Here is a 72,089-nt window from a genome sequence, read left to right as displayed (position 1 = left end):
ATTGTGAACTGTAATTTGTCCCTCTTTTATAGACTCACTCGTCCCTAGCCCCTTTTGCACCAATCTTCCAACCTACTCTTTGTCACCACTACCCTTCTGTCATCCACACGTCCGTCCTCCCCTGCAAATCCCAGGGCACCCTCTATATCTATCGCCGCGTCTTCGGCAATGTCCGGACGAAGTGTTCTGCACCGCAAAACGATATGCTCCATGGTCTCCGCTTCCACGTGGTCTTCTTTCAGTCCATACTGGCCTTCGGTGGTCAAAAGGTTGGTGCAATATTAATATGCACTGCAACACACGTTGATGTCGATGGGGATGCGGACTCTGCACGGCAGGCCGCGCGTTGCCGTGAAGCCGACCCGCCGAGCCCCCCTTCTCCAGAATATTCGCGTATTACCCGCACCCCCACTTTTTAAACACATTTTTTCAATTTTTGGTGCGGGTTATATGCGAGTAAATACGGTACTTCTCGATGAGCACGTCTGACCTAGCGTGTGGTATTTAACAAGCAAGTTGGTAATGCTATCCTACTGCTGAAATGAGGGCAATGGGCCATGTGGTCCTTCTCGTAAGTTTCAATCGCTAATTTAAATCCATCAAATAGTAGCCAAGGGCGCCGTTCTCACTCACAAACTACTCACGAAGGACTGCCAGTCCACAACAGTACAGCTAAGTTAATGCAGGTTGGGTTTCGGCGATATTACTGCAGACTTCGGAGCAGTCAGCATGCGCACCGTCGGGCTTCCGCCTGCATCATTTCGACTTACGGTTGTGTTGTTTGCTGAGCTAGTTAGGCTTCTTGGCGGAGTTTTGCAATGCATGCAACAATACGGTCTCTTGCTCTCTATCGTCCGAACGTAGCTTTGTTCAAAGCTTTGGTCAGGCACTAACCAGTTGATAGCTAGGTCTATATGGTTTAGCTGTTCTCCGAGGGAAGAGAGCATTACCAAAAAGTGATTCAAAGAACGTGCCTCTGCGTGGCACTCCAGGATAAGCCAGCTTGAGAAACCTCCGTTTCAAGCCGTCCGCGGTGCCGTGGGTGTTTACACTTCACGTTGCCGCGATGTGTAACTTGATTACCTGTTGCGCAATTTTGGTTGGGTGTCGCGTTGTATGATATACGTATGCATTCTGCGGGTGAAGGTACCACGCCAGGACTGTGCTTACACGAGGATCGCGTGCTTGTTTTTATTATTTGTTTTCTCAGGGTGTTTGTGCTGTCGTAGGCCGTGGACGTCGTTTCGCAGAGTGGTCTTCCAGATTTCCACACCATACAATGTAAATCTTCAGAGGTAAAAATAATGTGACTGCTTTGCCTAAGGGTTAAGGACGAATTACCATTAATTTCGATAACGACCCCGGTTGACGAGCAAGTTTTTTGGCCTCCAGAGTTGCCAGTGTGCATAAAAAGTGGACCGGGAGTGTCTTCACCACACGCGCAAATGCGCAAAAGGCCCGCGGTGCCTCTATCTTCTGCAAACTGGCCCCAGGAGCAAGCATTCACGATGTGCTGCGACCACGTCTGCGCTTCCAAGCGGTCTAAGTAACCCGCGTTTCGAACATAAAGGGGGGCGTAGGCGTTTAAAAGACAAACTCCCAAATTCGGCCAAATTAAGAAAGTTCTTCGCAGTAGGTGCTATCGTGACCCCGACGCACGTATTCTACAGCTGTGGTTTTAGTCATATCGGCGAAGGCACTTCTAATGTGGGCACATGCGGCAGGCCTACTTTCGCTCTTGCATCATTCTGGAGGATAGGCACTCATGACTGCTTGCGAGCACATAACGCCAGATGTAAGCGACGCATTTCGAGAAGCACGTCGCCCGAGTAACTATTCGTGACAAGCGTTTCCAAGCCAAACTGCTTGTTGTCATGAAATTCTCCACACACATGGTGTCTTCATGGGTACCATTTTCTGCTGTGTTGACTGTCTGATTGGCTGTTGAGAGGTCATATCTTTTCAGGTTCGTACCGGGAAGCGCGAGGTTTGCAAGATCTGTCTCTGCGCCGTTATGAAGATGACGAAACGTGACGTGGAGCAGTAAGCTTCCTTAAAATAAACCTTTTTTTCCTGCTTCTTGAGAGCTATACTACGATCTTAGCACTTAGAAAGGTGATTGAACCGTAGCGCGCACGAGGCCTTGGCGATATATTTGCAATTTCGCAACTGCATTGTGACGTTCTGAGATAGTGACCGATGCAGGTTCATGATTGGATGAAAAATAAAATCACATGAGTAACGCCGCAGGAACGACCGCTTTGTCAACGTCAATAGGACATTGCGTGGCGTTGCGCTCATCGTCTCACTTCAGCAATTTTCCACCGTCATTTCTGGTATTACCAGCCGCGCGAGATATGCTAATGAGCGGTCATATCCAATGTCTCCGACAGGCACGTGCAATGCAAATTTTTGCCGTTGTTTCGGGGCCATGAACATTTTCTCAGCTGTGCCTCGAACATATTTTCGTGTCAAACGTTTAGCCCTTTCGTGCCTTCATTTTTTTCTGTACCTTTCTATACTCTTATCCATTGATTTTGTTTCACATATAGTAAGTACTTATGTTCATTAATTATTTGTTCAAAAGAAAAACATGTGTGGGTTAACACACCATTCATTGTCCGCGAACGGGTAGCTTACCGTAGATGGCCAAGTTTAATTAATATCTACCTAGTGTTCTTTCTTTCTTTCTTTCTTTCTTTCTTTCTTTCTTTCTTTCTTTCTTTCTTTCTTTCTTTCTTTCTTTCTTTCTTTCTTTCTTTCTTTCTTCTTCTTTCTTTCTTTCTTTCTTTCTTTCTTTTGTTTTGTTTTTGCACTTTGCATTGAGGTGATTCAGCAATTTAAGTGGCAATTTTGGCACTTTTACGCCTACTGCGTAATGAAATGACGTTCGTGTAATATTTACCAGTATCTCCTTGTCCGTAGCGTTTCCTGTATTTAGTTTGGTCTTGCGTACTATTGGGTGGGCATAATGAGAATGACGCTATAGTTAAGTAATGCTTTTCTTTGTCTTGTTGAACAACGGTTGTCTTACGTTGATGAAACGCAGCGTATTCCTCCCTTATCCAATGCCTTGTTAAATGTATTCGCTGTATTCATATGTACAGGATGTCCAAGCTAACTTTAGCCGGAGTTTTAAAATATGCGAATGCCACGTGCCTGAATAGGACCAGAGTAATAATGTTTGCCGCCGCTTGGAGATACTCAAATTTTTTTTCTTTACGCCTAATTAGATAATTACTCTTAATCAATGAATCACTTTCGTAAATATTATCGTTATATTAAAACTGTCAATAAGAAAATTGTAGAGGGACATCAAAAACTCCCGATACAGCTTCCTGCTGCTCAATACATGCTACATAAAAGTGCTTTTCCGAGCCTGAAATGAGCCTGCGAATACATGCAAAGTGCCTCGAGCGGCCAATCGCGCGGCAATTTGGCGCGTACGTCTTGCTTCACAGTCTATCACGCCGGTGAAATCCACAAACAAAAGCAAGTGCTGACACCAGCAAGTGACTCCTTAATATTCCTGAAAAATAAAGCTTCATAAAAAAAGAAAGATACATATAACCCGCAAATTATAAAGTAACGTGCATTTCAGGCACGCGACCAACTCTTGCAGATATATCCCCCTTTTACAAACCATCCGTAGAAGCATATAAACGCATTTGAAAATAAATAAGTGCCAATATACACTTTGCCTCCCATAAACGCACTTGCCCGTCGCTTCAAAATCTGTAAGGTGTCACATAGCCCCTCAAAACTACATTTCTTTTAGTACTGACTGTTCGACGCGTTCGTATTCTATACTCAAGAATGGCGCAAACAAAACCCTCCTTGTTTGCGTCATTCCTCCTAGAGTATTTCTTTTTTGCATCATCCAAGCCGTGGCAACAGTACCGGAGCGTTTGATAGCCTCCGCGACGCATGAAAAGCCCTTGATTGCGAGTACCGTGGAAGGGCGGAGGAGCCATCTATACCTTCACCACTCAACTTGCGCTCTCCGTGCGAATACGGCGGCCGCATCAAAACATGCCAGTGCAGGCAATCTTGGACGCCACGCTCAGCGGCATGCGCTTACCATCCGCGATAATCGGACTTCCCCTTCCAGCCACCACGCCAATATACTGCCACTCATTCCGTTCATCAGAGGTACGAATCCTGGCTAAAATAGAGGACGATGGCTTGTACGCAGGAGACGATGGAAACGAAAGGTGTTTACGACGGAATATTCGCTCACTTTAAGCTAGGTGCTCTATTTTTACTCAGGATGAAACGCGCTTTGTTTTACCAAGAACATTAGGTTTATTGTGTGCATTGCAGTTTCTTAGGCAAAATGTCAAGATTGCGTAACGTTACGAAAGCAAAACGGGAGCTTGCGTTTGGTACCGAAGCCATTTTGTACGTGTGGTGCCGTACGCTATATGTCGGGAAAAAAAAACGACGGAGGAGAGGGTCAAGGAGGAGGAGGAAAATAAGGAAGGAAATGTAGGGAGGTCAACCAGACGCAGGCCTGGAACGTCCAAACGAGCACCTTGGCTGAAACCTAAAACCAGGTCACGGCGCTATCCGCGGCCGAGCTGATACTTCTTTTTAGCGCGAAGGCATATGCAGTCTTCTGCAGCATTTTGTTAGGTCAGCCTAAAGCTATTTGATCAACGCAGAGTGGCTGACGTTAGACGGCCTTGTGTTATGTCTGAACCATTTATTTATTTATTTATTTACTTATTTATTTAACTATTTTAACACATCCAGGGCCTGAAGGCATTAGAGGAAGGAAGGGAAATCCATATATATATATATATATATATATATATATATATATATATATATATATATATATATATATATATTTCCGCAATATGCATTACTGAACAGGAAGTCCGCTTAACAAAATGCGCGGTGAACAGCAGTTCAGATATTGTTCGTGTCAGTGATAGTTCTGACAGAAGCAGAAACGTGATTGTAATCACTGCAGGTCGTTGGTCGGAAAAAATCACTGTATAAGTTAGTTCGACAGGCGGTACAAAAACTTTCAAGTTATTATCCAGGTGAGACGGGACATGCGTAGGGTGAGATAAAAGATAATATTTGAAGACTACGTTAAAATCATAAATCCTAAAAAAACAAGCACAAACGGGAGCACTTACTGCGTGAGGAAAAATCGGGCAAAGCAAGTGCATTCTTCATTAAAGAAACGGCCATGACGGGAATAATTCGATAAAATAAAGCGAGCAGTACAATCGATTTTCGATAGATTCTATGGCACTGATAAGTGTTCATCTACTCGGATCCCAGATGGAAGATGTATGTTAGAGCTGAACAAGCGCATTGTATGACTTTAATATTAATGACGACTGTGTCTGAGAAAAATATCGGGTAAATAACCAAGCTTATGATTGGCATTACTGAAGATGTAATGACATGCGTCTGCCATAACAGATCGTTGGAGATATGAAAGCCGAAATATTTATAACAAGCTACAGATTGTAAGATCATGGCACTGAGATGATACATACAGTTGTCATTGCTGGTACGGCTTGTTACTCTCACATTTTAAAATTTTGAGCGTTCAACCGCATGGGCAATGTTTCTAACCACGATGAATAAGCTATCAGGGTCTGCTTAATTATCTAAGTATAGAAACTTTTAGGACACGGATGGCATACATCGTGTGCTGAGTCGCACCGCACTGGAGCGCGTCAAACATATGTGCACCTAAAGTAGGGGGAGTTGTGATCATGCGAAGAGCGTGTTTTCTGAACACGGGTCAAAGATGCTTAGCTACAAGCGCCGGTAGAGGTTTACAAGTGCAGAATTTGAGACGAGCATGGATTGGTAGGAAACATTTCAACTGCTAGTTTCGTGCGTGCTATACGTGGCCAATACTAATCCAGCGCTCCACAATACTCTGTTTGTTAGTTACAGCCTGAACTTCGGGCACTCTCCGTCAACCGTAATTAGAAACATGCAAGGCATGAAGGAGACGAAGCCGACAAGGATTTCTCTGAGGCGGTGGCCCTGTTCCTTTCTGCTCGATTTTACTTCCGTTTAACTAGTTTGTTTACATTGCGCCTGAATTTCATTGCTCTGGAATTCAGGGAGAAGAAGTGTAGCGACCTACGAGCCTACTGAAGCCAGGTACAAAGCCTTCTTTGCCGTTTCCCTCGCAGTGTGTACAACCACTACGGCGGTCGGCAGCCCGGAGCAGCGGCACTAAGCCTATGACCGCCAGCGTGTTTTGGGAACATGAGTGCATCAAAGGAACACGTCCACGATACTGCCAACACACACCATGTGCATGACATCATCAAGCCAGAACGGCTAGTCCTTGAACATCAAAGCGGTGACGGCCCGCCTCCAGTGACCATGGTGGCACCCAGTCAAGGTGAGAGCAAGAGACCTCCTCTTGATCAGGCACCAAATCAGGAGAATGACCGCACATCAAACTATGACCTAAATGATTATGAAGCCTTTGAGTGTGACGCAGAACCTTTAAAATTCATGACCTACAAAAAGAAAAGAAGTGATGGAACCCCGGTGGTGTTCCGACTATCAGAAGAAACGCCCAATTTTCGGCAAGTAATTCCAAATCATACTGCATAAGAAATTTTCTCGGCGGCAAGGGAAAAGTTCAAACATTGCGAGTAAACAAAGGCGGCAGTTTTTCAGTGAGTGTTGCCTCAGTGGCATCTGCGAAAAACCTGTTTTTAGTGCACGAAGTCGCAGGACCAAGAGTTAAGCCCCCGGCAATCCCGCTTCGTACACTCCAAATGTCGGAAAGATTCGTCACGCGCCACTTCAGTACACTGAAGGGCAACTGCTCGAATTTTCGAAACATTCTGGAGTAACATCAGTCCGCCGACAAGCAAGATCCTACCGCCTGGAGGATGGCACAGCTGAATTCCACTCCTTGCACACTGTAATCCTTCACTTCAGAGATGATAAGCCAATGCCCCAACGCCTATGAGAATCCACTTGTGCTTCACCAGCCACCCGGTAGAAGAATACCTTGGTCCTGCCTTCAGGTTATAACTTTATGTGGCTTGGACACCTGGCAAAAAACTGTCGTGGGACCCGTCGATGTGAAATCTGCTCTGAGAACCTTCAGTATGCTGAATGCATGACTGTGAGACAGCCTAAATGTGCGAATTGTGCGGGTAATCATACGGCTTCTTCCCAGGATGTGCTCATAACCAGGGCGCATCCATGCTACGCTGACATGATTTAATTCATGGGAAGCAACCACGACAAAAGGAGCCTCTTCTGAATCTTGATGCAGTACGCCCAGCGAATAATCGCCAGATTACTTCTACTGAACAAAGATCAAAAGAACCATCGTATTCGTCGGCATTAAAGCAGAAAGCTGCGCAAGCGCCTCAGGGACAGCGGTGTCATCATTCTGCTGGAGCCACAGAAGGCCACACATCACAACAATATCACCGAACTAACCTAGGACAACCTCAGCGAGCTTCCCAGAACACCTCTCAGCGATCACCTCAGACGGTAACTGGAACGTCGACATTCCACGATAACACCGCACCACTCAATGTTAGACAGATGATTCTACCCATGCTGTTTGCTGCAGTTCGAGCAATAGTCACCGCTCTACCTCAGGCGAGAGAGCTTCCAGAGGTAAAGGCACTGTTGTCTATGGAGCCATTAATGAGCCGCGCTGCCCAGATCAGTGCTATCGGATGGCAATCATGAACAGTCCTTACGAAAATGTCGCAATATTTCAGTGGAACGATAATAGCCTTCGATCCAAATCTGCTGATTTTCGCATGTTAGTTGCAGAATACAGCTTCCCTCTACTGTGCATACAATAGGCTGGAGGCCGTGATTTCCGTCTTGCTAATTACATAATATATCAATCCTCTCGTCCATCTGGAAACAGTAGAACAATGCTCTGCGTTCTAAGAGATTTGTCCTCTCACATTCAATCAAGCAGTTCAGATTTTTCTGAATATGTAGCCTGCAAAGCATATCTCGCAAAACTATGTGTAACAGTCGTAACCTGCAAGCATCGAGAGGTAATACGATTGATAATTTGGTAAATATATTTAGCATCACAGGAGCAAACATGATCATATGTGGGGACTTCAACGCACACAACGTAACTTAGGGAAGTAATGACTGTGATGCCCATGGGAATATCGTTCAATGCTCCGCTTAAAGAAGCCATCTTTCATTATTGAATGATGCATCTGTCGCATTTACGCGGGGATATCGCTACGCCAGTTGCATAGACGTGACACTGTGCTCTAGTCATCTTGCTACTGACGCTGGGTGGACAAGAGATGCAGAAACACGTGGAAGCGATCACTTCCCAATTCTTATATCACATCCGCGTTTAACAAGTGCTGCAAAACTAAGATGCGTGGATATAACAAACTGCAAGCTCTTTCGTCAACAAATGTCCAGTCGAGTGGAATGTGAAGCTGACGTAGAAAAACTCACATCAGCGATATAAGAAACAATGAATATGTGTACAAAACAAGTGCCCATTCCTGACGAGTACACATTAGTTTATGGATGATGATGATAATGATTGATGTTTAATGGCGCAAGGGCATCTAAGGGGTTGATGGAGAATATGAATATATGAGGGCTGGAAGAAGAAGAGCAGAAAGAGCTTATCGCCGGAGTGGAAAACAAATGCATATAGATATTCGCAGCAAATCCACTCAGTCATGCGGAGACGACTGTAAAAATTAGGAAAGAAAAAGTATGGCGTGAATTTTGCAATACATTGTCTCCCCTGACACCAACCCCAGGAGTATGGATGACTATTTGCGCATTAACCGGCCATGTAGTTCAAACACAACCATTTCGTGCTCTCGCAATGGCCAAGGATACTTAAGAATTAGTGATTGCTGAGAAATTCTGCAAGGTTATATCTAGAACAACCCGTCTATTACTAGTACTGAGTTTCAATGTTCGGCCTAAATGGGAAAACACAAAGTTTTCCCATTTCGCAACATGTGTTTTCTGTCGCAACATGTACAATGAGAATACGAACTCTCTATGAGGCTGCAATGGTTGTGTGAGAAAACCGAAGCCCTTCCGGATCACATGACAGGATCTTGAAGGCAGCGATGCACCACGGATGCAATTTTGGATATCATTACGTATGTTGAACATGAACGAGCTAGAGAAAATGCCGCAATAGCGGTTTTTTAGACATTAAACGAGCCTTCAACACAGTCAGCCATGCTCATATACTATGTAGCCTGCTAGAACTGGGAGTTTCTGGAAGGGCGCTATGGTGGATATGCAACTTCTTGAATGGCAGGTCAATATTTATTCATACAAGTGAAGCAAAACGTTCGTCTCATAAGATTATTCAATGACTCCCACAAGGCAGTGTCTTGAGTCCCTTTCTCTTTATTTATGTGATGGCAGATTTATCGCGGAGATTTCTACCAGCACTACACTTCTCTATATATGCGAATGATGTTTGCATTTGGGCCTCTCGTTCAAGCACCAGCCTTGTTCAATTAACTTTGCCAGAAGGCCCAAACATTGTGGACAAATTCTTAAAGGGAAAAGGAATGGAACTGCCTTACAGTAAGACGGCTGTATTGCGTTTGGCCAGAGGACATATAAAGGAGTTTCAGCTGTGCCTTGAGGGATGACCTTTAGGCATAGTGAAACAACTCAAATTTCCGGGGGTTATAATAGACAGGCAACATTCTTGGAACTCTCACAATAAAACTCTCGATAAACAAATAAACTCATTAATAAGTGTTCTTCGCCGCATAGGCACCACGTGGGGAGGGTCGGTTTCATCCTTACTAACAGAACGCAATGCACTTATAACGCAAAACATAGCGTATTATTTACCTGTTCTGCATGGAATCTCCCGTTCATCTGGAGAGAGTCTCCAATGAATAATAGCTAGGAGCCTTAGGGTATGCTTAAACGTTGCTCGAACCACCTCAAGTTCCTTAGTAATTGCAGAGGCACGTCATCCTCCATTTCCTGTTATGAGGACGGTTGAAACCTGTCGACAGTACTTTCGCGTTTCAGTAAAGCACAAAAGGCACCCACTAGCCTGTGAACTAATTGAGAGAAACAGGGCGAACATCAATTCGGTGATTCAGGTGCACAAAGATCTACTACCAGATTACTAATTTTGGTTCTCTGATATCTCTTAACCCCCATGGCGACTCGTAGCTCCAAAAATTGAACTTTCGCTTGAGGGAATTATTCGCAGACGAGATATGTTTATGCTAGGAGCACAACAACTGGCATTATACCAAATATACGTTCGATACCCTGGCTATATCCGAGCGTATACAATGGTACTTGCCAAACAAATTCTTTCACAGGTGCTTTTGTCATTCCAGAATGGAACGAAATACACACATTTAAACTATCTCACGTGACGTCATTAGAACCAGAAGAGCTTTTTGCAATATTGTCTTTGCTACGCTGCATAAATTCAAGGAAAAAGGGGGACAATGGGTCATTCTTTGTGACTCGCAGGCACCTTTGTCTTCACTTCACAGTAACATCAGCAATTAACAAAACATGGCATTAGTTAACAAGATACTTAAGCAACTCACAAGATCAAGTGAAGAAAATCGCACAGTAACGTTCCAATACATACCTGGCCACTGCAATATTCCTGGGACTGGTGCAGTAGATAAGGCAGCTAGACAAGCGCATGTTAATGCCACACATTATCTCCATCGAATGCGCCGCATACTAAGACAGATATCAGCACGTCGTTGCAAAGTGACATAGTCTGATCAAAACAAGAAATCTTCGGATTTATTTCACATTTACACATCGCTCCAATTTCAAATCCCGTCCACACTAAATACAACCAGCGGCTTTGAAACACTGATTCACTGTCTGCGTCTCGGTGCCGCGTACGCAAAACACTTTCCACATAAAATTTCAAGAGCTTATAGTGCGGAATGCACTTGTGGCCACGCCGATGAAGATGTACAGCATCTTCTGCTAGAATGTCCGCGACACTACATACACAGACAACGCTTAGCACCTAATTTAGTGACCATAGATCGCGGGCCCTTCAGCCTGAGTGAGATCTTAGGTCCTTGGCCAACATACTCGTTGCAAAGACGAGCCTTACTGCCCCTTCAAAAATTTCTAGAAGCGAGTGATATTCTCGGAAAATATTAAATAGACTGTTTAAATGCGATAGCGCATTCTATGTTTCTCTCTTACCCGACTTTGGCCAATCCAATGACTAGTTTATTGTAACTTCATAAGACTTTATTGCGTGATTTCTTATGTGCCCATATTTTAGTCTAGCTGAGTGACCGGACTTTCTGTTTAGTTAAGTGCAGTTATGTGACTGGACTCTGTGTTGCTGCATTACTAGTTGACTTTTGTTTAAGTGTTGTATTAGTGTACTTACGTCACTGGACTTTGTGTTTTTATGAGTTGGAGTTGTCTTTCAGTCATGGTGTGACATTAGTGTACTTATGGTACCGGAATTTATGTTGTCATGATTTCACTATTTTTGTCAAGATTTATCCGTTTTTTAATTCCCTATGTGAAAAGGAGTAGCCGGCACCAATTAACGGTGACAACATACCCTAAATGCCATATAATAAAAAGGAGACAAATTTTTCACTGCGAATAGCATCCTTAGAACACTCAGACCGGGGTTTTTTCCAGATATCAAGATACCACCTCAAAAATATAGGTATGGTGTTAGGCTGCTGAGCACGAGGTCGCGGGATCGAATCCCGGCCACGGCGGCCGCATTTCGATGGGGGCGAAATGCGAAAACACCCGTGTACTTAGATTTAGGTGCACGTGAAAGAACCCCAGGTGGTCAAAATTTCCGGAGTCCTCCACTACGGCGTGCCTCATAATCAGAAAGTGGTTTTGGCACGTAAAACCCCATAATTTAATTTTTTTTCCAAGCTTCTAAATTATTGGTAACATTGTTTGTAGGCAGATACCATGCGAATCAATGTCGCATTTTCGTTCTGCTTCTTGCAGTTGCTGTGATATCGATTTCTGAATAACACTATTCTATTCATTTGATAGCACGTGTTCATTACTGTACATAATAAGAAACTTTAGCACACTTTGTGTTCTTGCTGTTCGTCATGTATGCGTGCTTACGAATTTCGTTTACGCATCTTGTCTTTATTGCTGATCAATGTCTAGTTCGTTAAGAATTGTTTCTTGTAGTTCTAGTCATTCTTGATGTGCTTTTAATTGAATTTACCTTGCATTTCTCATATATTTTGCTCAAACCTTGAATAAGTACTATCGTTACAATAAAGTGTTGCTTTGTGATAGGTTCATGTCATGCGCTCTTGGCGCAAAAGTCCTGACCTGACAGATTGCCAAGACGCGCCCATTTCTTTGCGGGATGTCATTCCCATTCTCGTTCTAAACATCGTTGCCGCATACCAAAGGTGGCATTGCGGATTCATTTTCGTCGACATCTGCCTTTTTAAGTGACTTGGTCGAGGATGCGTCGGCCTGTAAAGGCAACAGCGCCACGAGCTCAGTAGCACTAGACATCAAAGCTTCGACTCACTTGGAAACAGCGAAAGCGAACTTCAATTTATCGTAAACCTTTCAAGACTACTTCTAGACCAGCTTTTAGATATGTCTTAAAAACGTTTAGAAATTACATATGAAGATCAATTGCAAAGGGTTTATGTGTGTCTTTCCCAACCCTATTCCACGACCAGCTTTTGGAATACGTTTTCAAGAAGTGTTCTAGATCGTCTGAAAAAAGTAATTAATCCGGACATTAGCAGGCATATACGACGTTTCACCAACGAAGTTGTCTTACTTTTCTCTTCTTTAAACCGTTTCTTTCGTCTCGAATAAACGACACAAAAATGTTATGTATTTCTTTTGTGCTACCTGGGGCTGGGTGTAAGCTACACTCTTAAAACAGTTTACACCCATTGGGTTGTATTTTGTTCCTCAACAATAATCGTCATCTGTCTTGCGTGTATTTCCTTTCTGTAACGCAGTGATCCCAGTACTTCTTAGTGACGAACGGCTTGCGCGTTATCACTTTGACACAGCATTCTCGACAAGAAAGCAGCGAGCGCCGAATTTTCAAGAAAGGAAACGCAAGCTAGGAAGAGGACGATTATTGTTGAAGGACAAGATAAGCCGAACAGGGCTTAAACCTTTGTAAGGGTGTATTTGTGAACAGGGAATAATTGCAGAGAGAAGAATCGAGAGTTAGTAAAATGCTGATATTAGGCGTTTCAGGAATGATGCCGACATTATCCTATTAGGTGTCATGAATGCCCACATGCAGGATCTAGATGGCTACACCGACATCAAAGGGAAGTCAATGCTAGATCTTTGTGAGCTACATAATCTCTTTATCGTGCGTACAGAACCTTAGCGTAACGGGCAGACAACGCGGGAAGTGGGAAAGGGGCAATCGATCATTGATTACTCTTTGATAGCAGATGGAATTCTCTACAAGCTGAGAGAAATGGTCTTTGACGACGAAGGGTATAGCCGCATAGGGAGTGACCATAAACGCATCATTTTGAAACTGCGATATGTTATTGCGAAAGACATCAAGCAGCGCAAAATGGTCAGTCCAAATTTGAACAAATATAGTCAAAAGAGTGGAGGAAAAACATGGCAAAGGGCCAAGTAAAGAGGGGTAGTATAGTCAGCTTCTAGATGTAGTAATGACAGAAATACGGAAAGAGAAGAAACATTCCCGTAGGAAAGTAAGAAAAAAATCCAAAAAGCTGGTGCAACAGGGAAATACGAGAGGCGATGGCCGAACGACAGAAAGCAACCCGAGAGCACAAGCAGCAAAGAAACAAAAAAGCACAATTGCCGTAGGATGAAGCAGCCAAAAAATGGGAAATATATCGGGAGAAAAAAATCCATCGTTCAAATACTCGTTCAAGCAAAGATGAAAGGTGAAAGTGAACGTTGGTTGCCAGAGATAAATGAGAGAAAGAAGGCGCACCTAGAATATTTTGGAACCACATAAATTTATTCCGCGGGAAGTCTGGCGCAATACAACAATATATCCTTGGCGAAGATGGAAGCAAACTGGAAAGGGAAGCGGCAATAAATTACATCGGAAAAATAAGCGGCGAATCTTTCCAAGGAAATGACGAGATTTTATTTGAGGAAAAAATAGCATGGAAGCGAACCCGATGGAAAAGCAGCTGGTGCTGACTAATTTGAACTGGAAGAAAGCGGAAGAGAAAATTCCTAAGCGCGAAACCACAAGGCTAGACGAGGTTCCCCTTAGGCTGAATAATGAACTAGGATCAAAAAGTAAGGAAACTCTGTTGAAAGCAGGAGAAAAAACTTCAAAGATAGACAAAGCCCCGGCAGTTGGCGACAAATTAGAATAAAATAAATATATAAAGGTAAAGGGGAGGAATATAGAATTCACTGATAGAGACTATTGACCATCACATACGTAATATACAGGTTAGCAATGCATGCAACTAAATTAAAGCTGCACGCATGGGGAGAAACAAATGAAATTTTGGGAGAACTTCAGAATGGCTTCAGAATACGTAGGTGCCTGGATCATAACTTATACGTCCTTACAAAGTGTATTGAGACCATTAATGTGGCCTCTTTAGCCATTTCAGGAGCGTGTGACAACGTAGAAGGGAGCATTTTGTGGGATATTCTAGAAGAGGAACGCATAGGCGATGATTGTCTACAGCTTTGAGAGAGATTTACCTAGAAAATACCGTTTGCATTGAATGGGAAGGGATGAGGAGCGAGAAGAAAGTTGATGTCAACAAGAGACTGAGGCAGGGGTGTCCTTTATCTCCACTGCTGTTTTGATGTACATGGCGAGGATGGAAAGTCCGCTTGAGGGAAGCAACAGTGAGTTTATTTTCTCATGCACAGGCGGGTACAATAGCAGAGCAGCAGCTTCTATATTTGTTTTATGCGGACCACCTTCTGTTGCTAGCTAACAAGCAAAGTGATATAAAGGGTCTGGCTAATATCTATGGACAGGAAGGCGAGAATGTAGGTCCGAAATTTAGCGTTAAAAAGTCAGGTGTTACATTATTCAATGAAAACAGTGAAAAGACAGTGTCAATACAGGGCCAGGAAAAGCTCGCGTAAAAGAATATAAATACCTCGGTATATGGATAAACGAAGGCAATAGATATATGGAAACACAGGACAAAGCAATAACAGTAATATAACAGTAAAGGGGAAGAGAATGTGGCCATAATGAAAGACAGAGCGCTATGGGAATACAACAGGTACGAGGTCCTCCGCGGTATCTGGAAAGGTGTAATGGTTCCAGGACTTAATTTTGGAAATGCGGTTGTTTGCTTGAAATCAGGGGTACAATCAGGACTCTATGGCAACCGAAGGTCAGTGGGACGCCTAGCATTGGGCGCTCACGGGAAGAATACAAATGAAGCTGTAAAGGTTGATATGGACTGGACAAATTTTGAAGTGATGGAAGCTCACAGTTAAATTGATCATGAAGAGCAACTGTGGAATATGGAAGAAAGCAAATTGGCTGGAAGAGTCTTTATGTATTGTACAGGGAAAACATTTATTCGCAATGGAGCCAAAAACTAGCAAACTTACCAGAAGAGTGCGACCAGTACGGTACGTCAAGCGGAAAGTCAGAGTGGCTTAGATAATCTCATGGGTGGCGGCAATGGAAAAGAAACCTGCTATTGGTAACTACGTAAAAGTAAAAAAAATTTATCCGACGATTACGATACTCCCTAATGCGAAATTTGAGCGCAGCTCTATACGGGTTTCCATTTCGCGATATTTTGAAGCAAAGAATTTGAGAGAGACATGTAGCAGAGTCGGTAATGGTCGAAAATCTGATCTGCGGATCAAGCGAGCCGGCGTTTATACATGACTCGTCAAAGGTTCCAGTGTGATCGCTAGTGCCGCATGGCTTCCAGAGAGTACTATACAATTCGCATAGCGCATACAATCAGATTAAGAAACAATCTCACACAATAACAACCAAAACAAGCGCGAACGAGACCGACCCAACAGAACCAAACAGGCGCGGGCGAGAGCTTTGGCGCGAGCAGACGATAGTACGAAACGAGCGGATCGGCTGAGACCAGACACGAGTGCGCATCGAGCCGTAAGGAGGGTCCGCATGACACCAGCATCGCGCGCGCACGTCACTGAAGGGGCCGCTCTCATTGGTCTCCGCCATTCGCGGCTCGCGTCCTTCGTCTCCCACTCCAGCGAGGGGGGGCGGAGCTGGTTACGAGGCCGACAACGCCGACGACGACGCGAAACCCAGGAACGAACGCCAAAGAGCTGCGCTCTAAAAAGGGAAATCGAGAAAGAAAGAATATGTGATAAGTCAAAGGGAAGCTCATTAGTTTTCGAAGCGAGATCAAGATGTCTTAGAACACGCACTTATAAAGCGAGATATAAGAAGGAAACAGAAGCATGTGCTTGCTGCGGTAAAGCTAGAGAGACGACAGAGCATGTTTTAATAGAATGTGAAGACATCTGCTCAGCGGTCGATTTAGGCACCTTTGCTCTCTTTGAAGCCCTTGGGTTGAGCGAGAGCAGGCGGAAAGTAAACATCTCCGCAATAGAGATTAGAAGATAGAGGTGATTGTAAGATTGGTGGAAGTAGCGAAACGACCAAAAACGGAGGCGTACAAAAACAAAGTTCACAATAGCGGTTAAAAATGTTTGGTTATGGGAATTCTCCGTTGTTCTTTCCTTTTTTTGACCTGGGTTACACAATAGCTCTTGGTGGCGCTACACGCCTCCCTGTTCCAAAGGGGACGCCTATAGCATCCACCCATCCATAGATCAACCACAGAAGCTGCGCGGCCGTGGGGCTCCTCAAACATGGGGCTCCTCCTAATTGGAATCTCCAGTAAATTCCTTTTTACTATTTTAAGCGTCTGATAAGCCTCTGGGAAGCAAAGTTAGATACATCCTCCTAAATATCTAAGCTTAGTAGCGCTATCCAGACCGCCCTTATGGTGATGCACAAGTCGTGAAAGTCCATTGTAGAGACACCGTGTTTACAAGGGCTCAGCTTTTGTACATATGAAAAACCACCCGGCTACTACAAAGTGCGAACTTTTCAAGTTCAGCACGTAGTGCGAGAAACCGATGCTTGACAAATGCGGCGATGGTTGTAGTTAGCATGCATGCCAAGAACGCGCATTAGTACTAGCCGCGCAAGGTACAGGTATTATTCATCATTTTAACCCAGAGTATCTTGCGAGTTACTCTACACGAACCTTTTTATTAACGCCGAGCAGTGCCAACCTAGTCTATGCCGAATGCTCACACGGCCCGTTAGCGCGGTAATTTAAGAAACACAAATGCACGACTGTACAGACATTTCCCAACAGATTATACATGTATATTATTGTGTGGATAATACCCGCGATGGCTATAATAATGCGATAATGATTGATCTTGGCCAAAACAATGTTTAAATGTATGCAGAAACTCCACTGCAGTTGTCTAAGTACGTATAAGCATATTATGAAATTGCAAGTTGGCCCACCCCCAAGTTTAGCTTGGCCCATCCCTAAACTTCACGTTGGTACACTCCCAAAGCTAGGTTAGCCCACCTCCAAATTTCAAGTTGGCCTATCGCCAAATTTAGGTTGGGCCACCCCTACTATCAGCTTTCCAATGCATTTTCGATGGAACCCTAGCACCCCGATGAGTATTATAACTGATAAATTTCGTTTTCGGTTTGAATTATTCCTTATTGCTATAAAACTACCAGTCATCTACAGCTATGATAACGAATAAATGTCGTCGCAAATTACGTATTTTTGTGCCGATACAGGGCATTTCTCTTTTCACGTAACGGGCTGCGGTAGCAGACGACAGAAAATGATGACCGCCCCCTCTCCCCCCCGCAACACTACAACGCTCCTGCCGGCAGAGAGATAGATGAAGTGCAAACAAAGTTGTATTTAGCCCGCTCTGCGGACAGACGGCGCCGTTCAGATGCCTGTCTCTGCTCTTCCACCATGCCCAAGCCCTTGAAGGCGTAACTTGGTCCAGGGGCGTTATCGAGAGTTGGTGTGAGGCAGGCGTAGCATCGGAACGACCTGGTTGGGAAGACGACGGCACGTTACCTGGAGAGAGTGAGAGTGGGCAGCGAGACAATGCGTCTGCATCATGATGGCGTTTTCCAGACTTGTACGTTATAGTGAAGTGATATTCCTGCAAGCGGAATATCTAGCGTCCTAAGCATCCTGACATGTTTTTCATTGACGACAGCCAACACAGAGCATGATGGTCGGTAACGATGGTGAAGTGGCGGTCGTAAAGGTATGGCCGAAATTTCTGAATCGACCAAACGATAGCCAGGTACTCTTGCTCTGTAATGGTGTAGTTCCGCTCAGCTGGAGAAAGTGTTCGGCTGGCATATGCTATGACTTGCTCTTTAGATGCTGTGCTACGTTGTAGAAGTACTGTGCGAATACCTTGCGCGCTTGCGTCAGTATGGAGTATGGTGGGGGCACGATTATCGAAGTGGCGAAGCACTGGTCCGGAAGTAAGATGCCGCTTAAGAGCTTGAAAAGCCGACTCGCAGTCGCTAGTACACGTGAAAGAGGCACCGGTAACCAGTAGCTTGTGTAGAGGAGCTGCTATTGCTGCGAAGCTGCGTATAAATCTGCCGAAAAATGGCGCCAAGCCGAGGAAACTACGTAGATCTTTCTGTTGCTGGGCGCGAGGAAACTGAAGACTGGCACTAATATTTTCGCGGTCAGGCTGGATGCCATCTTTTGAGACGACGTGACCCAATACTTTTATTTATTTGCTTGCAAATTTGCGTTTCTTTGTATTGAACTGGAGACCAGCATTCGCAAGGCACTTGAGAACTTCGTCTAATCGATGAAGATGTTGGCTGAAGTCAGACGAAAAGATGACAATATCGTCCAGATAGCAGAGGCAGGTCTTCCATTTTAGACCACGAAGTACGTTATCTATCATGCGCTCAAATGTGGCAGGAGCATTACAAAGGCCAAAAGGCATCATGTTAATTTCATAAAGGCCATCCGGTGTAGCGAATGCGGTCTTTTCTTTGTCAGTCTCGTTCATCGGAATTTGCCAATATCCTGATCGAAGATCAAGGCTGGAGAAATACTCCGCCCCTTGTAGTGTGCCCAAGCGTCGTCAATTCGAGGTATTGGATATACGTCCTTGCGTGTGATCTTATTGAGCGCTCGATAATCCACGCAAAAGCGAACTGAGCCATCTTTTTTCTTTACCAGGACCACGGGAGACGCCAATGGGCTAGTTGAAGTTCGTATTATCTTCCGCGCAAGCATGTCAGCGACCTGTTGTTCAATGACCTTTCGTTCGGACGGCGATACGCGATAGGGGCGTCGTCGTATTATAGCGGGACCATCGGTTTCGATGCGGTGTGTAGCCGCAGGAGTTTGGCTCAACACAGGGGAACAGCTATCCAAGCAGGCTTTGTGTTTCGCCAAGACCACCATTAAGGCTTCGGACTGCGCGGCTGTTAGGTCAGAACCAAGAACGGCTGGAGGAGGGAAAGAATCATCCAAATCTGAGGTTGGTGCTGGCGATGAAGAAGGGCAAAGCGTGACTAGAGAGATAGGTTGAGTGTCGGCGAGGGTTGCCACAGTCATCCCTTTGCGCAGCAACACAGGATCTGGGGTCGTGTTGCAAGCAGACAGACGGGCGCGACCGCGTGAAAACCGGACGAGACAGGTGGCAATGAGAATTCCGCGAGAAGTACAGCGGGAAGAAGGGGCGACTAGGGCGTCTCCGTCGGCAATCTGACTGGATGTAACGGCTACAACGTCTTCGTGACCAGGACGCAGGACGTAGTATGCAGCGGTGGCCAAGTTTGCGCATGAAAGTGAAGAGTCCGCAACAGGTTCAAGCTCTGTATCCGTGATGTGGACAACTTCCTTGCTACATGAAATGACGGCTGAAGCAGAATGTAGGAAGTCCCAACCAAGTATAAGTTCATGGATACACGTTGGAAAGATGATAAAACCGATGTGGTGGCGTATGAAGTCGATGAGAACACGAGCAGTACACTGTCCGTCAGGGTGAATGAATGCATTATTAGCACCACGCAAAATAGGTCCAAGATAAGGCGTTTTTACTTTACGGAGCCGGGAACACAGATCACTCCGAAGAACAGAAACGGCGGCACTGGTACAGATGAGAGCTGACGCGGGAACACCTTCGACAGTCACAGAAAGCATGTTGGCCGGGCGAACAGGAGGAATTTTTGAAGACCGATAAGAAGCAGTTTCCCCTCCAAAAACTGCAACAGTTAGTTTCCCTAGTGCTGGTCGACAAAATGGGAAGTGGGGCGAAGCGGCGATGTAGAGCGCCGGTAAGGGGATGAAGAACGACGTCTGGCCGAACGGGAACTATGAGGCAGATTGGGAGCAGCTGGTGGAGACGAAGAACGCTGTTGGGGGAATGAATGCGGTCCGGTATAGTAGTCGTCTGATCGGCGAGTGCGGTCTGTTTCGCGCTCAGCATAGCCTTGCCTTTTATCCTGCTGGCGCCGGCGGCAGAAGCGAGATATATGGCCGCGTATACCACAGTAAAAACAAACCGGATGAGGTGGACGTCACTGAAGGTACGATGGCACAGCAAGTGCTCTGGTTCCCACCGAAGCCAAATGGTCATAGGAAACGCCAGTAGGCATGGAATTCACGGTAGGGGTGGGTAGCGAACCAACATCCGCGTAGGTTGGTGTGGAGCGCGCTACCGGAGCAAGATGCGTCGTGGGTGTAGTCATCGCTGTCAACTCCTGCTTTACGACCTCGCGCAAGTCGAAGGTGGGGGTTGGTGCGCAGGCAGCAGGTGGACGCCGTAGGTCTTGTAGTTGAAGCTCCTCGAGGAAAATGGTGCGGATAAGGGCACGTAGATCTGGAGAATGGGGAGCCTGAGGATCGCGGCTGTCATGTGGAAGACGAATAGACTGCAGCTCGTCGAGGCGTTGACACGTTGAAGTGATGTCTTGGGAAGACGCCGGATTTTGCAGGATTAAGGCGTTTAACGCGACAGGCCCAATGCCTTTTAAGATGTGGCGAACGCGTTCGGCTTCCGCCATGCTAGGATTCACATGGCGGCACAGAGCCAAGACATCCTCTATGTATGCGGTGTAAGAGTCTTGCGGAAGTTGGCGGCACGTTCCCAGCTTCTGTTTGGTGACTTCTGCACGGCCAGACGAGGAAGCGAAGATTTGCCGCAGCTTCGAGGTAAACGTGGACCATTCCGCGATGTCGGATTCGTGGTAGAAATACCACGTCTTTGCAACACCGGTTAAGTAGAAGGCGACGTGCCTCAATTTCTGGGTGTCATTCCACTTGTTGCAAGAACTCACGCGGTCGTAGTGGTCGATCCAGTCGTCTACGTCATCACCGCGGAGTCCCGCAAAGACAGGGGGATCGCGCTGAGGGGTCGTCACAGTCCAAGAGGGCGCCGCAGGTGGGTCGTCTGTGTGGTAGGGTTAGAGGCGCCGGAAGGGCCGGGGTTGGAAGTGTCCATTGTTGTAGGGGTAGCTGGGTGCAGGCGGAGACCGGAACGGAGCTCCAGGGAGGACGGGAACGCCAGAAGACGTCGGGATCTTTACGTACCTCCACCACTTTATAATACCGAGACCGATCAAGTTTTCCAGCGCTGTTTATTCCAAAACAGGCAACGCCCCCAGCTCACGCGCGAAGAAGTAGAAGAACAGGGAAGATGATGATGGCTATGTACAAATGAAAGCGACGAAGTACGTTAATAGTGGTTACAATATTTCTACGTATCTTAGAAGACGACTAGCACATATGCAGTTAACCAGATAATTAAATTCCTTGAATGGTGCCCGCTCTGTTTAACATAGCACGAATTATGAAGGCTGGCTGAAAGCGAACTCTTCTTTCATAATTACGTGACGATAATTAGACTAATGCTAAGAAAAAAAAGACGTGCGGGAGGTAAAATGTCTGACCAAAAATCGAAAAGGAGATTGTTTTCTCTGAACGCACCGTAGAGGCGCACCAGTAAACGGCACTATATGTGCGTTCAGCGAGACAAACGCAATAATCCCGGGATGCGGCTTTGACTGCATTTTGCACTATACGTTGGGGTGCTTGAATATATGGGATCATTGGCAGTAAGGGTGACAGGGGCGATTGTTCATGCGCTAATCCTGCTTTCTATCACGCTGGCTGATGCATGTAGGCTCTGCTATGCTACTTAATCTACAGCGAACTTCAAACGATCAGTTTTTCATTCGTTGAGGACTGTGAGAGAAAGTTTCAGTCGACGAGGGCCGTGGGAAAAACCGTGGTCTCCAATCGCAACCCACGGCCTCTTTCCCAAGCCATGTTACAAGCGGTACGGAGGTGCACAAAAACAGTGCTGTGTTGGGTCTGTCGCATCATTCTCGCAAGCTCCGAAAATCACTGGTTGATGAACTTGGTTTAACACCTTAAAGAACATGGTGGCTATGAGAGACGCCATATAGGGAGGATCTATGTATCCATCCATCTCTCTCTCTCTCTCCCTGCAATGCGGTAGAGGGAAGATATGGGCAGTCATCATCATCATCAGCAGCAGCAGCAGCAGCCTGGTTACGCCCACTGCAGGGCAAAGGCCTCTCCCATACTTCTCCAACTACCCCAGTCTTATGCTAACTGTGGCCATGTTGTCTCTGCAAACCCTTAATGACCATTGGGTTATATTCTCTCCTCATTACATGCCCTGCACATGCCGATTTCTTTTTCTTGATTTCAACTAAGATGTGAATAACTCGCGTTTGTTTTCTCACCCAATGTGCGCTCTTCCTGTCCCCCCTCCCCCCTTAATGTTACACCCATCATTCTTCTTTCCGTAGCTCGTTCTGTCGTCCTCAATTGAAGTAGAACCCTTTTTTTAAGCCTCCAGGTTTCCGCCCCGTAGGTGAGTACTGGTAAGACACAGCTGTTATACAATTTTTTGTTGAGGGATATTGTCAACCTACTGTTCATTATTTGAGAATGCCTGCCAAATGCACCCCAGCCCATTATTGGTCTTCTCAGTATTTCAGTCTCATGATCCGGATCCTCGGTCACTATCTGCCCGAAGTAGATGTATTCCCCTACCACTTCCACTGCCTCGCTACCTATCGTAAACTACTGTTCTCTTCCGAGGCTGTGACACATTACTTTCGTTTTCTGCAAATAAATGTTTAGACCCGTCCTTCTGCTTTGCCTGTCCAGGTCAGTCAGCATGCATTGCAACTGGTCCCCTGAGTCACTAAGCAAGGCGATATCATCAGCCTTACTTAGTAACCCAGAGGACCAGTTGCCTATATGACCATTGCCTATATAATAGGACCAACCTCCTATATTAATGTATATAAAGCCATATCATATAACCATAGAATATGAAGCAATATAAATGCAGAAGATACTGAAGCTTTGTATATTTATTTATTTATTTATTGGTACCTCAAATACCCCATTTGGGGTTTTACATGAGGGGTGGGCATATTTACATAATATTTTCAATAAATGCCTTGAACGATGAATGACTGGAGTGGTGCACCACTTCAGCAGGTAGATGATTCCAGTCTTTCGCTGTTTGAATGAAGAAAGAGTTAAGATGAGCGGAGGTGCGAGCTGGAGGGGGATAAACAGCCTTTGAATGGCCATGACGGGATGAAGTGCGATGCGCAGGCGTGATGTCGGTCTGATGAAGTAGTGAGTGATAAAATTTGTAAAAGAGGCACAGTCTTGCTGTTTTGCGGCGCTGCTCGAGGGTTGGAAGTTTCAGAGATGATTTAAGTTTAGTAACGCTAGTGTGGTAAGAGTAGTCAGAATGAATGAACCTTGCTGCACGATTCTGTATGGATTCTAATGCTGTTGCCAGGTTAGATTGGTGTGGGTCCCACACTGAGCATGCGTATTCTAGTTTGGGTCGAACGATTGTTAAGTATGCGAGTAGTTTTACTGAGTGCGGAACAAGACGTAGATTACGGCGCAGGTAGTTTAGTACACGATTGGCATCATTGCTGATGTTGCAAATGTGTGAGGACCAACTGAGGTTATTGGACAAGTTAACGCCTAGGTATTTATATGAAGTTACAGCACATATTTCCGAACCGGCGATAGTGTAATTAGCTGACATAAATGATTGGCGACGATGGAAAGTAAGTAGTGACGTTTTTTTGACGTTGAGGGACATTAGCCAATTATTACACCATGTTTCAATGACGTTAAGGTCGGACTGGAGGGCGCGAGAATCAGCGTCGTTAGTAATAGGACGATAGATTACACAGTCATCAGCAAATAAACGAATTTTGGAAGAACAACCTATAGGTAAGTCATTAATGTATATTAAGAAGAGTAGTGGTCCCAGGACTGTGCCTTGTGGCACGCCAGAGATAACGGGTGATAAGGTAGACGAGCATTGGTTAGCGTAAACGAACTGTTGACGGTTAGTGAGAAAGTTGCGTATCCATTGGAGAACATGAGGGCTAAGATTAAGACATGATAGTTTTAGAAAGAGCCGTTCATGAGGAACCTTGTCGAAAGCCTTTTGGAAATCTAGGAAGAGGGCGTCTATGGGTATGTTTTGATCAAGATGCGAGCTGATGTCATTAACGAATAGGGCTAGCTGAGTCTCGCAGGACATGCCTTTCTGAAAACCGTGTTGATTTGGATTAAAGAAATTAGCGGATGTTAGGAAGTTTACAATATGAGAATAAATTATATGCTCCATTAGTTTAGAACAAACACTGATGAGGGAAATTGGACGGTAATTGTGGCACGATGATGATGATCCTTTTTTTGGTACTGGAATTATCTTACCTATTTTCCAGTCTTGCGGCACCACTCCAGATGATAATGATTGCTGAAAGATATGACACAAAAATACACTAGAGATGTGCGCGGTGTTCTTAAGCATTTTGGAATTGATGCCGTCGATGTCGGCTGAGGATGTTAATTTGAGGGATTCGATTAGCTTCGTTATACCATGTGCTTCGATTGTTATGTCAGGCATCGTTGGGTTGTTGAGGTAAGGACAGTCTGGGAGGTCAGTGTTAGATTCAGAAGTGAACACGGAAGAGAAGACAGAGTTTAGTACTTCAGATACTTTATGGTCTGGAACACGGTTATTATCGTTATCACATAATAGTAATGGTTTACGGTTATTTGGGTTAATGTATTTCCAGAATTGTTTGGGATTGTTTTGCAGCAAGTTAGGGAGTGTAGTTGAGTAGAAGGTTCGTTTAGCTGTTGCGGCCAAGGAATCAAACTCCTTTTCAGTGACGTAATATTTTTCCCAGGCCGGAGCGGTATTCGAACGCTTGGCTTTACGAAACAATCTTTTCTTTTTATTATTTAGTCGTTTTAATGTGTTGTTGAACCATGGGGACGAAGGTCGCTCTGTTAAAATGATGGTTGGGATGTAAGTCGTAGTGAGTTCGATCATTTTATTTTTAAAAAGCGTCCAGTTGGCGTCTACTGTGCGCTTCGGGAAATCTATAATGAACCAGTTGTAAAACTCGGTTAGTGCATTGTTGATGCTGATGTAATCACCTTTATCGTAGAGTGTTATTTTCTTTTTTGATTTTTTGCAATGAGGTAGCTGCCAGGATAATTCTGCATGTAGTACCGAGTGATCACTTAGTTCTGGTAGATGTGTTATAGAAGAAACACTGTCGGGATGGGATGTTAAGATAAGGTCGTGTATGTTAGAGCACTGTTCGTTTTTCCGCGTTGGGGTAGATACTAGCTGTGTCAAACCAAAGGTGAGGCATGTGTTAAGAAAATTACATTCAAGGTTATTTTTAGACAGTGTTATGGCTGGTTCGGGCCATGTTATGTCAGGAAAGTTAAAGTCACCTAAGAGGAGTAGTTGCGCATGAATAAATGACTTAGTAACAGTTTGCAGTGCCTCGTGGAAGTGAATAATGAAGGAAGCATCTGCATCGGGGGGTCGATAGCATACACCGATAATAGTTTGTAGGTATGAAGAACTGCACAATACGAATAAGATTTCTAGAGGTGAAGTGATATTGATAATGGAGCAACAAAGGCTACGATGGGCAGCTAACAGAACACCTCCTCCGCGTTTGCCTACACGATCTCGCCTAAAAATGTCAAAATCAGGAAGGAAAGAATTAAGCTCTGTGTTATCGACGGTAGAATTCAGCCACGTTTCTGTTAGTACAAGAAGCTTACAATCAGAGGAATCGATAAGGCTACAGAGTGCTTCGCGTTTGGGCAACAAGCTTCTAATGTTAGTATAAACGAATGATACAGGGATGCTATATGGTTTTGCGATAGCGCGTGATGGTAGCTATGAAGTTGAGGTAACTCTATTTGTAGTGTTATCATACTTGTAAGTTCTGTTATCCACGATTAGTTTATCGTACCGGAGTTTGAAAGGTTTCTGTTGCGACTTGCCGAACTCGATTAGTTGTTTACGTGCATGCCGGGTGTTAGCTGAGTAGTCTTCCGATATGCTGTAGCTGGACCCTCTAAGTTATTTAGCATTTGAAAGAATGTGTTGTTTTACTTTGAAATGAGCTAATTTGATAATTATGGGTATGTTTCTATTAGAGCTATATCTACCAATTCTATGAGCGCGCTCAATATCTAAGGGATCCAACTTGACATTAAGGTTAGAAGCACAAAGTTCCACAATTTTCTTCTTAGATTCTTGCCACGTTTCACGCTCAGTATCAGATACCCCAAAAACACAAGGTTAGAACGACGAGCCCTATCTTCTGAATCGTTTAGTCTTGATGAAATGTCGGAAATGGCTTTAGTGTTTGTATCGACCACTGTCCTGATGCAATTAACTTCGGTTTTTAGTGCAGTTATGGCGGAAACATCACCTTCAATTTTTGTTAGTCGCCTTTTATTGTCGTCAAAATTTTGTCGTTCTGCGATTGTTTATTTCGAATTGATTTCATTTCACTTAGAAGGGATGCCTGACCTGAGTTTATTTCCTCCAATGCAGCCATTATGTCACAGGATGCCTGCGTAGAAGTGGAACAGGTGTTAGGGCCGGGATTTGATTCTATGTCGCCAGAGAGAGAAAGAAGTTGTAAGATGACATACGTGCAGTCGCGAACAATGGTAATGCAGCAGCCTGGGCTTGGCAGCACTAGCAAAGCGGCATAGCGGGAACGACGCGCATAAATAGCGTAATTGGTTGTTACCTGTAATGCGAAGAGGCGTCGGGCGTCAGTAAACCGCATTGTCGGAGTGCTGCCAAGCCCACTGATGAGAGCGAGGGGGTGACGTGTTTTATGCGTGAAGGTTGAATTTCTGTTTTGATGCGTCGGCTGAGGCAAGGTTGTATGAAAACGATAGATGCGATGAATTTCCGTTCAGGGGCGGTGCGGCGCAGTAGTCAACGGCGCTTGCGTCGTTTTCGGAGCACTGGAGGGTAGACGAGGTTGGCCCGTCTGTAACACCAGCGCGCTCAGGGTAGGGCAAGCCTACACCACGCACGAAGGCATACAGCTGACTGTAGACGTGAGGCGGCGCTGAACGTCGGTCGACATTGGCATTCCCGGGCAGACGATAGAGGATGCTCCGCCAGGTAAGTGTATCCCGCAAGCCAACACACCGTAAGCCGGGCGTACCCGCAGGCCTCGTGGCGGCACCAGGAGAACAGCAGGTGCCAACGGGGAAGCAGAAGCCTGTGAGCACCTGTAATGCGAAGAGGCGTCGGGCGTCAGTAAACCGCATTGTCGGAGTGCTGCCAAGCCCACTCTTGATGGTCTTGATTAACGGAAAATCGAGCCCCTCGTTGTTCCTTTTTCTTTCGTTCGTTCAAAGCGAGTCTCGAATCTGGCATCTTTGATGACAATAGGTAGCATGGTAGTATGTCGCAAGTACACCTAGAGATCGGGGATACTGACATAGGGAATCCCGCAGGGTGTTAACCGAGCTTTTCTAGGATGCGTTTACCTGCTGCTGTGGTGGTCAGGCGAGTGAGTTGCGCCCGTTCTTCAGCTTCGGCAATGTCCTTGGCGGTCGTATATACCCCCAGCTTGAGGAGATCCTCGGGGTGGGTCCTGATGGGCAGCCCGAGAACCCTTTTGGCTACTTTGTGGATGAGAATATTGAGATCGTCTCGCTCCGCTGTGAGCGAGTTGTGCTTAGAAATCGTGTACGTAAAGTAGCATAGTACGAAGCCGTGGATCAGCCTGAGGAGATTGTTTTCGTTCAAGCCTCGGTGTCGGTTTGAGGTTCTGAGAACGAGGCGGAAAGTGTTGTCGGTCTTTGCGATGATGTTACGGAGAGCCATTTCGTTCCTGCCGTTGCAGCCGAACAACATGCCCAGAACCTGAATGACATCGACCCTGAGTATTACCGCCCCTCCCCTGGTCACAAGTGCGAAAACTTATGCTGCTTTCGGAGACTGCCTTCCAATCTTTGAGCCTGCCTCCTTTCTCTTTTCTATAAAGCAGAAGCTCCGACTTGGCGGCGGAGCATCGAAGTCGGGTGGGGCGGAGATACTCCTCGATCACGTCGTTTGCCTCCTGCCTCCCTTCTTCGACTCTGCACTCACAGCCACCGGAGCACTAGATGCTGATGTGGTCGGCGTAGTTGGTGCGCTTGATGTGCATAACGCGTGCCAACCTCTCGGAAAGACTAGTCATGACGGCGCCCTGCGAAGTGCCCCGTCCTCCGAGGGGCACATCTTCGAAGCGCAACTGTCCAATGCGAAGCTTGGCTTTCCTGTCCGTTAGAAAAGAACTGACGTAGCTGTGGATTCTGAAACCGAGACCCATGTCCGAAATAACCTTCACGATGAAGGTGTGGAGTACGTTGTCGAAAGCCTTCTCGAGGTCCAGAACGAACGGAGCCTTCACGTCTCTGGAACGGCCATCCACGATCTGATGTTCGATTAGTTTCATGGCATCCTGCGTCGAGAGTCCATCGCGCAAGCCGATCATCTTGTCCGTGTAAACCTCGTTATTTTTGAAGTACCCGTTTATCCTTTTGAGGACGACGCGCTCCATGACCTTGCCGACGCAGGATGTTAGAGAAATCGGCCTTAGTTTCCCTATGTTCGGGGCCTTGTTGGGCTTGCGACTGAGCACCGTGCAGGTTGTCTGCCATTCTGCAGGAACAGCGCCGGTCTTCCAGGACTCGTTGATCTTGTTGGTCAGAAAGACAATCGAGGAGTCGTTGAAGTTTCTCAACATTCTGTTAATCACTCCGTTCGGACACGGCGCAGACTTGCGGTTGAGCTCGAAGGTGGCTTGTCTGACCTCCGCAGCGGAGAAGTCTTCGTCCTATTCGGGGCAAGGAGGGCCTCGGTAGTCAGTTAGTTGGGCCGCCAGATACCCGTCGCGCCAGAGGGGCAGGTTTGAGGGCTGTTTGAGGGCTGTTTGAGTTTTGAGACGAATTCATCGACAATGTTAGACCTGGTGGCTTCGTGAAGGACCCGGGCCAACGTAGGCTTGGTCTTTGACTTGGAGCCACTTTCTTCGAGAAGGTGCTGCAGTATACCCCAGGACTTGCGTTTCGCATCTTTCCGTCGATGGATTCGTAGAGCTCGTCCCACTGCTTCTATCATAACGCTTTCCAGTGCTCATCGATGATCTTGTTGAGCTCCAAGATCTTGTTTCAGAGTCTGTGATTGAGTCTTTGACCCTTCCATCTGCGGAACAGGGCACTTTTGGCCTCGATCAGGTGCCGCAGAAGTGTCATTGCGCATGCCTTCGCACCATTCTTTGTGCCCTGGCCCTCCCGGTTTCTTCCTGAACCTTGCGAAAATGGTCCCAATCACCGAACATGAATTCCCTCACCCTACTCTGAGCCACATTGAAGCTGGTCTCGAGAATGTAGTGGTCGCTGCCAAACTCCATGGCGGTATTCTCCAAGTCTACTTCCTTGGCGTTCCTGAGTGGCCACAAGACCTGGATTTCCCCCTGGACCGGGAGCGGCTGCGACTGGATCGACGTTGAGGCGTAGCTTGCCGGGCTTGACTCGCGCCCTCAATCGGCGGGAAATGTTCGGCGTTGAGGGCACGGGAGTGTTCCCCCCTTCTGAGCCAGACGAGATACAGCGTGTGAAATCTTCCCTTGCACTCCTTCGCGGTGGTAAGGTGGTCGCCTCTGCACGCCTTGCATTTGGGATCGCACCTTTGCTGAGCGTAGGGGTTCCTTTCTCCACACCCCCTACAGTGTTGGGCGAAGGGCAGATGTCGGAACGACGCCCGAGTCTGCCGCAGCTGTAAAACACATTCATTTGCCTGCGAAATAAAGTGCACCTGGCGATAGTGCCGCCGTACGAGACAAAATTGGGCACCCTTTACCCCTCGAAGAAAACCACCACTCTGCCGGTGCTCTTGATTCCTTTGGCGCCGAGCGCCATGGGGTTTCTCAGGTTGACACATTTTTTGTCGATCGCAGTTCATGAGGAAGACACCTCTGATGACGCCCCTGCACGTGGAGCGGGGGGCGGCTTCGTAAGTGGTCACCTCAAAGCGTTGACCGGCGACGGAGATGCCCTCGATGCTGATGTAGCATGCAGCATTGTCCCTGTTGGGTGTGCTGATCAGCATTGTATCTTGTTGAAATTGGGACACATCGTGTCGCTGTCCCGCGTCACCGAATCGACCCTGGCACCCTGCCATATGACGTCAGTGACTGCGGTAGGCCCCACCTCGCTGGTACACAGGCTCCTTTGGGCTGCACGACGATCTTTGCCCCCTCTTGGGCAGCGGAGGCATCCTGCCCCCTCGAATTATCTTGCTTTTAATGCCCTCACGGTCGGCGCGGCCCCGAGTGTTGGAACCGGCGTTAGGCTGAACGTCGATGGCATTGGCATTGGCGGCGCTTCTCATTCTCATTGAACAACATCTGGCAGCAACGAGCTGCCACCCGCAGTCTTTAGTGAAGTCCTGAGGGTCTAAAAACTCCCCTTCCACCTCATACTCAATCACAAAGTTCGTGGAAAAGCCTCCGACGAGAAGAGGTGGGCGAGCGATGCCTCACCACGCTAACCCTAATGCGGTTAGGCTCAACACACAGTCATGGCGTGGTCGATAGAAAAACGGTATTAAATTTACAAAAGTCTGCCCACCCATAAAAATTGAGAATCGGCGTTTTCCTCTTGACTTCACGGATCCGAAAATGTAGGAAGTTCCGAGCTACACATTAGAAAAACGTACGAAAAGTTCGCAAAAAAATAGGAGCCGAACAAACCACGTCATACGTGGCTCAAACCCATTCTAGCTGGACATAACCATTGTAATGTTGTTAACCCGCTGCTCTTTGCGGGCATGAGCCATGGGACTTTGACTCTGGCACTGCTACCTGGGTCTGCCTACACGCGCTGCCTACTGAGACCTGGACTGACGTTTGTCCCAGGCCCTGACCTAGCCTGGACCAAGGATCTGATAGTAGGTGGGCCAGAGATTTTCATTTCCTCCTACAGCCTGCCTGCTCTCCCGGAATCACCAGCCGTCAAGGACCCCTGCCTCCTTCCCGGACTGGCCTGGGTGGTGTCCCTAGCCAGACTGGGGCGCTGGTTTCCTCGGGTTTCCTGCGTCCTGGTGCAGCCCGATGTCCACCTCCTCATAGCCAAGGCAAAGAAGGCGGGTCAAGCCCTGCCGATCAATCTTTCGTTCGGCAGCCGCTCTGGGAGGGATAGGTTCTCACCCTGCTTTTCCTGTTCCCGCACGTCACCCGATCTTGCGAGGCTGGCTGTCGAGCATCATATGAAGGTGCCACTTGAACCTCTCGTAGACAGTCCTTGGTCCGCCACCTGAAGCAGGAGCACGCGATCCTGATTGGGCAGAAGGTAAACCAGTGCGCGCTCTGCGAAGGGGTGTTATCGCTACGCCCATCTGGCCATTCTTGTTTCGTGGGCGGTAGGCTGGAGGCACTCGTCGCCCAGGCGAGTCCTCAGTGCCCTCAGTGCGTGGCGTCTTTTCCAACAGCTAGATGCTGCGAAACAGCACGTCATGAAACGTGCAGCATCCTGAGGTGTTCCAGAGCCTGCTACGGCCCCACCTGGGTCTGGGACGAGTCAGACCATCACTAGTAGCCCCGAGGAGGGCCCTTCCAGATCCCTGGCACCCAGCGAGCCAGGAACTACACTTGGGGACTAGCTGCCGCTGAAGCGGATCTACCGTTGAGCAGTACTCTGCTGTCCGCGCTGCCTGATACCAGTGGTTCCACCTCTAGGGCTGCATACAGTCCACCTGGCAACGCGGCGGCTCCCGAATGTGACCAGCCAATCGTGGATGCTCCTTCCAGTGCCTTGTCGGGTCTCGATGTACCAAATAACACGACCTTGCTTCGTGATCAGGCCACTAGACTGCTATCCCTCCTCCGAAGCCCGCTTCTCCTTAGGGGTGGGAGAGGGCCATGGCGGTCCTCTACGAGGTCATCGTGACTGCTACTGTTAAACGGCGCCCGGCTTCTGGAGATCGCCTTCTGCGCCCCATCAACCCCAGGAACGTGAGGAACATCCAGAATTTGTGCAGGCGCAACTGGAGATGCGCGGACTGGCTCATCCTCGAGGGCCCATCGCAGCTATGTCCCCTCCCATTAGACGTCCTGAAGCCATATTCTACCACCACCTGGATGCAGAGGTACTCCTCGAGCACCTCGATCCTTCTTGGGAGGGCTCCTGCTGGCGAGATTAACCTAGCCTCCTTCAGGGCTGAGGAGGTTGACTTCCGGCTCCGATGCTCAGAGAACACTGCGCCCCGGGAAGACTGCCTCACTTATCACCACTGGAAATCGGTGTGTCCAGAAGGAAAGTTCCTGGCCACGTTGTGCAATATCTGCCTGCTCCACCACCGCATCCCAGAATGTTGGTGGACGTCCAGGAGAGTGCTGATATTTAAAAAAGGCGGCGAGACGGTCTGTATATTGTATCTTACCAACTCATTGTATTTAAAGAATTTTAATAAAGAAATTGTATTTAAACTGAAACTGAACCCGAGACTCATCCCCACAACTGGTGGCCCATTGCTCTCGGCAATACGGCCACCGAGATTTATGCTAAGTGTCTTAGTGGGAGATCGCAGGAGCGGTTGGGAATACACAACATTCTTTCTCACTACCAGACGGGCTTCCTCCTGCATGATTATGTTTTTGAGCGTAACTTTGTACACCAGGAGCCCATGGACAAAGTCCGCAGTGGTGGCGGCGAAATCTACATTGCTTTCCTGGATTTCACCAGCGCCTGTGGTTAAATCCGCCATCAAGCGTTGTTGGGTGCCCTTCATAGAACCAGGGCAGGCAGCCAGTTTGAGGAGATCGTCTTCGACCTGTACTCTGAGAGAGAGAGAGAGAAAGGAAAGGCAGGGAGATCAACCGCACGAGCGTCCGGTTTGCTACCGCACACTGGGGGTGAAGGAAAGCTCACGGCTCAGCGCTGCTGATGGCATCACCGGCTTCATTCCCATCTTGGCCGGAAGTCGTCAGGGCTGCCTGCTGAGTGGCGTACATTATAACCAAGTTATAGACCCCATTATTCGTGAAATACAGGGTGGAGGTTGTTCTGACATCCTGCGAACAATGCCGACGATCTCACTCCAATGGCGGTGAGTCCAGGGGCCCCGCAGGCTCGCTTTTACTGTCTTGATACCCTGGCATTGGAGCTGGGTCTGTCGCTCAACCCCTCCAAGTGCCGCTCTCTCCACTTGAGCGGCCCCCACCCGGTGGGTTGTTCCTTCAGGGTGGCGGGGGCCATCAACCTTGCTATAGGCGAGTTTTATGGCAGCGGTTTATGGGCCGACCACTGGGCTTCCAGGTACTTTCCTATGATGTCATCATAGTGGAGCAGACGATCCGGAAAAGTACAGCAGTGCTGTCATCTATGCTGGCGTCCTGGCAACGTTTACATGTTGTGTGGACCTTCATTTTCCTGGACTGAACATCATGATGAGGTGCGGAACCCTTGGAAAAGACGATTACAGCACCTGGATGATGCACTGGGTCCTCTCCTGAAAAGGACGCACCATCTCCCTTCAAATGCATTGAACGAAGACCTCAACGGAAGCCTAAAATCTGGAGCAGGAGCAATTCCACTCGTTGCGGAATTAAGGGACCTCTACCGCATTGACAATGCCTTCTAGTTGCTCACGTCCAGAGATCTTGAGCTTCGTAACGTGGCGTCTCAGGACATGTTTGTGGTAGTGTCCGCGGGTCTTCGCCGGCCAGCGGTTCAACAAGACGTCGAGGACTATCTCAGTAGGTCCACGGAGGGCGATTTCCGGGTGCCCGCGTCACAGCTTCGATCTTTCTGGACTGAAGCACGGAAGGCGTACCGCTGCCTGGATGTCCTTTGGGAGCTTCAGGCTGACGGAGTACAGATCAGCTGCGGTGACGACACACTCACCCCTACCCACCGCAGGCAGGTCATCCGCAGACTCCAAGGAATTAAATCGGCTTCCACGGATGCAGCTCTCCACGACAAGCCTAACCAGAGCAAGGTGGTGCACCACGTTGCTGCTGACCCCGCCTTCTCCTTCTTCATGCACACCGGGTGTTTTATCCGATTTGCCGACTGCCGGTACGTCGACAAGCAAGCCTCAACCTAGTACATCTCAACGGAGCCTGCTAGTGGGCGACTGGTAGCGACCAGTGCTGCAGGGTCTGTGGGTACATCAAGGAGACGCTACCCCACGTCCTCTAGCACTGCGTGGCAAAGGGTGCCATGTACACCGCTCGCCACAAGATTGTGGCTCGGCTGCGCACCGCGTGCCGGAATCGGTTTTGCATCGCTTACGAGAAGCGCTCCACGGGAACACCACCCTGGGCCCAGACCTCGTCTTGGTGCACGGTGAGGAGACGATCCTCCTGGATATGTACTGCCCTTCTGACAACCGGCCAGACGCCTTCTCTCAAGCCCGCAACGCCAATATCTCAACATACGAACCTGTGCGGCAACATCTCGCACCACGGTGCCAACGCGTATCTATCGACGCCATCATCGTTGGTGTCCTTGGTTTCTGGGACCCATAGAATGACCCCGTAATGCGGAGACTTTGCTCCCAATCTACCTCCGGCTCTTGAAAGAGCTGTCTGTGAGTGAAGTCATCTCTGCGTCACGTGAGATCTACCTTCTCCACGTGGCGCATCGCTAGCCTCATGTACGTCCGCCTGGAACTGTGACTTTACTCGTATGACTGGACTGTGACTTTACTCATGTGACTGAAACGATGACTTGTTTCTTATGTGATTTGTCTCTTTACTTTATGCCATTCTTCTTTCTGCGACTTTTTGTTCCTGGCAACATTTTGTCTGTGGTGTGTTCTGGTCTTTCGTGCTCTCTGGAAACATTCGAAATAAAAACTCTGTTCTTACCCGTGTGCTTGGGATCCTTTTGGATCCCAGGTATGGCAAGGGTAGTTCAAGGGTACGTTACAGGTACCGGAGCCCACAGGTTATGTGCCATTGCACTTGGACCCTTTCTGCACTATCACCAGGATCGGCCCACATTTTCGTTAAAGTAGAAGGGAAAATGCTGGGAACCCTAGCCACAAACAGCTCCAGCGGAGAGAGAATTTAGACAGTTATGAGTTGTCTCGTTTTTTCTTCGTCCTTGTAATAAATAAAAAATGGTAGAAGCATCCATCCAACTTTTAAAAAATAAAATGCTTGGAAGACACTTTTTTTATAACCGGAAGCGTGCCACGCAGCAATCTGCCCCGGTGGACTTTTGGGGCAGAATTTTGATGAAGCATTTTAGGGACGAGTGTTCGCGCCTATACTCCAACATCCCATTAAAGACTCATTTTATGCATTCCCCCCCCCCTTTTTTTAATATAGCGCACGTATTCATTGTTCAAAAACATTTGAAAGCACTGTATTCCACAGCGTCAAATCAGGATGTCCAAGGCAGCATTCATTACTCGTGACCTGCTCTTCCGCAGATAGTATGAACAATACCCGACAATGACGAAGTGAAAGCATAGGAAAAGAAATAAAGTAAAATAACGCTTCCGTCTCTGGACTACCTGGGTTGCGATGTCGGCAATGGCTACATATCACGTTGTAGACGCTAGAGTAACCAAAAAAGAATAAAAGGATAGAGAGAGAAAAAAAATCAACCGGCGACTCTCAAAGTTCCAGCGCTCGATGTCATGCCGGTAGGCACTCAAATTTCCTGTATTCAGTTCAGAAGAAGCAGGCTTTAGCACAAACGGGGCCGAAAAAATCGAGACAAAAGAGGCACAGTAGAGAATACGACCAGGAAGACTGCTGCTTCCGGATTGCATCGACCAAGAAGGCGCAACGGCGGTACGTCGGCTTTCCAGAGGACGAATGTCTCACCTTCAGGGCAAACGCGCGACAGCAAAACCGGAAAGAATAAGTGACGACGCGATGGGCGGCCGGTTTCAATCAGCCGCGGCGTTCAATCTCACGTGGAGCGTGTTTCTGGGGACGAACGTCGAGGATTACTTCTTCGATACTGCCGCTGCGCAACGCATAAACTTTTAGCGCAGTGTATGTTTGCGCTTGCGTTCGTGCAGCGTCGGTGCTTGTCCAGTGTACAGCGCTTGTGTGTGACGTGCGACTGCATCTGCATGGCCTGCGTGTGTGTGGGTGAGATTAACTGTGTGCGTGTTATTGTGCATGCGGACGTGTGCGTGATTCTGTGTGAATAAGGAATGCGCGCGCAAGCGTATGTGCTTACGCATGCGCGTTTGTGGCTACGTGCGTGCGCTCGCGCTGCGATTTAGAAGACAAAGTTCTCCGACGTTTACGATGCTCTCTAATGTTAAATTTGAGCACTTCCCTGTAAGCGTTTTCATCTCATGTGCCAATATTTTGTTTTATGATTATGTAGGTACACGTATCATATTACGAAAAGAACGCTTTGAGTAGCGTAAGTGGCGCAGACAGTGTCTCTTGTGGCACATTGGAAATGGAGCCACCTTGATAATCGGGAGATAGCGAGAGGCAGAGCGGGGGTGACGCGTGGTCGCGATTCACAGCAGCCGCTGCAGAGAGACCTCTGCTCATGCAGCGCTTTGTTTCCATAAAGATGACGCGCGCTACTTTAGCGCATATCGTAGCCATTATCAGCGCACTAGTGTTGGGTGGTCGTACCCTTCCATACGTCAAGACGCAAAGGTTTCTTGGAGTGACGATCGAGAGGAACCTCAAATGGTCACCTGAAGTGAAAAAACTGAGCAAGATTTCCTCGGCGTCGCATGTATTCTGATTTTCAGCCGGATCACAGTGCGGCAGCAACTGTCGATCAATTGTGCTTCTCCATAAGGCCTACGTTGACGAAAGACTATGATACTACGTCCCCATCCGGTACAAAATGTATCCCACGTGCAAGAGAAAACTTGAGGCAGCACGGAACAACTGTTTTCGCGTATGCCATGGCCTTCCGAAGCAGTCGTCCCGCTCAGGAACTGTAGCAGTAGCTGGATGCCTGCCTCTTGTAGTGCCATCTTCGCAGAAGACACTTCGGATTCACCTCCGCCACATCATTCATACGAAGACTCACTTTTTCAAGGATATTTCTAGAATCCCTGCTACATCTAGCTTTGGGCAGGCCGTCAGAAGCAGATCTATTTCTATTGCTGCTCAGGCTTCCCAAATTTTACCGTGAAACATTTCAACGTGGACACTGTCCCCACAGGACATCGTGCCATGTATCCCCGGAATCAGTGCGAAAAAGAAAATGCCTGAAGCAGCGTCGTATAAGATAGCTTTGGAATATATGCAAAAAGAATAGGCAGCTGCAACGCACATTTTCACAGATCGCTCTACAACTCCACATCGCTCATCGTGCGGTCTTTTTGTTCCGTCTACAGGGCAACGATTCTCGTTTCGTCTCGAGCGAGTGACAATATCTACTTCAGCAGAGTTATACGGCATTAAGGAGGCCCTTGTGTATGTCCTTCGACAGCAGCCGCCAAAGACATGGGTGATTTTCACTGGTTCTAAAGCAGCCCTACAAATTATGTGGAACAGGCACAAGCGTTGCAATAATCAAGCTGCAGCATTTGACATTGCTTATCTTCGCCACAAAGCTAAGATTGCCGGGAATCGCATCAAGTTCCATTGGATAGCTGGCCATGCCGGCATTTCGGGAAATGAAAGAGCGGATGAAGCTGCCAGAAATGTACTCCAATACTGCAATTTCGAAAGAACATTTTTTGCAAAAGTCGACGCTTCAAACATAGCAAAAAAATATGCCTATCAAGAAAAAGACAGCATCTGAAATCTGCCGCTTCACCAACATAGCTTTCTGCGTTGTATTGACCCATAAATGAGACCGAAAATTCAACGACAACTTACTCGACACTTAGAGACACTGTACCATCGTCTTCGGCTGAACGCGGCATACACGAACAATTATCTGTACCGCATAGGGCTTACCACTAGCCCATACTGTGATAACTGTCGCAACTTAGAGACGATGGAGCACACATTACTAGATTGCTCCGCGTACTGTGACGAAAGGCTATTTTTTGAGCAACAAAGGGAGATTATGTGCCACAAACCATTAACATTACCGAGCATCTTAGGTTCAATGCCCGGCTATTCAAAACAGCCGTGGGTTTTGGATTTATTGTTCAAATACCTGTCAGAAATTGGTCTATTAGGAAAGCTTTAAAGATTGCACACTTCATATACAAAAGAATAAATTTACCCGCCATGTCACCTGTAAATATTAGTATCAGGTCCACTTGGATATTTCACATTTATTTTTATTCTCTTTTTCTCCCGCTCTCCTTTGGAATCTTTTAATCCCATTCCCCATCCCTATACAGATTAGCATGCCAGCGGTTATATACGCGCGGGGTAAATTCTCTGTTTTTCTAATAAAGAGTCTCCCCTCTTTCTCTCTCATTGCCCCTCGCAGGAGTAGGGATTTCCATCATACACGCTGTTACCACGGGCTGGCCTAGAAGCTGACGCCGCAGACGAGCGCTTACTTTAGCAGAATACAAGTTAAAGAAACACCAGTTGGCAACCAAGGCACACAACCCGCGCGGCGTTGTGTCGGTTCACCGGCCAATCACAGAGGCAAACAAAATCGTCGTCATGCGGCCTTTTCAAAATGGCTTCGTACTTGATACCTCCGGAGCGTCTGCTGCACTTGAAGGGTCTTTTCATCTGCGGACGCAATGAGGTGTGAAAGAGGCATGGACAAGGTGTATGGAGTCTGAGCATTTCCTTCTTCAAAAGTCTACGGTGCCATTCACTTCATTTCTGTACCCGTTTTACTCATGAAACTTCAGTGAGAACTGAAGCGAAACTTGACAATAAATAGTTGCAGGAAAGCAAGCATGTTATTTCAGTTCACCATAGAAAGGCGAGGGAAAGGGAACAAAATTACGCACGAATAATTGTATTTTTGTGATTACCGCCTGATATGGGTAACAGGAAAATTTTGAAGCACAAATTATTTGCTGCCTCGCGAAGAAACAGTGGCTGATGGTTATGAGGGCATGGGCGGGGCTTAACTGCAGACATAATTTGTATCCTACTATAGTAACGTTTCTTGAATTAACTCTGGAAGAATTATGCAGAAATATATGTTTGTCGAACAATTACAGTTCTTTTGGATTCCTCGTTTATGCTCTATCAAGCGCCATAACTGACTCTTATTATTATTTGTGAAGTTGCGTAACGATGCCTTACTGCCAGTCCCGTACAACCACGTAGGGCGCAGGACGCTGTGATTCTAGACGTACTACGCCCACTGCGGAAGGTTAGAAAAACACCTACATAAGCGCAGCAGAGAAGTGGCTACGTCAGGCGGCTCGAATGATAACTGTAGAAGCGTCATTCAAAACACACGGAATTGTTCTCTACTTCCTTTTTCTGTTTTACTCGCTTCTAAATAAAAAAGATGTTCATTCATAAATATTTTCATAAACAATGGTTAAATTTGATAGTTTTCGCTTTTCCTTCCTGTTTGGTTTTCCTTCCTGTTTGGTGTTGCGACATAGCAAATATAGGTGGAAAGAGCATCCGTGCGAGTAAAGAACCTGCTTTCGCATTCATCCAAACCCCACAACACCGATAATGAAAGAATAAAAAATGTAGCTCACACCTTATTCGCATGCTATCTTTTGCGTTAATTGCGTTACAGAATAACGTTGCGCCGTTATTGCAATTTGTAGAGCTTAGGCTGTGTTAGGTTTGCAGTTTAGTGACTTAATACCTTTGTTCAGTGACCTGTAGCTTTTAGGACATAACGATTCAGCAATTGATGAAGGATGTTCCCTCTGTAAAAAAAAATAATAATGTCGAATTTTTTTAGAGCAATAGCACTAAGTGGCTCGCTGTGCGATGGCCTTCAAAAAATAGCAGCGCCTAGTCAAGTGCTACGATAACAAAAAGAAAAACACGTGACCGTCTCCGAGCGAATGGCGGGTGGAGACAGACAGACAAAAACATGTGTCGCGTGGTTGACGTCACGCGGTTACGCCGGCGGTTCTGCGACAGTCGACTGGGAAGCGAGAGAGACGGCGAAGGAGCAGCCTCGCCCGGGGCCTAGCGCATATCGCGGTAGGCCTCGAAAGTACGTTACGGCTGAGGGTGCTCGGCAAGCGCAAAACGAGGTGTGACTTCGAAGCGCGGAAGCAGGTTCTTCGACCGCAAGTGCTGCTTTCTCCTGCTGAGAGGATGCAACGTAGCTGTGTTCTGCTTGTGTTACACATTTGTAACGCTTACTGGCAACAAGCATGCTGCACCTTCAGGTCGTGCAATAATTGCTCGCATGTGTCATTGAGGAAGTCGAGCTAAGCGCCGCACATGTACTTCATACTGCGGCTCGTTATGTCTTGCAACAAGTCTGACCTCTCCGATCCTATAACCTAACGCATTACCAAGTGTGCAGCAGGCGTTCGTATTCACGTGTGACAGGAGTGTAACATGCTGTCGAACTTTTTTTGAAGGTCTTCGTGAGTTTCATAGATTTTAATAACTGAACAACTTGCTTGATATATACAAGACATTGAAAAAAGAAACATTAAGATGTGCGCTTTCCAGTGCAGATTAACCTTTGGAATACGGGAATCGGCCGCATTATGTGGCGTTGCGTTTCCTTCTACTGGCTAGGGAGAACGTTGTCGCTAGGTTTTATTCGACGAATGTGCAATTTGCAGTGCCCTGCTATCCATCCTAAGGGCTATGCTCACTCTTCCTTTACGCGCTCTGGCACCAGTGTGAGTGCAGCCTACAATATGGCAACCACATAACCAGACAACACAAAGTGGGCAAGTACTACTCTTTAACACCAGATGGCCTAGACAAATTGTCAGGTTTAACTTCCCAAAAATAAATAGCGGGTTACGAGGAACACTGTAGTGGAGGACCCCGTGTTAATTTAACACCTATCGTTCTTTGACGGAGTCAGAAAGCACGCACGATTTATATTGAAGCAGTGTTCATACTCCTCTTTAAAGTCGCTGCGACGCCTGCATAAACAAGTGCCTGGCATTTTCCTTAAATTTACGTTCTTTAATGGCGTACTGTTAGTTCTAAGAGATGTCAATATCCTGTATTTGGGCCGAAAGAACGACCTTTCGCATGTGGGCGCAGAAACTGTACACCTATGGCTGAGCATCACTATCCACTGTGGCACTCAACCCTCAGTGATCGTAAAAGGGAAGAGAAGATGCATTCCAGTTATCTTTAGACGCAAAAATTTTCGGCAGTTTCCTAAGAACATTCTGGCAGTCAGCACATGTGTTATCGGTACATGACACATCGTCAACTGTAGGAATGTCACTAGGATGTGGCTCAATGTAGAAAAGAGAGAAAAAAAAAACAGGATTCAATTTATATCATGTGAAGTGTGATTGGTGCAGGAGTGCCTTTAAAAATGGAAAACTTACATGAAGTCTCTGATACCGTTTTCAGGGCGTCGCTATAGTACTTTAGCACACATTACGGCTGAAACCTAAAATGAAGAGCATGCAAACATCTCCAAATTGCGGGCGTGAACTTATCTGAAAGACTGTTCATTTCAAATACAACTTATTCGATATTTGCAAGAGATTTCCCGGATCCCACAAAAGGCGTCTCAATATGTGCCATAAGTATCTCTGTTCAAGTATCTGCACTTCATGCGTTTGATTCACACTGCAGTAGAGCAGTCGTAAAGCATCGTGTATCAGTGCAAAGCTGTCACATGATAAAAATAATGACAATGACTCCGGCAATATACACGAGGGTTTATGCTACATAGAAATCATCGGAGCACTTCTAAGCCACATTCCCGACAAAAGCATCCAAACGAAAAGCACTGTTTGTGTGCTCGTGTCCCTGTCTATCGGCGGGAGCTACTTCGTTTTGTGCTCGGGGTCTTCATGCAAGAACTTCAAAAGAACACTTACGAAGTGTATCTGTCGTTGCTTTTGTACTATTACTTCATTACTGATATACGCAAGGGTCGGGAAGAGACTGAGCGAGAGAATGTACGGTGGTTGCTTTTTGTACGGGGATGGCTGCCATGGGTTTACTTCCCTAGTCGTTTCACTATCAACCACTGGCGCCAGTGTCCGCCGACGTCCGTGGTAGGAACACCAAAGCACGTACCGGGTTTATAAAGAAATAAAAAAAAATTGCAGCGCCTCTTTTGGATGTGAACCCCTGTCTCGCAGAGTAGCAGTGGGGGAGTTACCTCTCAGGCACTCCCTTATGTATTTTTATGTCTTTTTTTAACACGAAAGCATTCTCTGCCGAGCTACAGCGAAAATATGTATCATCCATGTACGTCCCAAAATCGTCATCAGGACGCAAAAGAAACCTATACCTTTTCTGCTTTGGAGCCTAACACACCTCCCACATAAATATATCTTTGCACGGTTCTTTTAGCCCGTAATCTCTCATTCTTGCTTCTCTCATCGCATGTTTTACCGTCTTCATGCTGGAGGTCACCTAGGAGTTTGTACGTTTGCAGCGGTGAAAGCTGAAGGTGTCATGCAGTGAAAACGCCTGCGTAGAAGCCCCGAAGCAGATGTGTGACGTAGAGGGTAGCTGAGAGCGCGGAAGCGACGTTGTTGATGAATCATCACTAAGAACAGTCACCTAACCAACCCAGTTTCGCCCCATACGCGCTCACCATACCTACGACGCCTTAATCCCTCCGGGCAGATGCTTACACTGTGCAGCAGCACAGGTCTCGCGTGCTTGCAATCGCTATGATAGCTTAGTCCTTACAGCGAAACTATGATTAATAAAATTATGCGCATATATATGCGCTTCTACTTGTAAATGATGCGCCGAAGCTGCCACTGCGTCTTAGAATACACGTTTACCATTTGTGCAATGACCATTTCTTCTGAAAGAAGGATCAACCATTTTCTTTTTTACTTGTGGCGCTTTCCGGACTGCGCCGATGCAACACTCCTACAGAAGGTAAAAATACTCCGCCGAGCGCGGTCCACTAACACCAACGTAAACGGTAAAAGAACTCAAATACTGCCAGCAATAAAACTACAGCGTAACGCTACGGTTCCTATTGTTGTTGTTGCAGATGTAGATGTAGATCCTTCTCATCTACTGGCACGTACCCGCTCTGGGAAATCGGCCAAGAATGGGGTAGGTTATAGTACAGTGTAAAACAAGTCAAAACTTTATAATAGGTAAGCTATAATTGAAAGATACTGCATGATTTTATGAAACTGAAAGTTTTACCATGACCAAAATGTAAAATCAATTCAGGCTAAAAATATTGTATTGACAGTTGAAATCTCATTGATCCTAGAAGAAAATGTTGGATGGCAGCGTTATCCATCTCGTCACTATTCCCTAGTGTAGAGGCACCTAGAGAAAGCCCGTTTTGAACAGTTAAATATAATCCAAGAAGGCGTAGTGTTGTTTCTAGGGTTCGTTTCCTTAAGCTAATAAATCGCCGACAAGAAATAAAAAAATTATGTTCTATCCACATCAATGGTGTCACCCACGTAGTCACCGCATATGACGCAGCCCCACACCACACTACCAAAGGGGTTATTTGTGGTATTCCCCTCACCGATAGCACCCAGAAAATCGACGCTAACATCTTAAATGCCCGCAATTCACAAGCCCTGGCCCGCCTAGAGCATCAGTTCCACCACGACCGCCGTCATCGCCTTCGACGGACCAAGTGTGCCGTACCTGGTCCGATACGGTGCAACACTGAGACCCTGCTTCTTCTATAGCAATCAAATCGATATATGCTACCCCTTGTGGCCATCCCGGGCACCGCATGGATGTTTGCCCATTCCCTAACGACAAGATCTGCAGGGGCTGCGGCGCCCGCAATGTCCAAGTGCACGCTGTGCGGTGGACCCTACCCCACGGTGGACAGCGGGTGCACGGCCAAATACAAAACGCCATACGTCGTCCGGAAACGCCTCTGGAAACAGCGCATGACACAGCAATCAACCCCTCAACCAGGTGATTTCCCGCCCTTGGGCACCAAACACCACTCCCGCTCCCGACCCGGAGCATGCCGTTCCTGGTCGAGATCTAGGTCGACCTCAAGAGGCTGACAGATTTCAGAAAAGGTGAGCTTCGTAGAGGCTATGACACGCGTCTCGCGAGAGGCTCCCATCCGGTCTCCCGCTACACCTAAACAAAAGACAGATAATGCGGTCATTGATCAACTTAAGAAAGAAAATGCAGTTATGCGCGACTTAATTCAAAAACTCACGCAGGAGATTCAGAGCATAAAGCAACCAAAAACACAACCAACACACAAAATCCCAGAACCCCCTTGCGTCACACCTTCAGAGGTACCCCCGACACCGAAAAAAGAGAGTCCTCCAAGAAGGTGGTACGGGACAGGTGCACTCCGAAGTCAAAGACATGGTCGTGTCACTACAAAGCACCGTAGAAACTCTCCACAGCGCTCTGCTCGTCGTAATGCAAAGAGTAACCGCCATAAAAGCAACCTCCAGACCTTTCTCACCACATCCGCCCCCGTTACCCCCGCACCCCGGCTATAATGACAAATCCAAGCGGAATCATTCACGGCACTCCCACCTCGCCACCGGCGGCCTCTTAGATACCTTATCATGGCACACACTAACACCGGTACAGTGTTATGACAGTGGAACTGTCGAGGCTACCTCCACAAACAGCCCGTTCTTCGTCAATACCTTCGCACATCTTCATGTTAGCCGGATGTACTCATACTCCACGAAACGCATGACACTCCGATCACCCTTGCCGTATATCAATCCTTCATCGCTGACAACGCCCCCCACGGAGCCTCCTCGCTCGTCTGAAACAGAGTCACCGCATTCGAACACGATCTCAACGACCGTCGCACCGAACACGTTTTCATTGTACTCATCCCACACAGTAAGCGGACGGGTGGCATCTTCATCCTCAATATTTATAACACCCCGTCCCTACGCCACAGTCGCTTTCTAACGCTCTTTAAGAAGGCCCTGAACGCCGCAGGCAGCAGCCCCCTCGTCATCGGCGGTGACTTCAACTTCTCGCATACAAGATGTGGCTACAAACACTGTTCCGCTGCGGGCCACAATCTTCGACGAGACTCCCACGATCTGTGCTTCACTCTCATCACCAACACGACTTTCCTCACGCACCTCGGCACCTCCACTGCGCGAGACACGACGCCCGACCTCACGTCCTCAAAAATGTAGTGAACGCTCAATGGCACAATACTCAATACGACCTCGGCAGCGATCATTCGATCATTTAAATTACTCTCCTATACCCCACAACTCTATCGACTAGAACGAGAAAATCCGCATAGATGGACTAGGACGCCTTCCGCAAACATCGCACAGCAGAAGCGGCAGACACCCCGATCACCAATACAGAATCTTGGTCGCACGACCTTCAATTAGATACCTAATTCGCTACTCGCACTATCAAAACCGACGCCCGAACTGAACGCATAGACAGTCGGCTTGCCCAACTCAGTGAAGCCAAAACGTCCATCCTCTCTCAATGGAAAGGTCAACAACTCGACAAACGACTCAGGAAAAAGGTTGCACTCTTTAACAAGAATATCGAAGAACACTGCTGAGTCCTTTAATCAATAGCGATGGGCGGAGCTTTGTAATTCTCTAGACGAGCAACTCCGCCACTACCGTTCATGGAAAATCCTTAAACGTCTAGACAATGCCAGCACCCGTTCAAAACAACAGGATCGTCAGACCAAATTCCTATTAACAGAAACCAAGGCGCACGGCCAGGACCAAATCACCAATAGCTTATGCCAAAAGTACATCCCGTCCGGCCCCACAAAGCCTCACGGACCGTACGCGGGGTCCTCGAATTCTGCCACCAATGAGGACTTCAGCGTGGCCGAGGTGCGCGCTGCTGTGCACAAATTGAACAGCCGTTCAGCCGCAGGCCTGAACGGCGTCACCAAGAAAACTATGAGAAACCTAGACGGCCCCTCGGTGGAGCAGCTCGCCGAGTACATCAACGAGCGCTGGCACCAATCTCCGCCCCATCTCGTGAACCTCATGTGTCTGTAAGGTTATGGAGCATGCACTCCTTACCCGCATAAACTCACACCTCGAATACTTGTCCGCATACCCCCACTCAATCATCAGCTTTAGAGAGCATCTTCCAACGCATGACGATATGCTCCAATTCATACATGAAATCCTCGATGACAAATCACGACAGACAAAGGCGATTTTTGGCCTCGATCTCGAGCGTGCCTTCGACAATGTCTTGCACTCTACCATCCTCGAGCGCATCTCCCTGCTCAACCTTGGCGAGCGCACCTGCAACTACGTACGAGACTTTCTATCGAACAGATGGGCGTTCCTTTCGGTTGGAGGTATTCAATCGGAGAAATTCACTCTCGGATGCGTGGAAACCCTACAAGGCTCTGTCATTTCCCCACTGCTATTCAATTTCGTCGTGCTCGGTTTAGCACAGGCAATACAGAAGCTCAATGGCATAGAACATACCATCTATGCCGATGACATTACCATCTGGACCCCAACGAGCAGCGAGGGGTAAATTGAAACCGCTCTGCAAGACGCCATCGGTGGCGTCGAAAATGATCTCTGATCTCTGCTATGTTCCTCCGACAAGTCAGTGCTCCTCCTATACCACCTCACGCTCCGTGGACGCCCACTACTAGTATATGCGCACAAACGCAAAATCCAACTCCACATGACTCCACAACCACACCCCTAATCTTCACCACCCGGTTCCTCGGCATGACCATCGAAGCCAACGGCGCGAACTCAACGGCTATATCCAAGATTCTTCGACAGACGGCCAATATGTCGGGGCTGCTGAAACGGGTCACCAACTGGCGACACTGCGTGAAGGATAAAGCCTCATCCGCCTTGTTCACTCGTTCGTCAGCTGTCACATCACGTACGTCCCCGCCTTCCATTATTGTTACAAAGCAGCAAAGACTAAGTTGGGCATCATTATACGCGGCGCCTACGAGCTAGCCTTCGGACTGCCAAACAACACCAGCACGGAACTTCTACTCCAATTAGGACTCCACAACATCCTCGACGAATTAATCGAAGCACAGCGTAGGTAAATCTGGAGCGTCTCCCCCTCACAGAAACGGGCCAGCACATTCTAACTAAACTCTGCATCGCCTATCACCACCGAAATGGAGACAAATACTCAATTCCACGCGCCGTACAGACTTGGCTACATGCCAACCCTGTCCAGGAAAACGTGCACCCTGACTACATTAAAGAAAGTCGGAAGGCAAGGGCTGCCACCCTCATTAAAGCCTATGGCGAAAACATGGGCGTCACCTTCGTCGACGCAACTGAATATCAAGACGGGCACCGCCTCACGGCGGCTGCCGCAGTACGCGGCTCGTTCAGACATGCCGCCAGCATCGTAACCCAAAGCGCCGAGACGGCCGAGGAAGTGGCCATCGCCTTGGCCACCCTAGATCCGGACTGCCACAACCATCGTGAGCGATCCCTGCACGGTAGTCAGCAATTACACCAAAGGTCGTATTTCACAACAAGTCCTGCGGACGCTGCACCAAGCCCCTCCTTCACCCGAAAACCAAATCACTCTCATGTGTTTCCCAGCGCACGCAGGCGACGTACATCCGCACCTCACCAACCGCAACGAGGTCGCTCATTCCGTAGCACGAGGCCTTGTCTACCGTGCCGGAGACAGCGCAGGTGTACCCGAGGAACGCGATCGCCTCACCAGCTACAATGACCTTACGAAATCATTCTATCTCTAAAGAAGAACCTTCCCCATCCCTCATCACAAGCTACGCAGAGCACAGGCAACGACCCTTCGCCTGTTAAAGACAAACACGCACCCCTCATTAACACGTTACCCCACGATCTACCCAAACATCTACCCTAGAAACACTTGAAAGATCTGTAAGGCTCAGGTAGCATCGCTTCCCCACATGCTATGGGAATGTAAACACCAATATCGGACAATTAATACTGTGACACTCTCGTTTAGATTGCACGAGGCCCTGCGCAGTTCTCACCTCGACGACCAACTCTGGGCTACGCAGCAAGCCTGCGAGGCGGAGAAGAGGCAAGACTTCGACGTCCCCACGTGGGAGGCCTAGGCCCAGCCAACTAAACTGCTGGTTTCAATAAAAGTTGGTTCCTCCTCCTCCACCTCTATGGTGTCGTCTTCGCTACCCACATGACGAATCGGTGAGGGTGCCAGACCAGCCCTACATCGGCTCTAAGTCGGCTCTACATGCGGTCCCAGATACAGCTTTTTTTACACCATCTTTCAAGAAATCCTTCATAGAAACTATTCTCCTGCGATGTTTGTTTTGCAACTCCGGTAGAACACATTAATATCAGATATATTACCTTCCTGCAAGTGCCGCATTTTAGCCCAGTGTGTAAGACACCCTGCTTCTTAGCGTGGGGCGTAGGTACGAAGCTCGCCTCGGGTAACGCTTTTCCTTTCGATTTCACTCTGCCTTTTTAGACTTAAGTTATTTTATGGCCATTCGGCTTACGTGACAAAGAAACCAACGCGTTTCCTTGCTGGGTTTGCATGTATATGCCTACGGGTTTAAAAAACGTGGAAAACACACATTCGAATATGTGCACTGTGCAGCGCTATTAAGTGACATGAGTGCGGTTTTATGCACAAGGTTTATTTCTGCAATTTTACGTGGCCGCCGTATCTCGTCTTCCTTTCTTTCGCTTTTTTCACTCAACAGTCTATGCACAATCACGAGAATCAATAGCGTCATGTTGTTTTCCCCGCTGTCTTTTCAATGAATATGTGCTGAAGTCAGCGCCTGGTAAGTGTTCCCTTGAAAATGCCACGCTTGCGCTTTCCATTATTTGTTACTACGATTACCTAGACAATATGAGCTTTGAAACTAATCTTCATTTCATATTGCCACAATTTGCAAAGTGCCAAATTAAACAAAAACAAGGCAAGCCGTATCTCTCCTACCTATATATATTACGTTGGGATACGAAGCATTATTATACAGGGCTATGAAATCCATCGTAGACTTTGCAATAACTTTGACAGCCTAGGGTTCTTTCCCGTCCAGCCAAAGCATGGTGCGCGAACGTTATCGCATTCCAACCCTACCGAAATGCGGCCACCGTGGCCGGTAATGGTACCCACGACCTCGTACTTACAGCAGAACGCCATATACACAGAGCGGTCTCGGCAGGCGGTATAAAACCTTCGAACAAGGATACTTATGAGGTTATAGCTCAGTCTGATTGCGTAGAGCCTCACTTCTACCATCTTGATCGACTCAAATGAGTTTGGAAAGGAGCTATTAAGTGTGGTATACTTTCTATCGTTTTACTACTATAGCCTGTGTTAGCCACAAGAAAATTTATTGTAGGGTGCAAACGTTTGACATATGACATAGAGTCGCGGCAGACAACTCGCGATTTGGGTTTGTTATGGACAAATCAGGCGAGTGATGTACGCAAACTTGGTATTAAACAAAACCCACCGCGAAATGCTACCGCTATGAGAAATTTCCGTGCGAGCGAGCCACTGTTTTAGCAGAAGGATACGTGTATAACGGGCGCCCCAAAATGGGCATGATTAGGTGCAAAATTATCACCCTCAGTGTTCCTTCGTCACCCTACCCTGCAGCTGATAGTGAGATGGGTATCTCTAAATGCTCAGTTCAGAAATTTTCAAGCGCCTAAGACGGCCAAAGCATGAAACGCATTGTTGCATCCACATGCTGAACCACAATCTCAATAAAGTTCTTAATGGACCTGTCCTTCATTAGCCCGCACAGTATCTGAAGAATCGCAAACGGATTTATTTAGCAAACAGTAGGCTGGAAGGTCCGGTAGGCTGAAAACCTTGAAATCAGCGCCTTGACAAGGCCCGCCTGAACGTTAACTGACGGCAAGTATACAAAGTTCATATGTGCGAACACTGATACGCGATGACAGGGCAACACGAAAACCAAATTACAATACCTAATGCAAATGTTTCGTCAACCACATAAGTGCACCTTTAATAAAACGACAGAAACTATATATATATATATTAATGGCGAGATGTCAGACTCCGATATAGATACCTGTCACAAGGTGCCTACGGCTGTACATGGCCAATGCAACATAGTTGTGCACTTTCGACGATGCAACGAACAAAATTATTTCCTGTCCAAAGCAAAAAAAAAAGAGAAACGCGAATGCTAGGCCTCTTCATGCGAATACTAGGCCTCTTCATGTCAAGGAGCATATACCTAGGCGAAATAAGCAACTCTTGGGAGCACCTATTAAGCAAAAGAGTGAGGTAAATTTGAAATTTCTATGGTTAGCGGGTGGTAAAGCCTTTGCCAGATGACACGATACGTCACCTGTTTTACGCATCTGCACTATGGAGTACATTGAAAAATTTTCAAGATGAAAGTACTGTGTCATCTATACGCCTTACCCGCCGTGGTTGCTCAGTGTTGGGCTGCTGAGCACGAGGTCGCGGGATCGAATCCCGGCCATGGCGGCCGCAATCTGATGGGGCGAAACCGCCCGTGTAGTTACATTTAGGTGCACGTTAAAGACCCCCAGGTGGTCGAAACTACCGGAGTCTTCCACTACGGCGTGCCTCCTAATGAGAAACTGGTTTTAGCACGTAAGAGCCCATAATTTTTTTTACGTCTGCTGTACAATTATAGTTTGCATAATGTTCTCATCGTTCCCTATGCCAACAAAATATTTAGATTATAATTACTTTAATTGAAGATTTTAAGCATAAACCTTAATAAGCAACTGTCCCTCATTCAGCTTAACACTAGAAATGTCCGTAACAAGGAATATGCGTTACATGAGGTATTTGACAATATAAAGGTAAACTGAAGGTAATAATGCGGCCGTATAACGTAAAACTATTCCAATATGTTTTTATTCCGATTGTCTGACGTCAAATTTGCGTAACCGCCGACGCAAGTATCGGGCAGTCACCGGCAGGGTTGTCTGAACAAACCAATCAAATGCTCCCCTCCTTCATATGAGGTCACTTTTGTTTGCGTGAAAAACGAATACCATTGCCTGCACTGAGCGGTTTCTCTTATCTAATTGGCTCACAAGAGGCAAGGCGCACGCTTAAGTGGAGAGGGATTCGATGGGGCCGAGCCAGTCCACTGAAAATCGACAACCGGATGAAGAGGGTGGTGCCAGCGTCTGCGATTGGTCCGCTTTCTCTTAGCTTGCGGTGGCGCGTCGACAATCGCGGCGGCATGCAACGGAAGCTTAAGACTGACGCTAAAACGGTTGCTCAGCAAAGAAGAGTTGCCAGAACGAGGTCGTAAACGTGCCGAAAGTTCTCGAAAACGTTACACAGACACGCAAAAAGTTTTATTACCCGCAAATAAACCCATGCTCTCCGGCATGGGGCATTCTGCGGCTATTCAGAAAAAAATTAAATTTTCATCGGCGTAATATTGTATCTCTAACGCGTACGCGTACTTTAGACGCGGTAAGTTTTTTTCGGTCTTGTGACGTCGCGTGAGAGGCAGGTTAAGTGGGTGCCTCCCGAAAACTTTTGACCAATAGCCGAGGTCTAATGGCGAAAAGTCGTCGAATCAGAAATAATTATTTCTGTTTTGTTCGGTCAAATTATGCATAACCAGTGTGTACACGTCATATCAGATGGGGAGCTATCGCGGTTTTCGTGACGGCGCGTGACAGACAGGTGAAGTGGGGGTGGTCCAAAAAAGGTTTTGACCAATCGCGGTGGGCTTATTGCAGAATTGGAATAGAGTAGGTTCAAATAGTTTGACGTTATAGCGCCTATGGTCCCTGAAACATGGTTAACTATATATGACAATCCACCACATTTCCGCGGTTACGATTCCTTTGGTCGTATTCGGGTCATGGTCGTGGTGTGGCTATGTATTCACTAGAACAGTCCTATATCATGAAGTGTTACCAAAGTTCTGTTTTATTGGCGATGATGTTGTATGCCTAACTCTCTGTTTAAAGAAAGTTAGAGTTGCTGGGTCTGCAGGCCACCTTCTGGGAACAGACAAAAATTTAAGGCATTTGTCGAAAAAATGTTAAATTTCCTGTCTGACTCACCTTGTTCACGTTTTGCTCATCGTCTTGAATTTCCATCTCCCGCATTCCCTGTCTTTTCTCTGTGATATTAATGTTACATTTGTCATAATGGAAGATATGAATATTAATCTGGTATCCAACAATGCATATGCCAGAGAACTTGATAGCGAATTCCAATCTTATGCATGTACAAACCTTATATCATCGGCCACTCGCATAAATAATGACACTGCAACATGGTTGGACCTGTCTATCACAAAAGTATACGCCACAATGACATCTTCTGGTATTTTATCATCAAGTATCTGTGATCATCTTCCAGTGTTTTCTTTTGTTATTAGTTGCAAGCAAGAATTTGTAAACACGTGCCTACATTGAACTCCTATCGGGATACTAACTTGCACACGCTGAATACATTTCGAACACGTCTACTTGATATAAATTGGGAAGACGTCGTGATGCAATTGGATGTTAGTAAAGCCTATACATTATTTTTAGAGAAATTAAAGGCGTGCTACGAGCTCGCATTTCCACATAAATTTCTGAAAGAAAACAATAGGAAAGCTAGAAACCTATACATGACGACAGTTCTTATTTAAGGAATTCAGCGCAAAAATAAAATGTACCATTTTTTGTCAAATCATGAGATCGTTGTGAAGTTACCGAGTTCAAACAATTCCGAAACAAATCAAATAGTGAACTTAAGAAAGCGAAGTCAAAATATTACAGATAACCTTTTTCATGTATTACCAACGACCTGCAAGAATCTCGCATGAGCTTCGCAATCTTACCCACAGTACAACTTCCAACCATGCAATGCACCTGCCAACCGTCCAAGGTGCTATTCCTATAGCCACATCAAGTGGGCATTATATAGCTAGTGGAGAGTATTCGCCTTCCACTGGTAGTAACTTAACAGACGATACATTCACCTTCAGGAGACATAGTGTAGTGAACTCTATTCCTCTAACGCCAATGACCTACATTGAGGTACAAACATTAATAAGAGACCTTAGTAACCACGCATCTGTAGGATATCAGTTATAACATTGAAGCTCAAACCATTGAGTATGTCTCGGATGTTATTTGCAAACCTTTGGCGCACATTATTAATTGCATGCTGGAGCCTGGTGTACTTACAGAGGATCTTAAGATAGCCAGGATATGTCCAGTGATTGAAAAGATTGGAGATACAAATGTTAATAATTATGGGCCAATCTCTGCACTTCCGGTGTTATCTAAACTTTTTGAAACCATTATCAGACATCGTTTAACAAGTTTTCTGGAGTAACATAAAATCCTGTCTGAATCGCAGTTCAGTTTCCGTAAAAATTTCTTTGCTGAGCAGGCACTACTGGACGTGAAGCTCACAATAACAAACAACATATAAGATAGACAGTACACAATAGGTCTCTTTTTAGACCTTCAAAAAGCTTTTGATTTGGTTGATCATGACGTACTGCTGTCCAAACTCAGTTGTTATGGCATCCGAGAAATTGCGCTTGACCTAATGAAGAATTGCCTAACAAATAGACTACAATATGTAGCCTTCGAAAATGATGTGTCAGAAAAATTGAAAATTATCAGAGGGGTAACCGAAGGCTCTTTACTTGCACCATTATTATTTCATTTATACATAAATGATCTAGCTGAATTACCAAATTGACAGAGTTGACTTATGTATGCTGATGATGCTAACGTCTTTTTCGTGGCCAAAACACTTTGGCACATACAGCAGTTGGCTAATCAGTATTGAAATGTATTATAAATCTGGCTATGTAAGAAAAAACTACAATTAAATGTAAATAAAACTAAATTTATTCTTTTCGAGCCAAGAAATAAATCTTAGCTAACACATAACAATACTATTTCATGGCACTAAAGTAGAGGAAGCAGAGGCACAGATATTTTTAGCTATCTAGTTTCAGAAAGGCCTATGTTGCAAAATACATGTTGAAGAGTTAACGGCAAGCTAAGTAATCCTGTTGGCTGCCTCTTTAAACTTAGTGAGTTGCTGCCATTGTGGTTGAAGAAAGCACTCTACTACTCGCTATTTCGTTCCAGATTTGCATACTGCTGATTAGTACGGAGTACTACAAGCAACCAGAATTTATCTAAAACTACTGTATTACAGAGACGGGTTCTGCAAAATTTGGAAAACCATAATGGACGACTGCAGGGGTAACGCAGTCATCAATTGTTTCTTAAGCATGGTATCCAGGCATCCAGCATAGTACCCAGGTATATATATATATATATATATATATATATATATATATATAAGCTAATACAGCATATAACTATCAATTAAACTGAATTGCGTCAATTAAACCTACACCACAATATCGCCTGAGAAGAAACATCATAAGGACACCAAAAATTAGAACGAATTACGGTAGACAGCATATAAATTATTAAAGTCCCATTTTGTTAAATGGAATACGTCAGCAAATTAACTTCAATGCACATATCAGTAAGAACACATTAGAAGGTTACTATTAGAAATGACACTGTGCAAAATTGTGTCTTCTTTTTTGCTGTTTTCACGGAAATTTTATTTCATTTTTTTGTGCGTTTCGAATACCTTAAGCGTATGCGTGCATGCACTATATGTGAACAAACTGTTTTAAATAATTTTCTGAGCGATCTTGCGCGAAAACTACTGTTCTTAGTATTTTTATGTATGAGAGTGCATTTACACCGTATGGGTGAATATCGCTTAAAATTTGTAAATGTCCGCTTAAACAATTACTTCCTTTATCTACATTTCTAGTTTGTAATCAATTCTACAATTTGTGCCTATAGTTACATTAGAACTCCATCACATTTCACTTCTTGTATGCGCGCTTTCTCTGCTTGAAATGCCATGAGCAAGAGCAAGAGCCCTTGTCAGGCTATATGCCGTTAGGTCTTGCTTCAATTGCGTTTGTTTATTGAAAGCAAGAATAAACTCTCTCTCTCTCTCTCTCTCTATATATATATATATATATATATATATATATATATATATATATATATATATATATGTATATATATAATCATCAGCCTGGTTACGCCCACTGCAGGACAAAGGCCTCTCCCATACTTCTCCAACTACCCCGGTCACGTACTAATTGTGGCCATGTCGTCCCTGCAAACTTCTTCATATCGTCCGCCCACCTAACTTTCTGCCGTCCCCTGCTACGCTTCCCTTCCCTTGGTATCCAGTCCGTAACCCCTAATGACCATCGGAAACTTCCCTCCTCAATACATGTCTTGGCCATGCTCATTTCTTTTTCGTGATTTCAACTACGATGTCTTTAACTCGCGTTTGTTCCCTTATACAATCTGTTCTTTCCTTATCCCTTTGCGTTACACCCATCATTATTCTTTCGATAGCACGTTGCGTCGTCCTCAATTTAGGTAAAACCCTTTTCGTAAGCCTCCAGGTTTCTGCCCCGCACCTGAGTACTTTATATATATATATATATATATATATATATATATATATATATGGCATTTACAAAGCGCACAGTCGGTATCATTTATGGACACAGTGGTATTTGAAGCTACAATCGACCCAAAGTATAATCGCAACTGCCTTTTTCATTGCTGTAACCCTCTGCATTTTCAGATGTGTCTAGCGAGGCGTTGTATCTGCCAACATTTAGCATTCATAAGTTCTGGTATGGACTGTGAAAACGCGATGGTCTAGAATTGACAATGCTGTCAGAATGTTTCAAACTTCATTGTCTTAAATGTAGAGTGTAATAATGAAGGCAATGGGTGAATGCCGCCAGTGGATACTAGACTCAACTTTTCAAACGCTTAACAAGTTTTTCCTACATTTTCAGTGTTCCCAATCACGCGGAACATGTTATATATATATATATATATTCACTTATGTGTGCGTTTCTTTTCGTCCAGGTTGTCCCACTTCGTTACCGTAAAGCAAATGGGGCTGTCCCTGTCATCCTCTTATATGGCGACAATTCTGCATATAGGACCATACAACGGTACGAAATAACGAGCCCAAAACTGAGAAACAGGAAAATATGCATAATTTAGCACATTCTCGGCCGCACGTGTTTTCCTTGCTTATTGTGATTGAGACAGCAGGAATATACCAAATAAAACAGGATTCGTCGAAAAATTTTTGCATATAACGGTAAGATGTTGCTTGCGTAACGCATGCGTCAGTTGTCTTATTAAATCTGAAGGATGTTTTCGCAGCTTACATAAATGAATTCCACAGATGTGACACCTCTACGAAGAACGTAGGCGAATTCATGTCATATCTTTCTTGGCCATTGTGCTTCGAACAAAGATTTCAAACTGGCGTTTTCTGTTGCGTGGCATTAAGTTTAGAATTGTATTATTTGTTTTCTTTGTGCATTTTCTCACAAAACATCATTTGGCATGAGTGTCCCCTCCGCAGCGCGTGTAGCAGGGAATAGTTACCATCGCATGGGAGGTGACACACTTCAGCTGACCAAGTTTATAACGTGCTGTTTACACCGCCCGTCTATTGGACACAATAGGGAACCCTAGTTAGAAGCATAGGGTGCAAAATTTCTGACATTTTTATTAAGCTAATCGTGAGCATTAGAGCACCGCGCGTGCCCAGGCTGGCCCGGAAACCTCGGCCGGGTCGCGTAAAGCAATTTTCGACTGTCCTGGCGCAGGTACGAGTCTGAGATGGTCCGAGCTTCAAGCCGCATGCCCGAGCATGGCCCGGGTCTGTTCACTGACGAGCCTACGTCCGACCTTCGAACACACGCTGGCACTCAGCATAGATCCGAAGCAATCTGCGCAAACTTGAAGCGACAAGTTGGAAAAACTGGTTCGATTTGCCTTAGCAAACATAATAAAGTAGAGTTCTAATTTTTATGTGCGATTGTTTTTCGGAAAAGTGCTTAATTATTTTTGATACTGGAAAAACAAGATTTCCATGTTCTCGCAAATAAATGACTAAAAACGCTATTTATGCGGTCTGACTGTTGCGGCTTTTTTTTTTTTGCGATTGAGCTAATTTATCGCTCTCGGTACGAATATTTTATTGCACTCGCGTCGTTTCATTGCATTTTTATTTGTTTCACCCTATTGACGCTTTCTTTATTGACACATAGATAGCTTCCATCTTAACTTTATTCGCAGTGTTCTTCGCGTGCCTTAATTTTATATCAGAATTTCTTCGTCGTGGACTCGGCCGGGTTGGTGTGGCAGCGCATTTACCAAAGGCATTTCTTTCGTGCCCACGTTAAAATGGGTGAATCTGTAATTGCAGCTTCTTTTGCAATTGACGCCGCTACGACAATGGGACGCTCACCGCTTCTGTTGCTACAGTTCCTCCTGCTCGGGCTGACCTACCGGCCTCCCGTCATTCTGGAGCTTGGCTCCGTGGGTGTGTCACGTACCTTGGACGCGCATGCGTGGTCCCCTTGGCCGAGCCCTGTCAACAATGGTATCGTCGATCTACCGCAGAACGAGGGAGCGCCTACGTGGCATGCGGTACGAACTTTGGCGGATGACGGAATCATCACCTGGCAACGCGGGCAATGCACCAGGGCGAACATCGGATCCGGCGCGGGATATAAAAGCCCGCCACAACTGCTCTCTGCTGGGCACGACGCCGCTACGACAATGGGACGCTCACCGCTTCTGTTGTTACAGGTTAGTTACCTGGACAATACCAGTGGCTATAAGTGCAATAATCGCTGTCTAATAGCGGTGTCGTGCCCAATTGAGCTCTATGACAGTGTCAAACGCGCACTCTGCTGCTTTGTGCGACTTCATGTTTCTTTCTGTGTCTTGTTGCGATTGATGCTGTCTGGGGATGTCGAACTTAATCCTGGACCTGAAGATTCTGTTTTAGACATTGTACGCAGGATAGAAGCAGGCCAAACTGCAATTTTCGTGGAGCTTAAGGGGATAAAAGAGAAGCAGGACGCCACAGACGTTGAGGTGAAATGCCTTAAGGACAGAGTCGCCACTCTCGAGTCCACCCTTAGCCTACGTGAAACCTGTGGGACAGACACACCTGACGGCATCCAGTCATTTTCACGCCAGTTAAAAACCATAGCTTCAAGGTGCGAGGACGCCGAAAACAGATTACGTAGATCGAATTTACTGTTTTTTGGCATCAGCGATGAGTCCGGTGAAGATTTGACGACTTCAGAGCAAAACGTCGTCAAACTCGGCGCTGAAAGGCTGGAGCTTACTTTATCAAGCGACCAGTTTGAACGAGTGCACAGAATTGGTCGATTCGCTCATGACAAATGCAGGCCAATAATCGCTAAGCTTGTCACATTTAAAGACAAACAGAATATTTTGGCTTCTGCAAGGAAGCTAAAAGGCTCCCGCTTATCTGTCCGCGAGGATTTCGCGCCAAGCACTCGCTTAGCAAGAAAAAAGCTGCTAGAATATGCAAGAGCACAGGACAAACCGTGCAAACTTTCACTTGACGAGATGCGCATTAACAACAAGGAATACATGTACGATGTTGATAGAGAAACCGTCGTATTATGTAACAGATAGCTAAAGAAATCTACCGGTGCACAGGTCCCTAAACTTCCCTCTTCTACTGAATCATCTCGTTTGCTCACAATATCGTACACTAACATACGCAGCATACTAAATAAGCGCGATATATTTCGTTCCTTTATAGAAGATAGCAAACCCGACATTCTAGCTCTAACAGAAACATGGCTACACCACGATGTTTCAGATAGTGAAATTTTTATAGAAAATGACATATTCAGCACTTATCGGCATGAGCGCAATGATAAAAAGGGCGGTGGTGTCTTACTTGCAATAAATAAAAGGATTTCTACTTATGAAGTTGACACCTCATCATCACTTGAGATTATCTGGGCTGCCTGTCAAACCATTTGTGGAAACATATTAGTTGGTGTCTGTTACCGCCCCCCTGAATTGTCCCTTTCATTTGTTGATAAACTACGCGAAAGCATTCTTACTGCCATGCAGAAATGTTCAACTAGTTATGTTTATCTGCTTGGCGATTTCAATTTTCCCCAAATCAATTGGCCATGCTTGTCATCGTCGTGCAAGCACACAACCGATTTCATTGAATTAAACTTGGACTTAAATCTTTCTCAGGTAATCAATCAACCCACCCGTGACAATAACCTCTTAGATTTACCACTAACTACCGCACCTGAAACCATGTGTCCTGTGTTAATTTCTGACGGTTTCAGTGACCATAAGCTGCTTCAGCTGACGCTCCGAATTCCCATGTTATTCACTGGGTTTCAACACAAAAAAATTCGGGATTACAACAAAGCTAACTACGTTTCCATCAACACTGAACTTCAGTTATTTCTCGGTGACTCATTCTTGCCGTCTTTTTTCCAACGTTCCGTTAACGAAAACTGGATACTTTACAAAAACAAATTACTCGCTCTTGCGGAAAAATATATTCCGTACGTTTCGGCAGCGAATGACAAATCTAAACCATGGTTCAATAAAAAACTTCGAACACTACGTAATAAAAAAAAAACGTCTGTACCGCAATGCTATAAATCGGGCAAGCGAGTCCTCATGGAGCAAGTACAAAAATTTCCTTAGTGAGTACACTATAGCCTTACGCACTTCTAAAGACAAGTACTTCGCTCGCGACTTACCTTCTCTCCTGAAGACTAATCCGCGAAAATTTTGGCAAACGTTAACACCCGGTCACACTTCTGATATTTCTCTGCTAGACGACAAACAACAACCTCTTTCAGACGGGGAATGTTCATCACTATTTAATGCATATTTTTCTTCTGTTTTTACAAGGGAAGACCATTCCGATATTCCAGTGGTTCCGGATTACGATTACCCATTTATGGCACCCATAAATATCTCAACTGAAGGCATTGTTAGCCTCATTAATGGACTTAAAACCACATCTGCTTGTGGTATGGACAATATTAACACTAAGCTATTAAAAAACACAGTATCTACTTCAAGTGTCATCCTATATCATATCTTCAAGCAGTCCTTGTCATCTGGTGTCTTGCCGGTTGACTGGAAGATTGCGAAGGTTGTCCCCATTTTTAAAACTGGAGATAGGCATAGGCCTGAAAACTATCGCCCAATATCGCTAACATCTGTGTCATGCAAACTAATTGAACACATAATCGCCTCGCACATTTACACGCACCTAGAAAAAAATAACTTTTTCTTTCAGAAACAGCATGGCTTCAGGAAAGGTCTATCTTGTGAAACACAGTTACTAGAATTTACCACCGATCTACATAGCAGTATGAACAACAGTCAACAAATAGACGCTATTTTCCTGGACTTTTCAAAAGCATTTGATCGCGTTGCCCATTGCCGGCTTATTTCTAAAATATCTTATCTAGGTATCGACTCACTAACATTTTCTTGGCTTAGAAACTTTTTATCGCTTCATCGCCAATTTACCGTCGTTAACAAATGTCCTTCTGCTGCCACTAAGGTCACGTCTGGTGTACCACAGGGGAGTGTGTTGGGGCCTCTGCTTTTCCTAATATTTATTAACGACCTACCTTCAAACATTTCCTCCTGCATACGACTGTTCGCCGACGATTGTGTTGTTTACCGACAAATTAATTATATTAACGATCATACCGCCTTGCAGCATGACCTTCACATTATTACCGACTGGTGTAATATATGGAAAATGTCTCTTAGCCCTTACAAATGTAATACTATATCGTTCTCACGCAAGCGCACTAGCTCCATATTCACATACACCATAAATAACACGAACCTGTCACGTGCCACTGCTTACAAATACCTTGGTGTAAACCTCACTAGTAACCTTTCTTGGCCTCCGCATATCGCTACAATTTGCGCAACTGCATCTAAAACCCTTGGCTTTCTGAGGCGCAACTTGCAAAATTCATCTGCTGACGTGCGTAAATTAGCATACCTGACATTCGTACGCCCGCAATTAGAATTTGCATCAGCTGTATAGTCACCACACCAAGAATATTTAATAACCATGCTGGAACGCATCCAGAACAGAGCCGCCCGATATATAACTCGGAATTTTGATCGAAAGTCAAGTATAACGAAGATAAAACTCAATATTTCTTTACAGCCCCTAGACATCCGCCGGAAGATTGCTTTGCTCTGTCTATTTCACAAATATGTTCATTCCGATAAGCCATGCATATTACCCAAGTATTACCCCTCGAAACTCCCGTCCGTACGTCCTCAAGATTACATAATCATTTTAGCTTCAAGCGCATTTTCGGTAAAACCACTGCTTTCAATTTATCTGCTGTACCTCGTGCCATATCCCACTGGAATGGTCTTCCCGATGATATCGTCACGATAACTGATCGTAAATTATTTCGTGAACGCCTGTGCGTGCTTTTTACATAATCTCCTTCCTTTTATATATCTGCTATGCTTGATCATGTTGTGCTTTGTTTTGTTTTTAGTTCAGCCACTGTACAGTTGTCTTAGGTTTATTTTTGAGTTGTTTCCATTGTGCTTAACAGTCCTTTGTTACATTGCCCCCATTACTCAATGCCCGACAGGGCCTGTAAGGTGTTTTCTAAATAAATAAATAAATAAATAAATAAATTCAAGCTTTTCCTCGCTGTATGCCCCATTTTATTGCGATAGAAATTGGGACACTGATGGGGTACTCACGTAGCTGCCACCGCCGAGCTGTCACGGTATCGACGCGCAAGCGTGGCCCATTAACGTAGGGTGAGACGGGACATATGGAGACGCGGAGTGGGTTCAGCCGCCAAAGCGTCGAAGCCAAGTCACACTCATGAAGGCTGTTGTTCCATGTTGTTGCGCGCTGTCTAACTAGACGATTTTAGCTCGCGCTCCACTTAATCGGCTCTGCCGCAGACAGGGCAGCGGTCTGGCTTCCACTGCTGCCATGAGCGCTGTGCGCACAACACGTTAGCATGTCTACCGAACAGCTGCGTGCTTACCACACCGCTGTGCGTATACTGCGGGAATGACATTAAACGTCAAGCTAAATTTAACGCCGCCAAACCCAACAAAAATGTTCACAGTTTGTATCATCTCGTCCACCATCGAGGCGTGAAGCCAGTAACTCTGTTGCCGACAGTCTTAGTGTGACAGCGTAGTGAGACGGTCGGCGTTGGCTTGTGCCTGTAGCGCAGCAGCAATAGTGCCCTTCCGCGTCATGTCGCCTCCGCGCATTGTTAAAACATCGAACGAGGAGCTAGAGCGTAACGCTAAACCTCGTTATCGCTGCCAATCATTTGCGCTCGGATAAAACTGCAAATTATTTTATGAGTGTTCATGTCTCTTCGGGCTTGCAAGATTAATTTTGCGCGAGAGTTTTAAATAAAATTCTTTGCCTTAAGTTTTGAACTGTAATTTTGTTTGAAGTTGAGAGTATGACGGAAGCCCGTCTGGTCGGGATGATACATACTTAAAAGGAAGAGGTCTGGACACCGACCAAAAATGGTTTAAAAGAGTTATTTACGTTTCGGCTCCCCCACGGGAGCCTTGTTCACAATGAAAGAAGCGGCAGAGCTGGCGCCCCTTTTTATGTGCGTCTCAAAACATGATTAAGGCACCTGGCATACATGGGCGGCAGATTGCCTTCGTTGCGATTAAGAGTGTGCGCCGTGGTTTGGATGATTAAGGACTCAAGATAAAGACGCGAAGAATGATTTCGCTCCTTCGCAATCACACGAGATTTCTCCCAGTTAATCTTATGTGATGTGGCTGCGCAGTGTTCGGCCAAGGCATTTGATGCAACGTGTCGTTTCTGGACGTCATTCATGTGTTGCTTAAGTCTTGTTTTGAAGTTGCCGGTTTCACCGACGTACACATATCGACAGTCCGCACACGGAATGACATACACCACGCCTGGGAACTTGTCCTTTTCCAATGGGTCTTTCACATGCACGAGCTCGTGTTTAAGTTTCCGGGAGGGCACATGCGCAGCCTGCACGTCATATGACCGCAGGACGCGTGCAAGAGTTTCGCTTATGCCGGGGACGTACGGAATCGCAGCCCGTCTTTTGGGGGGTCCAGACTGGGTGGGTACTGTGCGAGCCAGCTGACGCCCTACCGAGTCAATGACGTACTCAGGGTATCCACAAGCCATTAATTCGCTCCGCACAAGTGCATTGTCCGCCATGTGGTCTACCGCTGTTGTGCACACGTTTTTTGCCCGACGAAGAAGAGAGACGACAACAGACCTCTTTTGCGAAGCAGGGTGCACCGATCTGTAGTTTAGGTAGCGGCCCGTGTGAGTGTGCTTCCTAAATACCTTGAATAACAGGTTCGGCCCATCTCGCTGCACAAGGGTGTCCAGGAACGGCAGTTGCCCTTCGGATTCCACTTCAACGGTGAACTTGATTGCTGCTTGTATATTGTTTAGGTGAGCCGTGAAAGGGTCAAGGTTTTTCCTTTGCAAAATGCTGAAACAGTCGTCGACATATCTGAGGAAGACTTTTGGTGCCGGTGTAAATGAGGACAGCGCTTGAGCTTCGATAGCCTCCATTGTTAGGTTGGCTACTGTGACCGAAATCGACGCACCCATTGCTGCTCCATGTACTTGCCGATAAAATTTCTTCTGGAACGTGAAATACGTATTTGATAGGCAAAATTTTAGTAGCCTACCTAAGTCATGCACATCGATGGGGGATCTGTCAGGCAACGTCGGGTCTTCGTCAAGGGCGGCGACGCAAACTTCTACGGCCATGTCTATTGGAACACTTGTAAACAGTGAGACCACGTCAAAAGAAACTAAGACTTCGTCGGGGTGAACGCTTGTCCCTTTAACCTTTTCAATGAAGTCGTACGTGTTGCGTATGTGCGTGGCACGTTTTCCAACGAGTGGCGAAATGATTCTGTGGAGAAAATTTGACAGCTTGTGGAGTGGCGAACGTGTGAAGTCCACAATGGGGCGCAGGGGAACATCGGGCTTGTGCACTTTCGGTAGGCCGTATATTGCTGGAGCAGATCCATTGTGGCAAATCAGTCTGTAGTACAACTGCTTGTGCTGTGGCGGCACCATACGGAAGACGTCGGCGAGCAGTTTCTGCAGATCCCTCTGAAGCTTGGGTGTCGGGTCTCTTGCGACGCTGGCGTACGTGTGAACGTCACTCAATAGCAAGCACATTTTTTCGATGTATTTGCTCCTGTCTAGAAGGACGGTAGCGTTCCCCTTGTCGGCGGGAAGTACGACTATATCCCGATTCTCCTGCAGCCTCTTGATGGCATCACGTTCTTGCTTGCACAAGGTGTCCACGGTGGGTTGGGCGTGCAACTTCGACAATACGCTTACAACGCGTGTGCGAGCCTCGTCACGGCGGGATTGGTCGACCAAGTTCACAGCGCGCTCAGCGGCGCAAATTACTTTCTTCGTGTCCGTTGCAGGTCCCGTGTTGAAGTTCAGACCGAGACTTAGGACTGCCATTTCGTAGCCGTCAGGCTGGTATGTGGACAAGTTGTACACAGAGTTTTTGAGGGCACTTGGCGGACGTGCTGTGCGGCACTGCTGCAGCCTTTCGAACTTCCTGTCGTGGCATTGCTCATCTTTCCGAGCGCGAAGATTGGCTTGAAAATTTGCATGCAGTTGTATGCGCGCCAGGTCGGTGTCCAGACCTCTTCCTTTTAAGTATGTATCATCCCGACCAGACGGGCTTCCGTCATACTCTCAACTTCATCCATTTGCGACAGGCGTACGGCCAGCAAGTGATCACTGAAATTCGCCGGTTCGTCTCATTGACTACGCGCATTCTGGCATTCAACGGGCATCTGACGTTCAACCTTGCCTGCAAGTCCCATGGTTTGATCCCGCGCTCGCTACGTCTTCACAGACCCGTGTCGACGAGATTTGGACTAAGCGTGATTTCCAAGGCAGAACGGCATCTGTTGCAAGCGAGGATCATGGACTGCAGGGACCAAGTACGAAGACTTAGGAATGATGCTTTCTTTTCTCGGCGGCGTCTCGAGGATCACTGCCCAGAAGAGATGGCGCGCATACAACTGCATGCAAATTTTCAAGCCAATCTTCGCGCTCGGAAAGATGAGCAATGCCACGACAGGAAGTTCGAAAGGCTGCAGCAGTGCCGCACAGCACGTCCGCCAAGTGCCCTCAAAAACTCTGTGTACAACTTGTCCACATACCAGCCTGACGGCTACGAAATGGCAGTCCTAAGTCTCGGTCTGAACTTCAACACGGGACCTGCAACGGACACGAAGAAAGTAATTTGCGCCGCTGAGCGCGCTGTGAACTTGGTCGACCAATCCCGCCGTGACGAGGCTCGCACACGCGTTGTAAGCGTATTGTCGAAGTTGCACGCCCAACCCACCGTGGACACCTTGTGCAAGCAAGAACGTGATGCCATCAAGAGGCTGCAGGAGAATCGGGATATAGTCGTACTTCCCGCCGACAAGGGGAACGCTACCGTCCTTCTAGACAGGAGCAAATACATCGAAAAAATGTGCTTGCTATTGAGTGACGTTCACACGTACGCCAGCGTCGCAAGAGACCCGACACCCAAGCTTCAGAGGGATCTGCAGAAACTGCTCGCCGACGTCTTCCGTATGGTGCCGCCACAGCACAAGCAGTTGTACTACAGACTGATTTGCCACAATGGATCTGCTCCAGCAATATACGGCCTACCGAAAGTGCACAAGCCCGATGTTCCCCTGCGCCCCATTGTGGACTTCACACGTTCGCCACTCCACAAGCTGTCAAATTTTCTCCACAGAATCATTTCGCCACTCGTTGGAAAACGTGCCACGCACATACGCAACACGTACGACTTCATTGAAAAGGTTAAAGGGACAAGCGTTCACCCCGACGAAGTCTTAGTTTCTTTTGACGTGGTCTCACTGTTTACAAGTGTTCCAATAGACATGGCCGTAGAAGTTTGCGTCGCCGCCCTTGACGAAGACCCGACGTTGCCTGACAGATCCCCCATCGATGTGCATGACTTAGGTAGGCTACTAAAATTTTGCCTATCAAATACGTATTTCACGTTCCAGAAGAAATTTTATCGGCAAGTACATGGAGCAGCAATGGGTGCGTCGATTTCGGTCACAGTAGCCAACCTAACAATGGAGGCTATCGAAGCTCAAGCGCTGTCCTCATTTACACCGGCACCAAAAGTCTTCCTCAGATATGTCGACGACTGTTTCAGCATTTTGCAAAGGAAAAACCTTGACCCTTTCACGGCTCACCTAAACAATATACAAGCAGCAATCAAGTTCACCGTTGAAGTGGAATCCGAAGGGCAACTGCCGTTCCTGGACACCCTTGTGCAGCGAGATGGGCCGAACCTGTTATTCAAGGTATTTAGGAAGCACACTCACACGGGCCGCTACCTAAACTACAGATCGGTGCACCCTGCTTCGCAAAAGAGGTCTGTTGTCGTCTCTCTTCTTCGTCGGGCAAAAAACGTGTGCACAACAGCGGTAGACCACATGGCGGACAATGCACTTGTGCGGAGCGAATTAATGGCTTGTGGATACCCTGAGTACGTCATTGACTCGGTAGGGCGTCAGCTGGCTCGCACAGTACCCACCCAGTCTGGACCCCCCAAAAGACGGGCTGCGATTCCGTACGTCCCCGGCATAAGCGAAACTCTTGCACGCGTCCTGCGGTCATATGACGTGCAGGCTGCGCATGTGCCCTCCCGGAAACTTAAACACGAGCTCGTGCATGTGAAAGACCCATTGGAAAAGGACAAGTTCCCAGGCGTGGTGTATGTCATTCCGTGTGCGGACTGTCGATATGTGTACGTCGGTGAAACCGGCAACTTCAAAACAAGACTTAAGCAACACATGAATGACGTCCAGAAACGACACGTTGCATCAAATGCCTTGGCCGAACACTGCGCAGCCACATCACATAAGATTAACTGGGAGAAATCTCGTGTGATTGCGAAGGAGCGAAATCATTCTTCGCGTCTTTATCTTGAGTCCTTAATCATCCAAACCACGGCGCACACTCTTAATCGCAACGAAGGCAATCTGCCGCCCATGTATGCCAGGTGCCTTAATCATGTTTTGAGACGCACATAAAAAGGGGCGCCAGCTCTGCCGCTTCTTTCATTGTGAACAAGGCTCCCGTGGGGGAGCCGAAACGTAAATAACTCTTTTAAACCATTTTTGGTCGGTGTCCAGACCTCTTCCTTTTAAGTATGTAATTTTGTTTCTGTCGGAGACAGCACGTCCAGCTCCTGGCTGTCCAGAGGGCCCATGAACGAGCGGAGAGGCATGGCCTCTCTGTTCCGACATGGGACTAGCCAACGGCTGGGTAGGGACCTGCAGGCCCCCGCTTAGCTCCTCAGGACCCCAATAAACTAGTTTGCTGCTGCTGCTGTCGGCCTTTTCATGCCAGCTGTACACGTACTTTGTCGGATAATGTTTTTTGCAATGTGTTACTGTAACTGCATGCAGCTTAATTGCAATGCTTTCGAATACACCACCTAAGCACTGGCTTTTGTAAGGCTTGCATAAGCTAAGCTTCACCGGCTAGCTTAAGACGCACCCGTTCACTGGTCGCGTGCTCGGGCCGGGCCTGGTCACGCTGGCATGGGCTCGGGTCGCGTCCGGGCACTAATATTCGACTCGTGCAGCGCTCTAGTGAGAATCAGTCAGCTCCTGTAAAGGCGCAGTTAGTTCCTCTATTCAGAAAGCTGTAGGTATGCTATAGAGCAATTAATAAGAAGAAGCGCCGAGCAATAGCGAAAGTGAGCATGTTATTAGCGAGTGTGACAGGCCAATTACAAACCGTTCCTATAGAGTCCGACTTTCTTCCCTTTGTTTTGTGTACACGCCATTGGCACCAGCCAGGACACCGAAGCGAATTAGGTCACAGGGCACGACTCGTGAGATGACAGCTTTGAGTCTGCGATGAGCAGGAGGCTGGAAAGAAGGATCCTCAAGGTGTCTTCACTAGCGCGGACATTAACTCTGAAGGCAAAAAGTGAATGCTGGCCGTACACCATCCTCTTCGTACCCGAGGACTCCTCCATCAGCCTTAGAACTCTTAGCAGGCAAGTCTTCTCTGTGTTTCTCGAGGGGATCGCACCGAATAAAGTAAGGGAAGTCCGACTAAACACATGAAAAAATATCCTCCCTGTGGTCGCGATAAATTGAAGCGCGTTGGACAGGCTTAGCAAAATAAGAAATTTGGGTGGCATCAAAGTCCGAGCGATTGTACCATTGGACGGAGCTGGCACAGTGGGCGTCGTCTACGACATCGACCTTGCCGTAACGAACTCGGACTTGCCAATTCTCATCAAACCAGCCACCGCAGGAGTTATCAACTCGCACATGCTTCGCCTTGGTAACATCCGCTGCGCAAAGTTGATATTCAAGGGCTATCCCATCCCTTCGGATGTCAAGGTTGGACACTTCTGGCATGCGGTTCGGCCATTTGTCCCTAAGCCAATTCAGTGCACTACCTGCAAGAAGATTGGCCATGTCAAGGGCCTCTGCACAAAGAGTATGGTTTGTTCTCGCTGCGCTGAGTCGCACACTGCAGACACTTGCTGCACAACAAATCTAAAGTACAGTAACTGTGATGACTCCCATGATGCCTCATTCAAAGTCTGCCTGCAAATTAAGAGAGAAATTGCATCCTCAAATAAGTGGTTAGAGACAGCTCATCCCACAGACAAGCTGCTGAAACAGTACGACGACGGCGAAATCGCGGACGCAAGCGTACAGGACGGGGTGTTTTTAATGCGCGGACTTGACTCAACCCATCACCTTCGAGAGTGAGTAAGCCTGCAAACACGAAAAGGAATGATACGGGAAGTCCAACGCCGCGGATGACTGGCCTGCGCTTCCGCGCACACAGCCTGCCAAGGAGCCTCCCGCCAGATGTCTACTTCTACGCATACCTCGGTTGAGGAAGTACCAAGGTTGAACGACAGATCATACCGATACCGCAGTCCCTAGTTAATGCTATCAAAGAATTACTGACAATTATTGGAACACCAACCACTCGAAGTGGCCTGCTAGTGCCGGACGCGCAAAGCCCAGTCCTCACAGCCCTCGTCCAGAACCACGGCTGGCAATCACCAATCGTACCGCAAAGAGGTCAGAGAAGTATGTATTACCGAGTGGACTTCCAGAGGTCTTAGATGTCGGATGCCTGATTTTCGTCACTGTGTGCATTCAAATCACTCCCTAATCACCGTAATCTGAGAACCGAAATTGTCAAACCCAATCCGGCTATCCGGCAACGAAACAACCATGTCCTCAACCTACAGGGAATGCAGCAAGGCCGTTGTGTTTATTCGTCAATAGCTTACCTACGTCCTTAAGTAATCGTCCTTAAGCATGTGTCGCCTCATGATGATAGCCAGTATATTAAGAAGACAACGCACGCATTCACATCAGTGGGTACCTACTAATACCCCTCAGCCCTTTTTGATAGCAAGAGACTAGAAGACATCTTGACTGCAACTTCTGGTCCATGTACTATCACAGGATATATTAACGCCCACCACCCTATTTGGGAAAGCTCCAAAATCAACTTAGCGGCCCGGCGACTGGCTTCATTTGTATCTGATCATGAATTGTCCTTGAATAATGATGGGCGCCCCACCTTACGACGAGGCTCATCATACAGCATCGGCTTAGGTTTGGCGTTTGTGTCACGTCACTTCGCTACTGGTGGGAAGTGGTTTTCAAGCGAAGCTTTCTTTGCCTCTTCCTTCAGCTTTCCCACTGCTGCTGCCACTGCTGCTGCTGTGGCTACTGTTGCTGCTGCTGTCCGGCACACCGCGTCGGGGGGTAGTACAGAACGTGTGTATACATGACAGGAGCGAGTCAGGGAAGAAAGGCGATGGGAGAAACTCGTTTGTACCCCCCTCGTCGAATGTACACAGTGCCCCCTGGAGCTCCCCGTGCATCGCCATATTAGCCTCTTGACAGCTCTAATTATCCGCGACTCCCCTCATAAGCAGTGCAGAAACTGCAGCGCTTACATATATACTAAGGTGGGAGTCCAGAAGGGACGTAGATAGAACTGTAGAGAGAAGGGAGGAGAAGATGCAGTTGTCATAGAAGGGAGGGGGAAAGGTGACGTGAGAATGCAAGGAAACCCTACTACTATACGAAAGCGGTTGCGGGGAAACTGGATAAGCTTAAGCTCAAGCTACGGTACAGCACGTTGCTGCTACTTCTGAAAAATAAACAGCATGCAAGTATGTCAACCGGACAAACTACGCAGGGAGTGCAAAAGCAGAGCCACATTAAAACGCACCGCAGGGTCCAGGCGACACTACGACACTACGGAAGCGGTCGACCGTCAAATCAACATTTCTGTGCCCGCCGCGGTAGCTTTGGAGCTAAGGCATTGTTAGAGGTCGCAGATTTGGTCCCAACCGCGGCAGCCGCATTTCGACAGGGGCGAAAAAGAAAACGCACGGCACTTAGATTTTGGGACACATTAACGAAAATCACGATGTCAAAATTAATCCGGAGTCCGCAACTACGGAACTTAAAAGATGTAAAAGGAGCTAATGACAATGTCGTCCATGGCGCTTTACTTCATGCTCTTGAATCAGTTGGTCTTGGTGGCCGAGTGTACCGGTGGACCCGCAACTACTTATACATGACATCTCTTTATGTGCAGACCGATGACAGTCCGCCCTCTCAACACTACACACACCGTGGTGTTCCCGAAGGTGGCGTCTTGGGCCCCGCACTGCACAATCTTGTTCTTGCTTGCCTCGTGGAACATATACCAAATGCTGTTCACATATCAAAGTATGCCGATGACATATGCGTGTGGGCATCAAGTGTAACACGCCCTGAGGTGCGCGCGAGGCTTCAAAAAGCCGCGACTTTAACATCGGCGTATTTTGGTAAACAAGGCCTCCAGAGCTCACCCGAGAAATGTGCGCTGGTCGCGCTTACGCAAAAGCCAAAGATGTACTACACCGTATTTAACAATGGGAAAAATATGTTACGCCAGGACGCACAGATTCTTAGGGGTGATCATTGATCGTGACATCTGCTGGAGTCCCCATATGGCCTACCTGAATAAACGCCCAACGGCGATTTCACACCTTTAAAATTTTTGGGAGGGAAAACGTGGAGTACCTCGGTACATGCGATGTTAGAGCTCTACAGGACGCTGTTTATCGGGTATCTGCGGTACATCTTACTTGCACAGAGCAATACCTGCAGAAATAAAATTCGGACAATCGAGAGTGCACAGACGCCGGCACTCCGGATTTGCCTTGAAATGCCGCCCTGCACATCAACAGCAGAAGAAATTGCGATAGCTCAAGGTTACCCAGTCACACCTCATATGACATTGTAAGTGCTCAGAGCACACATCAGGCACGTTGACCGCGCCCCTTTCTGCTACCTCGCCGCGTTACCGAAAGAGCAGCCCAGTGCCTCTTTTTGCCAGGAGATATCGGCGTACCGTGACTGCCTCCCTAGAGATAATACGCCTGCCGAGAGGCTCCTTGCACCTCCTTAGTGTTTCGCTCGCCCACAAGTTCGACTCTCACTACAGGGAATTCGAACGAAAGCAAGACTTTCGTCGCCAGCTCTCGTACAGCTATCTCTACTCATGCTGCAAAAGACAACAAGGTCCATGTCCATATTTACATTGTTGGCTTGACAACTGTAGATGGATGTACAGCAGCTGTGATCACTCCCGAACAAGCTGTGGTCATTCAGTTTAAAACATCTCACCGCACAACATCGAGTGCTGCGGAGCTTGCTGC

This window comes from Dermacentor albipictus, unplaced genomic scaffold (genome assembly GCF_038994185.2).
Source record: "Dermacentor albipictus isolate Rhodes 1998 colony unplaced genomic scaffold, USDA_Dalb.pri_finalv2 scaffold_19, whole genome shotgun sequence".
Taxonomy (NCBI): Eukaryota; Metazoa; Arthropoda; class Arachnida; order Ixodida; family Ixodidae; genus Dermacentor; species Dermacentor albipictus.
This window is presented reverse-complemented; position numbering follows the sequence as displayed.